The sequence below is a fragment of the Amborella trichopoda genome, chromosome 2 (genome assembly GCF_054954075.1).
Source record: "Amborella trichopoda isolate Santa Cruz 75 chromosome 2, AtrichopodaSantaCruz75HAP2 v2.0, whole genome shotgun sequence".
Classification (NCBI taxonomy): Eukaryota; Viridiplantae; Streptophyta; class Magnoliopsida; order Amborellales; family Amborellaceae; genus Amborella; species Amborella trichopoda.
Window position 1 is genome coordinate 63,793,910 of NC_142337.1, and position 72,089 is coordinate 63,865,998.

At 34.4% G+C, this 72,089-nt stretch overlaps 4 protein-coding genes and 1 long non-coding RNA gene across 14 annotated transcripts in view; 1 reads left to right on the plus strand and 4 right to left on the minus strand.

Moving 5' to 3' along the window:
- Positions 1-4,291: 4,291 nt before the first annotated feature.
- Positions 4,292-9,113, minus strand: LOC148783425 (uncharacterized). Its single transcript, XR_016050107.1, has 2 exons — positions 8,138-9,113; positions 4,292-4,841 (listed from the first exon to the last, which is right to left on the minus strand). It is a non-coding gene; the product is annotated as an uncharacterized LOC148783425 (long non-coding RNA).
- Positions 9,114-25,203: 16,090 nt separating this feature from the next.
- On the minus strand, positions 25,204-26,585 carry LOC105421525 (Pentatricopeptide repeat (PPR) superfamily protein). The gene is given in 2 exon segments (XM_011629179.3): positions 25,204-26,143; positions 26,146-26,585. Coding segments are annotated over 2 exon segments (1,200 nt in total). The 5' UTR covers positions 26,489-26,585; the 3' UTR covers positions 25,204-25,286.
- Positions 26,586-31,328: 4,743 nt separating this feature from the next.
- On the plus strand, positions 31,329-40,397 carry LOC18445356 (Small nuclear ribonucleoprotein family protein). Its single transcript, XM_006855494.4, has 5 exons — positions 31,329-31,364; positions 33,222-33,246; positions 38,160-38,237; positions 38,631-38,735; positions 39,991-40,397. The coding sequence occupies exons 2-5, from the start codon at positions 33,229-33,231 to the stop codon at positions 40,105-40,107; spliced, it is 318 nt and encodes a 105-aa protein (XP_006855556.1). The 5' UTR covers positions 31,329-31,364; positions 33,222-33,228; the 3' UTR covers positions 40,108-40,397.
- A 5,958-nt stretch (positions 40,398-46,355) lies between these two features.
- Positions 46,356-50,276, minus strand: LOC18445357 (alpha/beta-Hydrolases superfamily protein). Of its 2 annotated transcripts, none has more exons than XR_016050108.1 (8): positions 50,103-50,276; positions 49,879-49,969; positions 49,695-49,727; positions 48,641-48,787; positions 48,167-48,348; positions 47,914-48,051; positions 47,082-47,180; positions 46,356-46,894 (listed from the first exon to the last, which is right to left on the minus strand). XR_016050108.1 is itself a non-coding variant. In XM_006855495.4 (8 exons), the coding sequence occupies exons 1-8, from the start codon at positions 50,121-50,123 to the stop codon at positions 46,565-46,567; spliced, it is 990 nt and encodes a 329-aa protein (XP_006855557.1). In that variant the 5' UTR covers positions 50,124-50,276; the 3' UTR covers positions 46,356-46,564. The 2 variants fall into 2 exon arrangements, 1 of the variants encoding a protein (XP_006855557.1); XM_006855495.4 differs by having other exon boundaries at positions 48,218-48,348.
- A 9,325-nt stretch (positions 50,277-59,601) lies between these two features.
- Positions 59,602-72,089, minus strand: part of LOC18445358 (beta-glucosidase 22) — a 14,792-nt gene continuing 2,304 nt past the window's right edge. For 2 of the 9 annotated variants that reach the window (XM_006855496.4, XM_020674123.2), the window contains 9 exons: positions 71,987-72,058; positions 67,183-67,270; positions 66,294-66,552; positions 64,336-64,451; positions 61,664-61,884; positions 61,246-61,286; positions 61,051-61,150; positions 60,146-60,254; positions 59,602-60,000 (listed from right to left, as the gene is read on the minus strand). In XM_006855496.4, coding sequence (XP_006855558.1) covers positions 59,775-60,000; positions 60,146-60,254; positions 61,051-61,150; positions 61,246-61,286; positions 61,664-61,884; positions 64,336-64,451; positions 66,294-66,552; positions 67,183-67,270; positions 71,987-72,058 — 1,232 coding nt within the window. In that variant the 3' untranslated portion in view covers positions 59,602-59,774. Of the gene's footprint in view, positions 60,001-60,145; positions 60,255-60,840; positions 61,167-61,245; positions 61,287-61,663; positions 61,885-64,335; positions 64,452-66,293; positions 66,553-67,182; positions 67,271-71,986; positions 72,059-72,089 lie in introns of those variants that run through there. The other 7 variants (XR_016050112.1, XM_088859428.1, XR_016050113.1 and 4 more) reach the window with 7 other exon arrangements.

Sequence of the window (72,089 nt, forward strand, 5' to 3'; positions counted from 1 at the left end):
ACGCTCATTAAAGCTACCCTCACCAATTTGCTCATTTACTATCTTTTGCTTTTCAAGGCACCAGCTTGGGTGATTAAGAAGCTTGAATCTCTGATGAGAAATTTCCTCTGGAGTGGGAGTTAGCACTGTAAAAAGATACACCTGCTTGATGGTCATCGGTTTGCCTCCCCAAAAAAGATGATGGCCTAGGTATCAAAAGACGGTCAGCTGTCAACGACGCATTGCTCGCCAAAGGGTGGTGGAAATTGTATAGACAATAGGGTCATCTGCGGGAAACTATGATCTTGGACAAGTATGGCCATGATTCAGTAAAGTTGGTATCACCAAATAAAGTTAGTCTCACAATAGGGACCGCCAAACATTTCACCGCATAAAATAAGTTGGCCTCACAGTTGTCATATAGAACTTGCCTTTCATCATCATTGGTATGCGGCAACCACATAAATTCCGGTTGCATATCTCCACTTCTCTCACCGAACTCTAATTCTATGCGTGGTATTTTCTTCAATCTCTCCATTTCGTTTTGTATTCTAGGAAACTTTATTAAATTTCATATGGCAATAACCTATGATATTGGAGAAAATATCGATTTGTGGACTCATGGAAACGTCAAAAATAAGCACCCTCCATTATGGTGTGTTCCTAACCATTATAGTAATGATGGAAGCCTCAAACTAAACTTGCCTAACTTCTTTTTTTGCCACTTTGAAATGTTCACTCACACACTCACTCTATGTCAAGCTGGCATCTTAACACAACTACCCCACTTTTGTCACTTCATCATTGTGCCCAGCTTGTCTACTTAAACAAGCCCATAAAGAGTACTTGAAAGCGAATACTTTTGCATGTCTTTTTTGGGTCTTTTCCTTGTTCCTTTCATTGAACTGGCACTTTCTTCATTTGGTCACTTCATTGATGATTTTGTAAGAGAAGTGTAGGGTTTATATGCTAAAAAGAAAAAAAGATAGTTTTTAGTTGTTTCCAAAAGTTGAATGATAGAAAACAAAAAACAGACAAGAGCATCAAGTATTTAAGAGCTAATAATGTGGAGATTTTATTATGGAGAGTTTAATATTTTTTGTAGTAAGCATGATATTGTTAGGGAATTGATAATTTCTAGAATACTTCAGCAAAATGGTGTTATTGAGAGGATGAATCGTACCATTACGGAACATGCTATTTTACATTAACTGTTGTTGGGTCAGAGCAATGTTTAAGGGTTGAAGCAGTATGAACAACTTGTTTCCTTATTAACAGGTCTCGCAATGTTGTTGTTGGCTGCAAGACGTCAGAAGAGGTTTGGACAGGTAAACTAGTTAATTATTCTTTCTTTCATATTTTTAGATGTGATGCATATTTTTTTATTCCAAGAGAGGTAACCAAGTTTGATGCAAAATCCAAAAAGTGTGTTTTTCTTGGCTATGTAGATGGTACAAAGGGGTACAGATTGTGAGGTTGTTTTTCTCGGCTATGTAGATGGTACAAAGGGGTACAGATTGTGAGGTCCTACTGACCTCAATATTATTGTTACCCAAGATGTTATTTTGAATGAAAATTCTATGAGAAAAAAGAAAGATGAACATGATCAAATAACTGTTGAGATAGAATGCACCGATGAGAACAAACAAGATAGTAGTCAGGACTATGAGTATGAAATTGTCCAAGAGCTTGAAGAATATTTAGGTGGTGTTGAATTACAGATATTTGGAAGACCTGAAAAAGCTCATGTGGGACTTAACGACTATGTCTTGAAACTTCTCCTAGCCTAATAGAAGATGGTGAGTCAGTTTCTTATAGTGAAGCTAGTCAATCGATAGCACACATAGAAGAGGAGATGGAAGCCCTGCGAAAAAATAAAATACGGGACCTCATTGACGTAAAGGATGGGCTAAAAGCAATTGGTTACAGGTGGGTCTTCAAGAAGAAAAAAAGCCTTGATGAGGTTATTGAAAGGTACAAAGCTCAATTAACTGTGAAAAAGTTACACTTAGAAGTTAAGTATTGATTTTGATGAGATTGTCTCTCATAATATGTGCTTGACAAGTATTAGAGTTGTTTTTGTTATGGTAGCTATTCTTGATTTTGAGTTAGAGTAATTAGTTTGTGAAAGCTACATTGTTAAAAAAAATTGTCTAACCAACTTGAGGGTTTTATTTGAGGAAGGAAAAGAGAATTTAGTATGTAGGCTCAAAAAATCGTTGTCTGAGTTGAAACAGTCACTGAGGTGATGATACAAATGATTTGATTTTTATCATGTTGAGCTTGAATGTTAGTAAATGTAGAGCTGACATTGGGCCTATTTTTTGTAGTTATGGTGATGGAAGCTTTAATATCTTGTTATTGTATGTCAATGACATGATTGTTGCAGGACCAAACAAAGAGAGTATTGCGACACTTAAACCTCAATTGGCTATAGTATTTGAGATAAAAGATTTGGGAGTCGTTAATCGAGTTCTTGGGATAAGTGTATTTAGAGACAGGAAAAACGAAATCTAGTCAACTTAGAATAATTATGTGGAAAGGTATTTAAGTCGCTTCAATACGCAAAATGTCAAACCATTTAGAACCCTATTTGATGCGCATATGATGTTGATTTCAAAACAATGTCCTAGCACAAAAACAAAGAAGACATATGTCTTGAGTGTTGTGTTCATGAACGATGGAGAGCCTCATGTTTGCTATGGTTAGCACGAGACATGACATAGCACAAGCCGTAGGAGTTGTGAGTAGATATATATGGAAAATTTTGACCATGATCACTAGACCTCTGTAAAGTGGATACATCAGTTTTTGAAAGGAAATTATAATGCTGATATTTATTACAGGGTGATGGATTTGAAAGTCATTGAATATGTTGATGCATATTTTGTAGGTGATTTGGATAAAAGAAAGTCTACTACCGGGTATATTTTTCTTTGAGAGGTAGTGCAATTAGTTGGTTATCGAGGTTGGAGTTTGTGGTGACGTTGTCTTCTATAAATGTTGAGTATATATCTCTTGCTCATGCATGTAAAGAAGCAATTTGGTTAAACAAGTTACTTGGTGAGTTTTGTGTTGTACAAGAAGGTATACCTTTTCATTGTGATATTCAGAGTGCATTATTTTTAGGAAGGAATCCAATCTTCTATGACATGATTACGTATATTGATGTTCAATATCACTTTTTCGTGATGTAGTAGAGAATGAAAGAGGTTTATTACGGAAAATCTATGTTGATGATAATCCCGTAGATATGTTGAATGGGCCCATTAGGAAGGAGAAGTTCATTTGATGCTAAGCTTCTTTGGAGCTTGTGGTTACTTAATGATTAGTAACCGGTAAGCATCAATTTCTTAGTGCAGACTGGTCACAATCGATATGATTTCAAGTGGGAGAATGTTGAGAGTGAAGCCCTAAGTTTCCATTAATCTAGGAACTTTCCTATTTTTGTGGTTTCTTTATTGTATAGGAAAATATTACATTAAATCTTATGAGATATTCATGTTATCTTATTTCTAAAAGCAATAGAAAATCAAAGGAGTTGGAGAGATGAGGCTCACGGGTACATCTAGGTGCAGGTTTTTGTAGAGGGAAAAATATGGAAAAAAGAAGGTGTAAAAGGAAAAATAGAGCGAGTGAGTTTTCTTTGGTCATCAGGTGGGTATTTTTGAGAGAGGTATTATTTTCAGGCTTGTGAGCCTTGCATTCTCCATGTTTGCATGGCATTTTTTAGATTAGTTGGAAAGGAGTTTACTGACCCGTGTATATAGGAGAATTGCAGAGCGGTGGAAATCTTGGTGTTTCGTTCTTTTTAATTTTCTACACTATCTTTTTTTACCTTTTAATTTTTTTTAAACCTTAGTTTTTTATCCTCTACAATTTGACGGATTCATAGTTATGTTCATAGACTTCTTATCTTGAATTATTCCTAGATAGGTATAGAAACTTTCCCATATCTCACACAACCACTAGTACATAGAATAGCACATAGAATCCCTGAAATCAGCTAGACGACATCCCATGGTAAAATTTGGTTATTTAATATCAGACTTGTGATATTTTATAGTTAATTGAGTAAGCCTTCCAATGGTCCAATTCTTACCATTCAAATATATGTTGAAAGTCAACCATTTTATTGCATACTGCGAATTTTATAAAATGCAAGGCTCTACATGACATAGCTTGTGGCATACACTGTTGTGTTCTGATACCACTTATTGTGAGCGCGGAAGCAATAAACTCAATGAGTTAATATTTGACAAATAAAGTATGAGAAATAAAGCATGAAACACATACAACAAGAACACAAAGATTTTCGTAGTTCACCCAAGAGGGGCTATATCTACGGGCATGACAAACTAAAATCTCCATTATACCAATAAAACTTACATAAAAGATTTTGGAACAAACCTCGACAAAAACCCAAGTCGAGCAAATTCTTTTAATCCTGCTCTCCCAAACGATACTATTGCCGATCTCTCATTTATATTCCATAACTAGACCATTGTCAAGGAAAAGAACTTTGAGAGCAAACGAAACTTTTATCTCACTCGAATGGGTGAAATTTTTTTACGGGGATTACCTTGAGGAGAGTCGTTCAGGTGCTTCAAGAAGGAAGGGGAAGGTAGTTGTAAAGGTAACACGTCCAATCACCAATCTGAGACCAGTGATAACTGCGTCTTCTTGGTCGCTTACCCGGCCTTATTCTTATGCAAGTTTGCTATCCCTTGAGGAGTAGATGACATTCGTCCTAACACATTCTATGTGGCCTGTGACATGGCAAGGGGACATCAGTACGCTCTTACTCAACCTGTTCTATGCAACATTTCCCACGGACTGGGAGCCATCTCCAGGGGGAAAGTCTACAAAGGCAAAGAAGGGGGTAAGGGCCTTGTCGGAGGTGAAGCCTTTGGTTTGGACTTACAAAGAAAATATTGCTTACAATTGCATATAGTCAGTGGGAGCAAGGTGTTGGTCATGATCTGTAAGCACATGAAATTTTCTTTTATACACAATGATGCTAGATATTCTGAAAGAGATAAATGTCATAAGAAATTGAATGAGATATCTTGATGAAGCACATTAAGTTTTAGTGTTAAAGAACCAAAATTCATGGTTCTAATGCCTATCTAAAGAGGAACACTTGGGGTAGGTACTTCAAAGATTAAAACAGAAAATTACAAGAGCTAGAAATCTCTTTTTGTCAAAAGGGACAAATTCTTTTTGTCGTGCAATGTCCTCAAAATGATTTAAAACAGTATGAAATGAATAGCATGCTGTTGGAAGTCTTATGTATAGGATGATATGTTGCGGGCCTGACATTCTTCATGTGATTGTGTTTTGTTTTGTGCTCGCAGTTGGTTTGTTCTCCATTGAGAAATTTGTTTAAATCAAAGGATGCAGCCCTCTTGAATTAATTTTGATTGGAATTTTGTTGAAATGATTTGGTATTTAGAGTAAATGGGAAATACTCTTTAAAAGTATTTAATATAATTAAAACAAAGGCAACATTGTTGGAATATAGGAGACCAAAATAAGAGTTGTCATAAAAATGATCCTAACGTGACATTTTATGCTGAGGTCTCACTTTTTCAACTTTTTTTATTTTCATTTTATCTTTAAAGTCTAAATTTTGAAGCACCCAAAATAAGATAAAACTAACTATTTGAACGGTTCCAAACTTTCAAACTATCAAAAGCAGCAAAAAAAACTAATGAGAAGAAGAAGCATTTTTTCTTTTTTTCTTGAGGGGGAGATTAAAGGAACACTAAATACTTAGACACATGGATCTAAGTATTTAAGAACTAATAATCCAAATTATTTTTCAAGAATACCCATGTCAACAAAATCCTCCTCAGCTTTCTTGCCCAAGGGAGTAAGTGTCTAGTGTGCTCCAGCAGGAATACGCTCTACCTCCCCAGTCCAACATGAAATGCATTACATCTACTCCTTTTGGCGATGAAAATCAAATTGGAAAAGTCAAAAGAAAATTCCTAAGGCCAGCTCATGGCCACAGCGGTTTGTAAATAAAGGCCGCTTCGCAAGTCAGTGCAAATTCCAATCTGAATTCGTTGAACGTTCGATCGCTTTTTTCTCCGAGCATGTACACTCTGTTCTTGCGGCAGCTTATATTGTACACTTACTCCCTTAGGCCGAAAACTCACTTGGGAATATTTTCTCGATCCAACCTTTAGGACCTGCCTAAAAATCTCTAGACGATTATATCTAAAAAAAAAAAAAAAAATCAATTTTGAGTTTTCTAATACTTATATAGCACCCTTAAAAAATTGGACGGTTACTATTCAAACTTGAGGCATTGTCTTTTTTTTCAAGCCTACCAATGATGCAATTTAGAAATTTGTTTTTGCTGAGTATAGCATATGAGAAGAAGAGATTACAACCCCAAAATCTGGGCCCCCTAATAGTTCTTGTAGATTGGGTTTTGCCCGAGGTAGTAAATAGACAATATGATCTTCTGCATTTTTCCTCAAGGGCTCACTGAACCTCTCCCTCTATTTGGCATGCACAGTCTGATGTTAGGCTGCAGTGCGCACTGATTGCAACAAATTCGATTATTCAAATGCACAACATATCAGTCTCAAAGAATCCGTACAGGGAAGAATACTATTTGGTGTGATAAATTTGGAAGAAGAAAATAAAATTAAAAGAAACAAAATAAGAAAAATTGAAAATCACAACAATACACTTTAAACCACCACCCATTGTTTGTGGTATAAGACCAAGTGGCTAGGTACACAATCTTTAAAATTGTTTCATTATATTAAAACTCAAGAGTTTAAATGCATGAATATCTCAATACAAAACCATAATACAACCTCACACTTGGTTTGTACATATTTAAATAATAAAAATTCAACCCTAGGTCCCTTACAAATTCATTATTAAAAAATACACAATTAAACTTAATACAATGTCCAAATACTCATATTATACATCTAGATGACATATTACATGACTTGCACTTAAAATTCCTCATCATATCACAATTACATGATAAATCCATCTTCATCCTTCATCCTCATCATATATCACAATGTCTCATACACATCATTATAATAATCCAATGAAATTTCAATTCACATAAACAATAGAACATAGCCTTAAAGCTCATACTACAAGGTTAAAAGCACAATTATATTTTTCATTTAACATACAAAATTTCTTCAACCATGAATCATTTAATAACTGTAAATACAGTAAATAAATATGCATACAAACATGTTGGAAGTTATGGTTCGAACCCCTTGTGCCCGGGCTACAAATTTGAGCTTTTTAAGGACTTAATTTTGTCTCAATGAATAGTGCAAGAGTGGTTTATAATCCAATTAAGAAGCTCTTACAATTTTAAAACCACTTCTTAGAATCCACAAAATCGATTTAAAAAGGTTTACGAAAAGAATGGAGCAATTGGATCAATATAGAGCAAGATAGAGCAAAACTACTTGTGGTGGTCCACCAGTCCACCACAACAACTTTTCATGCAAAAGTTCCCACTCTAATGACCAAATACACCTATAAGAGGATATAAATATCTTGAATTTGAATAACAAGACTTAGAAATGCTCAAAAGAATTCGTACAAGGTAGATCAAAGGAAACTATGCATGATCAAATATTTATCAATGCGTAAAATATACAAGCAAGTGAGGGATCACACTATGTAAGAATAACATAAAGATAATATCAAAATCGAGGTCTAAGAAAGCTAAAACATGACTGTAAATGAAATTTCTAAGAACCTTTGTTCAAGGATAAAACGATCTTTGACATAAAACAACATAGAGAGATAATACCTTAATCATAGTATAAGATAAGCTTGGTCTTATGGAGTGAATGACCGCTATCAAGCGTCAAAGATCATTAAGGGCCAGTTTGGATGTCAAATATAACAACCTTTCCATTGAAAAAAGTTGTAAATTTTTTCAACCTTATAAATAAATATTATCATCTTTTTTTATTAGTTTGTTAGACTGTTTGGATGGTGTGCACTTACTACAATGAGTTTCGTGGAGGGACAGGGCACTGAAGCATGGGTGGGCGGAAGGCATATTTGCATTCCTCTTACAATAACATACGCTCTCTCCTCATACAAGTCCTACCAGCTCCATTTGAGAAAGAGAGAAAGAGAAAATGCTTGCCTCACTCGAAGTTGGGGTTGTAGTTATGCAGGCAGCCAAGCATATGGTGGTGGAGTAGAAAAGAGTTGCAACTGACATCTAGAGAGAGAAACTGGCACCATGGCCAAAGCCGAAACCCTAGTTTCTGCAACTCTTCTTTGTCATCCATTTTCTTCTATTTCGAACCATACAACTCTTCTTCCTAAGCCATTTTATTCCTGCAACTCTTCTTCCTCAGCCATTTTATTCCTACAACTCTTCTTCCTCATCCATTTTCTTCTATTTCTACAACTGAGGTCAGGCTTAGAATCAAAAGAAAAGGTACGCCGGTTTAGAGATGGGATTTGGGTTTTTTTTTACAGAGATTGATGGTTTTTTACACAGATGGGACTTGGGGTTTTTTACAACCAAGATGGATGGTTTTTTTACGGAGATGGAACTTTGAAGCTTGGAGCAAACGATGGATGTTTTTTACAGAGATAAGATTAGGGATTTTTGGCTCTTTCGGTGAAAATGGATGGTTTTTTCAGAGATGGGGTTTGGGGTGATTGGTTTTTGGTAACTCAAGTTTAGAGAGAGAAAGTAAAGAGATGGGTTTTGGGCATTTCTGTTGTTCATGAGTTCGTGAGAGACGGCCCATCTGAAAAAATTCAAGTTTTAGTGAGAGGAGTGCAAATATGCCTCCCGTTCTTGCTGCTTCCTTTGTGCTTGGTCTTCTTGACTTGATTTCTTCAGTGAGGGGACGGATGGGGTTAAGGCTTTTGCTTGCTCCAAATGTATAACAGTGGGGAGAGGGAAAGTGCCGAGAGGGCATGAGGGAAAGCAGGGAGAGGGAGAAGAGAAGTATGGGAGAGAGTGAAGAGTAAGGTTAGGGCTTCAATGTGCAGAGAGGTGAGGAGACAGAAGAAGGGGCGCGAGATGGAGATCAGGGTTTTAATGTCCCTGCAACAACTCTCTCTCTCTCTCTCTCTCTCTCAAGTTTCGTCTCTCGCTCAATACAAAAACTAGAGAGAGAGAGGGCTTTGTCACTGAGAGAGATAGAAGGCTTTGTCACTGAGAGCTGAGAGGTGACAGATGAGAGAGAGCGAAGAGGCGAGGAGGTAGAGCATAGAGGGTTGAGAAAGAGTGAGGCGCGAGAGAGCATAAGAGGCGCGGAAGACGAAGGAAAATGGCATTAGAAAAAATACAAGCCTAACTCGAATTTTTTTGGATGGTGATTTTTGCCTTGACACAAATTTTTTTTTCTTTCCATCTAAAATTCTTGCCTCCCAAAGAGAAATGGGTGGTATGTGGAGGTCTCAAGGTTTGATCTCTCTCTTTCTCTCTCTACTCAATTCAAGCAAGATCCAATCTTCCAAGTGGGTATGTTTTGGGACTTGAAGAAGTATATACATAATGTGTAAGATTGGATATCATCAACATCCTTGATACACCTATCCAAAGGCATATAAGAAGCCAATATATCTTAGCCACCCATCATCATTCAACCACTAGAATGAAGAGATGGGATTTAGCACCACTGTTACTCACGTTAAACCCTAAATGAGGTCACTTTACTCTTCTGTCCTTAAGTCCATATTTTTATTTCAAATGAATCCAACTTGCCCTTACACAAAAAGCATTTAGTTTCAAATAATCAAATAGTGTAGAGATCCATCAAGGGCAATGCGCAATAAAGTAAATGATAAAACTCAAACATGTGGAAAAGTACATTTTTATGAAAGCCAATTACCTTATAAATCTAATATTTCAAACCAATCACAATGAACTTAATGTGCTCTTCACACATGTGTGAAGATATTTTTTAATATCAAATTAAAATTCAAATTTCAATTTTACTTTGGATTCAATATTTAAATTAAATTAAAATAGACCTCACACATGCCAACAAAGGCACTTGTGCGAATCAAATATATGTGACAAAAATATACTTTACATTATAACATAATATAACAAGTCAAATCACAATATATAATAACATAACACAATAATATATGCCATCCACATCCTTCACCTTGGGATTAGCGCCCAGCTGGGCATTATCTTATAGTAGGGCCAGGGGTGCTACGTGGCCACCATATAGCCACTCAAGTGTGCTACAGGACAATCTTCAAATGAAATTAGGGCTAAACAAATATTAAAAGTATAATTTTATCAAAATAAATTTTAAAAAATTATCTAAAATTCACAATAAATATTTAAAATATTTATGAATACTTATTTATCATTTCCCATCATAATTAATTGGACAAAGGGTAAGTGAGATCTCATGGCCTCGACTCTAGGTATAGGTATAGAAGTACTCCATTGGACTAGTCCCGAATGATGTTCCGTCGGTGTCTCAAGCTGATCCAATTGACCTATGATCCACAGTTTATGGTAGAGACATATTATTGGTCACATCAAAGTCACTGAAGCAAAGCTTCCCATCATCTGGCTCTTATTGGATTATAGGTGCACCCATATGGGACATATTCCAACATAAGTACAGGGGTCCTTACATGTGCACTAGCTCTTCCTAACTCAAATAATGGATTTGGAATAGTGGTTTCTCATGCGAATGTTAGTGCACATGCCATGAAATAATATCGTGTCAGGATACAGACTAATATCCCATAAGTCATGACCATACCATAAAGAATCGTTACTCAAAAATACTTGTGTTCTATTGTACTCGATTTGATATTTCAAGCCCTGGCTAATCACAACAATCATAAGGCTAATATAAACAAGATCCTGACTGGGAGGTGACCCTCACAGCTCCTTGAGAAATTGTTTTCTTGAACGTAAAACTTTCGTAGCCTCAAGTACTCGGAGTATAAGAATCTGGGCTCTATTTCGCAAAGCATCCAGATTCCATCTCTCAATCACTCCCACTGAATGAGAGACTGTTGGTATTCAGGCCTTAAAAGGCCATGTACCCAATATACATCTCCAATGCATAAATATGCATGGCTAAAGAAAAGAGCATGTACTTAATTGATTAGTTTGATTTTGAATCACTGATCCAACATGTTCTATATCATAAAACATTGCTCTTTCTCAATTAGTAACTCGTGTTGGAATTTTGCACTTCACAAAATATCAAAAGCAAAGGTAACTTTGTACTTTATGGACGACGAAAAGGCCCATAAACTTATTTAATGCTAAATGTTTTATAATTCAATCTTAGCAAGTAATAATTTTGTGAATGAATAATCGAATTGTTTATAACTTGATATAGTATTAACATTGTTGGATGTACTGGTCAAGTGGTTTTTTACAACATTTGAACTTGTAGAAGGTGAAGTTTACAATAATGCTGAAATAATTTAAGGTCACAATCATCTTTAGCTTTGTTGCAAAATGTAATCAAACGATTGGGTTACAGTATCGCGCTCATACTATTAATTTGCCCTATGCTCATACTATCGAGAGGCCAAAACTATAAACTTGCCTCATGCTCAAACTGTCATAAAAATATATTTATGGTTTGTCTTATTGTACTAATTATTATTGATAATACTTGTTTTATGATATTAATCTTTATAATGAATTATCTATTATGTCATTTTGTGGCAGTGTCCATCATGAAATCTAAAATAAACCTGGGCAGTTTTATATATAAGATTGTCTTTTTGAAAAGTTATTTTTAAATGAAAACTGTTTCATGCAGGGTGGACCGCATTTCTACAATATGCGGTCCCAAGTATAAAGCATCCATCTTAAAGATGGATGCAAATAGGTGGTCCATCAAAAAACAATTAAAACTAACGGTCCAAATGTTTTCATGATATAATCATTATTTTTAATTTTCAAAATATATTTATTCTTTCATATTCATGATCTCCATGTTAGAGATTGCATGTCCTTAAAAATTAAGTCCAAAAATCCATCTCAAATATAGATTTTTAAGAGGTGACTCATTTTTACATGAACTCATAGAAACCGTGTCCATTTGTAAAGCATATGTTTTTAGCCCCAAAGAGCTAGAACTTGCTGAAAAAGGGTTAAATAGTTCAATAATATTATATTAATAGTACGTCGAGCACATTAATTTTAGAGAAAAAATATATTACAACTAAAACTACTTATCATCCTGTCAAGCTCTAGAAACTTGGCAAAAGAAAAAATACATAAAAGTCATTTGTTTTTAGTACAAAGAGATCACAATCACCGATCCATTAAATTTTAAAAATAAGTACCGTAAATGTGTCTTGGATTAGATTCAAAATTCAAAAAAAAAAAAATATCTCAAAGTTTATGAGGAACCCCAATCCATCGGATTTGAACAAGAAACAATTATGATCTCCTCGTGACTATGATAAATGGTCTTTGAAATATACAAACCCTTAAGACAAAAGGCAATCACTTTTTATCCTTCGAAAAAAGAAAGCATTAGTGATTGCTTTCAAAGATGGCCGCAGATCCTAACACGTGGCGTATTAGAATTATTTCTATGGAGAAAAGGCAATTCTACTCATTGCTTTCAAAGATGGCCACACATGTGGACCAACCATACGTTTGTCCAATATTTATGTCTATATAATGCAGATGACATTTCGGGTTAGTATAAGCGTGTACATAGTGTTCCTGTAGGAGCAAACTGTATACTTGCTCCTCAAGGCAGAAGGGAAATTCCTCGATACTGAAATTTTGTGATACTTTAAAGTCATTGAATAATTATTTTAAGAAATAAAAATAAAATTTTGAGTTTCTAAATACTTAGATCTAACTGTCAAATTAGATCGCTTATGTTGAGTCTTAAAATATTATAGGCAAATATTTATTTTATATAAAACTCTTTCTTTTTTAGAAGTTTGTTTTTTTTTTATAGAAGTTTGTCATTAGGTCGAGGATGTTACATTGCAAAAAAAATTTGAAGTCACCGAAGTACTCCCACATAGATTTCATGGAGTGAATCAATGATAACGTTCAAAGTTCAAAACGAAGTGTACTTTTTTTTTGGTCTAATGTATGGGATTGCCTATAAATAAATAATTTATTTTTTATACGTAGAGATCATTATCATTCTCACTCATTAGGTGTCAAATTTGATAGCTTGAGGTGAACTATTTTTTTGAACTTTACGTCTATTCAATGACACTCTCATAACTACTCATTTTGAAATTTAATAGACAATAATGATTGTGACCTCTATATACAAAAGATAAATAGTCTCTTTATAAACATGTACCGTACAGGTGAGATATAATGTTCAAACTGATTGCTGAATTGTTTTCTAATGGATTGTTTAGATATACTCATTATCACTAACAATCCATAATTATAATATAATTAATTTTAATAATAAATTATGTATTAATTGTATGTGTCCCTCATATAAGTTTTTCTTTTGAAAAGTTGTTGGTATATTCAAAGTAATTTGCTGCAAGTCCCAACTTTATAAGCAGGAATAATTAAAAATAGTTGAAAATCACCAGAAATTTTAAAAAATAAAATAAAATAATTTATAATAAAAATATGTACTAAACAACTAACAAAATAATATTACGTATATTTGATATTAATACATACAAATATTTTCAGTAATCTTCTCCTAATAAAATTGTCATATGCAAATCCTAAATATTTATCTTTTCCATGCGGCATCATGACAACTCTAAAAATCATAAAATTATCATATACAAGTTGTAAATATTTATACCTGTATAGGCTACACCATGATAACTCTGGATAATAAAATATCATGGTGTGTGGCAGCCTGCCGCCCTGACCACCCAACCAATCACATTATACTATACATTGCTTGACCCGTTCTCTGTCTGGCCAGAGATTGAACGTTAGAGATAATCCTTTGCTCAATCAAACTAGCCTTTCGTTTTTTTCTTATTCTTTTTTCTTCTTCTTTGTTTTCTATTTTATTTTTATTTTTATTTATTTTTTTTGAGTGAGTTAATGGGGGAGAGGTCCCACTCTTTTACAAGAATTGAGCTTAGCAAGCGCTAACTATTTAAGTCCGGGCTCTTTTCCTACAAACTAACCTACTTAAGAGAAGAGAGAAGCACTCTAACCCAAGTAATGTCCGAAAATTCGACTCAGGCTGACTACTTGGCCCAAATAAACGCCGAGTCCAAGTACCTCAGCCTGAGTTGGGCCAAGTACTATTAGCATTGAAAATTATTAAAATTTAAAAAATAAAAAATACAAAAATCCTAAAAAAATATATATATTTAAAATAAATTTTAACAAAATACAACTAATTAGTACTTAGCGAAAAAAAAATAAATTTTAAAAAATAAGTTTGTCACTTAAGGTATTTTTAAAAGTTTCCAAAAAAACGGGGAAATGTAAAATAAGTATTTATGGCTAAAATACTTTCCAATCTCGGCCAAAATGATAGAGAAAAACAAAAATAAGTCGGTGGGGATTTGGGTCCCTACCTTTAGGTAAAAAGGGAGTAAAAAACTTCATCATAGAACTCAATGGCACTAAGGTCAAGGCCCCAACCCATTTTCAAAAAAGAAATATAAGGGTGCAGTTTGTATAAAGCCGCATACCTGAATAATCAAAGTAAAGCACACCTTCAAAACCCTCAAATTAAAGTGCACCTTCAAATTTTTCAAGTGTTTATAGATTTGTTTGATCCTCACCATTTCTGAAACTTTAAAATTTATAATTGAGGGCATCAATAGATTTTTATATCATGCTTTGCGGCACTAAAACAATATTTTCAGCATAGTTTTGAAGTGCATCTTACTTCAATAGTATAAGATTGACACCACAAACCTTACCCGCATAAAATGTAAAGCTTCAAAAATAGTGATGAGCCGATCTATGAAAATTTAAGAATCTTGAAAATTGACGATCTTAAAATGTATTACAAGATGCACTATTTTGAAAACTGAAAATCTATTTTTTTCTCATTTCCATACGTCTTGAGATCGAGATGATCAATTTGAAGATATTTGAACATCAAAACAACCTCTAATTTTAAGGTGCGCTCATTGTTTAGAGCCTCACACTTACATAAACGTTTTCTCAAATATAAACATGTTACAAATATATATATATATATATATATATATATATATATATATATATATATATTGAAACTTTTCATAATTTTTTATTTTTTATTCTAAAATCCTTGAATTGGACCTCCAACTCAAGACAACTCGGGCTCCCCAAGCCCGAGTAACTCCTAGGAACAGAATATACCGGACATAGAATATCCATCCAGGATCCGGATGCCTTTCTACCATGTTGTCGAATTGGCTGTTTCAATTCGAATTTCGACGAAATTTACCCAAAATTCGTTTGTCTTTTCGGATTCCCATGGCGATCGCAAAATTGGCGTGAAATTTCAGTGATATTAAACCATGATGGTTAAACTTTCGTGGAATAGTTGCAAGAGGCACACTAGGATCACAAAACAATCTCAAGATGTTAAAAAGGATCCGCTTTCTATGCGCCAAGCCTGCATAGCCTGCATATGTAGGAATGCGGGCCTCTTAATAAATCTATTTTTGAGATGGATTTTAAAACTCACTTTTTTAAAGACATGTAATCTCTAAAATAGAAACGATGAATATGAAAAAATAAATAAATTTTAAAAACTAAAAATAGTAAGAAAACATTTATACCGTAAGCTTTTCTCCTTTTTTTTTTTTTTAATTTATTTATTTTTAATGGAAAACCTACTTGCATCCATAATCGCTTTTTTTGGATCGCATACGTAGAAATACGGTCCGGCAGCCCGCATGAAATAATTTTCCTTAGTAAAAAAATGCATAATTCAGAAATAGAATCTCAATTAATTTTAGGATATAGGGATTAGTTTTACAATGAAATATATTCATAGTTGAGAACTCATTTATACGCATCCAAGATAACTGTTCCCAAGTCCTAACTCTGAATGCAGATAAAAGAATTTAAACAACAAAAGAAAATACCCATTAAAGGAAATCATAGAGATCCAGATTAAATTGTATTAAGAGGTGTATTACCATCCACTGGGCCTCCCTCGTGGATTAAAAATTGGGAGTAATACCATATAATGGAATATGCCAAATTTTGTACCAAACAATTCGACGAAATTTTACAAAAGTTCCGGAAATTTACCTTAAAGAGGCCGAATTTTCGCATCGAACCGAAATTAAATCCTCGGTTTCAAGGAGAACATCATTTATCCGGAAAAGAAAGATTCCAAATCCCAAATATTAGACAGGCAACGAAACATGAGACAAGCTCTATAGATTCACCAAGACTATATATAAACAAGATTAAAAAGACCAGTATTGGGTTAACTTAAAAGAGAAGCCACATGACCTGACCTAATGTTACAATACATATAGAACAAAGAAGAGAGAGATAGAGAGAGAAAGAAAGCACCAAGGGTAATCTATAAAAAAGGAGAGAGAAGATAGAGTAATAACTATTTGCAGGAGGCCTTTTTCTCTTGAGTTGCAGCATCATTAGAAGCAGCAGAGGTCTTTTGGAGAGGCAACATAGAGGCAGAACTGAAATGAACATGAGAGTAGATAGAGAAATCATCCATGCCCATTTTCTCTCTCCCCTTTGTGTTTCCTTGCACGAACCCTGAACCCGAGGGACACCAGTAAAAGGGGTCGTAGAAGGCTCCACCACGCGCGTTGCCCCGAGCCAGCGACCCCAAGGAAGGCTCGGACATCTCTCCAACACCGCACACCACAAGCTTTCCCTCTCTCTCTCTCCTTTCTATCTCTTCCTCTTGGGACTGATTACACTGCACTAGGACTGAGAGAGTACATACATATAGAGGGTGAAAAGAAAGGATGCTCCCGCGGGAGCATTCCATAAGAGTTCTACAACAATTTCATTCTAACCTGACCTACGGGTCCACGTGACCTCACGCTTACCAATCAATATTTTTTATTCACTGTGTGCACATCGCCTTAAAATGATTGATGAGAGTCGTTTTGATTACAATGTGGACCTAAAAATAAATAAATGAAATTAATGAATAAGCACGTACGTTTTGCTCCCTAAGGAGTTTTGTTTACTTCTACTCCCCAGGCCAGAAGATTCACGGGGGAGGATTTTTTAATCTGAAATTTAGAGAAATATCTGAAAATTACTACACAATTATTCTTAAAAGAAAATAAAATAAAATTTGTGGTTTTCAATAAGGGTGCCCTTTGTATAGAGCCTAGGCTCTAAACAATCGTATTAAAGCCTACCTTCAAATAGTATTGGAAAATGTGGTTTCAATATTGAAAATCTTTGTGATAACCTTAAAATATACTTTCATCTTTATTTGTAAAGTTTAAACCTTCAAAAATAGTGTTGATAGACATATCTATGAAAACTTGAAAATCTTGAAAATTGACGGTCCAAAAATACCTTACAAAATACACTATTTCCAAAACTTCAAATCTATTTTTTTCTCATCTCCATGCATCTTGATGTCAAGATGATCAATTTGATGATATTTGAGCATCAAAAAAATATTACCGACTTAAATTTTTTAGGTAGGCTCGTATTTGATTGTTTAGAACCGGGGCTATATATAAACTTTTTCCTTTTAATAATTAGATCTTACTATTTAAAAATTGGATGGTCGTAGCTCAATCTTTAGACATCATTGTTTTATTAGTTGCGTAGACGGTAAAATCAGGAACTAATCCATGGGTTGAAGATGTTATATCCTCAAAATTTAGAGTCCTAAAATTATTTATATGTGGGTTCTTACTTGAGGAAGCAAATAACCAATATACTCCCGTGGGAGTATCATATATTTTGGCTGAGCACCTAAAAAATAGAAAAATTAAATAATGTTCGGCATGAATCTTGATGTATAGATGTTAAAAAAAATAACTACCACTTTTTCACATTTAATTTTCATAATTAGAAGTAGAAATACATTTTCAGGTCCTTTTATAATTAGAAAATTGTTTCACGAGTCAAGGGTCCAAGAGCCTGCTGACGCCTCACATACAAACGGCCATCCTTACGTAAAGTATATTGTCATTAAAAAAGATATGGACGGTGCATAAAAATTACTAAAAATATATATTTTAAATTTTAAAATTTTATTTTATTTTTTACTTATGCGATCATCTTGACCTAGATGATGAATCTACCCAAAAAAAAGACAAAAAAAAATCATCTAAAATAAATTTTAGTAAGGAGCAGCATATATACATGTGTGTTGGCCGACTCGTAGAAACCCATCCTTTATAGTTTCCGACACCAAAACTGCATCTCTTAGAAGGGTTTGAGGGCGTGTCTTGCTTTGGTTGCTTAACCTTAACACCCGACACCAAAACTGCATCTCTTAGAAGGGTTTGAGGGCGTGTCTTGCTTTGGTTGCTTAAGCTTAACACTTTATGTAAACCACACCAATAAGAAATTTGTCCAATGTTTATGCAATGATAATTTTGGTGCATAAGCGGACTCACCCTAATCAATGAGATGTTCTTTCAAAAAAAATGTTGGAGATAGAAAATATAGATGGATTCCCACTTGATGATTTGGGTATTTATAAAATATAAATTTAAAAATATTTTATGGGAAATAGTGAGATTTAGGGAGAAAAGATCATCATTAAATTTGGTACAGATTTATAAAAAAGTCAAGTCCCACGCCTACCTAATAACTTTTTTAAAGATCCGTATCAACTTTAGTGATGATCATTTGGGATCCTATACATGTAGGTGGAGAAAGTCCTATAAGATCATTACTCATATTTTAAATCATCGTTGCATTTTTTACATATTCACAATGGCAGTGATCGAGGTTATGACCTGTGAAAACTTTAGCTTATAATCCATAAGCAACATAAGTAATTTTTTTGTTACAGTTTGAGCAGATGTTTGTCGTGGGTTGTTAATGTTGAAAATGATATAGTGTGTCCACGGACAGTAAAAGGCTCGGGTAACCAGTGCAAGAGTGTCGGTTCGAGTTATGAGAGTGACAACTTTATGCATAAATCACTTTATACATATGCCAAAAATTAGGACGTTTTCAGCCCACCCCTCTCGGGACCCTACTTAGGCGGGACCAGTACTGGGTTAGGCCCTATGATCGTGTGTGCCTTATCAAACTATTATGGTGATCGGTACTAGTTGCTTTGTCATAAGTAGACGGTTTTTGTTAGTCTGGAAGGACCACCAATTGATCATAAGGTGGACTGGCTGGTGTGCTTGTTAGTAACTTTTTATAAATGATTAAAATGCACCTAATCGATATCAGCCTACGCCTATTGAGCTTAGTGACAAATTATTGAGAATATGTGTCTTATCAAGGAATATTAGAAGGTCCAGATAATCATATCTCCATGAAAATCAAGTGGAAAAATATTTTAAAAAGGAGTCCACTTTTAACAAGGAGTCTACTTTAAACAATCAAAGTAAGATGCTAAAAGATGCAATTACAATTTCAGAAACCTTACTATTATTTGAGACCCATAATTATAAAATTATAATTTAAAAAAAAAATTCAAATCAAATAGATCTATAAATACGTAATAATCTGAAAGGTAGACAGCTGAAATAATTTATTGCAAAATTCGTTATTTTTAATAATTGCATCTCTTTATATCCAAAAATCTCGTGATTGAGATAATCATTTGGAGGGTTTTTCAGTATTAGAATAATTTATGAGGTGCACTTTACTTGTCGAATATAATGTTGACACCTTAGACGGTTTTCCTTAACAATGCGTTAGAAAGACCAGTCACCAAGGCCTCGTTTGAATATTGAGAGCACAATTTTTTTCTTTTCCCCAAATCTTTGGGAATTAAACCTAAAAGTTGACGAAAGCAGGGACCTTAAACTATAAACTCTAGTTTAGTAAATCTTGAAAATGACCAAAATCATGTAGATCTATGAACAAATAGAAATCTTGAAAACGGATGGTCTAGATAATGTGTTGAAAAATATACTATTTTTTAAACTTAATTTTTTTTATTTATTTATACTCATCCATCTTGATGTTGAGATAATCAGTTAGACGGTTTTCAACATTAAAAACCCGATAAATTTTTAAAGTGCATATGTAATTCTACTTTACAACTTTATATAAATTTTTTTCATATATATATATATATTGATTGCGGTTTGTATAGAGCCTAGGCTCTAAACAATCAAATTAGAGCGTACCTTCAAATAGTACCGAAAAATGTGGTTTTAATATTTGAAATTTTTTGTGATAGCCTTAAAATATCTTTTTATATTTATTTATAAAGTATAAAGCTTAAAAAATAGTGTAGGTCGACAGATCTATGAAACATTGAAAATCTTAAAAATCGATCGTAAAAAAATACGTCATAACCTACACTATTTCCAAAACTTAAAATCCATTTTTTTCTCATGGTCATGTTTCTTAATGTCGAGATGATCAATTTAAAGATATTTGAACATCAAAACAACCTCTCTTAACGAAATTTTTTGGATAGGTTTAAATTTAATTGTTTAGAGCCTCGGCTCTATATAAACTTTGCCCTTTTGTTTTTATGACGGATATTTACAGAAAAATGGGTTGTTATTTGGAGCACAAGCAAACGTGAAGTTGGTTTTCCATGGCATGCTTTGGGCAGTGGGATAGTGGATAAGGATTGGGAATCTTTACCTTTGGTGCTCCATGTTTTGCCACGTGTCAGAAGATGCTTATAGTTCCAGAGTCCAGCGCCTGTCAGTTGATGGTTGGGATCCTTCGGGTCCCCACACTTTCATCATCTCACACGAAACAAAACTTATCAAGGTTTAAAAAGCCATCACGTTTGGCCTGACTCGTGTAACGCCAGGTGTACTCTTATTAGCATTAACGTGACCGAGGATGATGGTGGACATGCCGGTGTTCCGTCGGGTTGAGCAATTGATCATTCGTTTGAGTCGATCTGATTTAGAGTAAAATTAAATTGAGAAAAAAATTAGTCACGATCAGTGTTATAAACTGATTTTAGCCGATATAAGAAGTCAGTTTTTACTGATTGACTGTCCAAACAACGTTAGCAATTTTTGTTTAACGTATTATAATATTTTAAATTATTATTTTTAAAAAAATTACCATCTATCTTTTCTGAATGAGGTTACTTACATACGTTTAAGTGTATTTCCAAACAATCAAGGAAGTAGGTTTTTTTTTTTTTTGGAAATTTTTTTTATAAGGATGCTACCTTATAATGCAGAACTACGGATGTCCTTAAAAAATCCATCGGAAAAAGTAGTTTTAATGTTGAAAAACGCTTTGATTGATAATTTTGACATCAAGATGTATGACTATGAAAAAAAAAAAGATTTTAGATCTAAAAAATAGTGCAGTTTACAACATATTATCTACACCGTCTATTTTCAAGATTTTCATATGTTTATAGATATATTTGATTTTAACCATTTTTGAAGTTTAAAATTTCGTAATTCGATATAAAAATAGATTTTGAGATAATCCTAAAAAAATTTTACATCAAAATTATATACCAAGATAAATTTTGAAGGTGCACTTTACCTCTACACTCACGGATGCATCTCTATGTAAAGTGCACTTTTTTTTTTTTTTGGTGGACATGAAGTGGATTTGATTGAAAAATGTACGAAAGAAAAGAAAAGAGCTCCCTTAAAAAAAGAGGAAACAAGAAGACAATATAGGTGAGATGAAAGGAGACCAAAAGGCGCAAGGTTACAAAGTTCTATATCACTGTTGCCTTTTTCCCTAAATGTTCAACTTCTCCAATACGCACCCTGTGTATGTGCTTGTATACCGCTTCTCTCTCGGTAATCTCATCCATGAATATCACGGCATATGTTTAGGGTCAATGCATCATGCAATAACATCCGGAGAGTCACTTTCAATAATCAAGCGATAGTGGTTAGGGTGCAGCTTGGAAACCCCAAGTTTTGAAGTCCATAGCTATGCTTTATTAATCCCATATCTATGCTTCATTAATCCCGCAAAAGTACATACAGCCATGGTAGTACCATAAGATCACACCGTTTGAATCTCGCAATAGACCCTCTGCCACTTGCTCCTAAAATTTAACATTGCCATCAAAGTTTAGTTTAATCCAACGTATTGGTGACGGTTTCCAAAAACTTGATCGAATAAGCCACCTACGTTTTGAAAAAATGAGCTCCTTAAAATGGGTAAAGAGATTTTTTTTGGGGTAAACCAGTAATTAGGTAATGCGAGTGCCCAAACTTTGTCAGAAATTTTAATGGTTTGAGTGATCTGAGCAATGTCTTTCCTTTTTGCCCTTAAAGGTTCTAGGCGGTAGATCTAGCACATAAAATATGCCAAATTCTATTATTCTCATGATTTATTTGAGAGGGGATTAACGAATCTCCAATTCTCAAACATTTCCTAATATTGTGAGTTTAAAGAGCTATTCCCTGTCATCCACTCACTTTATGTACTTTTCCTTCGTCACATTCCATTCACTATAATGATTTATCTTGACGAATAAAATTTTGGAATATCGTTACTGAGATATCACTTTATGCGTCAATCTCTCTCTCTCTTAAAGTGGAAAACACAGAGAGAGAAAACCAAGTTATGATCTATCACTTTATGTGGGAATGTTAGAGATCATAACGAAATTCTATAATTTTAGAGATCATAACAAAATTTCATCTTTTATATTTTCCATGCCTTTTTATTTAAAGAGGGAATCTTAAAAATTAAAGTAAACAAGTACAAAGCGCTCTTTCTTTGGTGTCCCTCCAGGTCTTGATGAGCCATTTAAGCAAAATTTGACTGTGGATCAAACCAGTTAGCATAATTTTTATTGTCCCTGGTGGTCTGGATGAGCCATTTAAGCAAAAATTGACTGTTCATCGAATTGGTTAGGATAATTTTTAAAAATAAAAATAATATTTAAAAAACATAAATATATGATATAAAAATGTTTAATTTTATTGTCCTTGTTTCATCCGACCATTATAATTGACAAATCAAATATTAATTTTGATTAATTTTCAAATAAATTCAATTTTTTTTTTTTTGGATTAGATTAAGCGATTCGTAACCCATTAGTCAAACTGGACCATCCCATCAAGTCTTAATAACTATGATTTATAAACAGGTTGGCGAGAAATTTAGTCCACTTCACGTGGAAATGTTGGGTTTATGCCCGTTTTATAGCTTCGCTCCCACAACAATTTTTCTTTGTCCCTTTCTCTCGAACATGTCATTGTGTAGGGGTGAATAAATTCATCCAATAAACAGGTGAATTATACTACTTCATTGGGATATTTAAAATGAAAAAAATAAAATTAGCTCATGAGATATTTAAAAAGTAAAAAATAATATTAAGTTATTTAATATTTAAAAAAATACTTTTAAAAAAAAGAGTAAAACATTAGGTCGTTAGGCACTTTTAGTCAATACACCCACTTTATAAATTATTTTTAGGGCTCTTTATTAATTATTCTGCCTCACAAGTATAAATTTATTTATTTATTTTTCTAATGTTATCAAAACATGATGGCAAATCCACGTTTCTAAATTCTATATTTTTTTTCACATTAGATTTATTATTTGTGATGATCATGTCTTTGTTTTCTCTATATTAAATTAAAATTATACACTTTTGTTTTTCACTATAACATTGAGTAAAAAAGATCCATTTTATTGTAATGAGTTGCCCTTTTAAATTATATTTGACTGTAAAATGAATGTAATGGATTATAAACACTCAGATATAGTACTTATGCATTTCTAATAAAATAATAAAAATTATAATGCAATATCACTATTTTTTTTAAAACCTAAAAAAAACTAGATTTTAAAAAAATTTTAATAACTTTTTGAAATTCTTTTAATGCATGATCTTATACATTCGGCCAATTCTCCGACCCTCATCGATTTGCCGATCCAACTTGATTTTTAGAATGAACAATCTGGGTGATTGATTCGTTTTTCAATCCTTGGTTAAAGGTATGATTCATGTTTTTTTTTTTTTTCATATTCGTTCTCTTTTGGAGTTGATGGTAGGTCTTTCACAGGCCCCATTTAACCAAACATGATTCCATTTTGGGCGCACGAGCATACGCTAATGAGTCATTTATAAAGGCGACAAATTTTTATCGTAATTTCTCTGACTTTAATATGTTTTAGTTTTACTTTAATATTTTGGGTACGTTTTACTACTTTTTAAAAAAAGTGGTGGAGAGAAAGGGTCTTAGATGTAGGAGAAATATTACGATTTGTAGTTAAATAGTCGGTCCAAACTATTTATCTTTTGTATATGGAGGTCACAATCATTCCGACTTATTAGGTATCAAATTGGATGGCTGAGATCTTAAATTTTTTTTTTTGAAAACTTTGTATCTATTTAATGACACTTTTACAACCACCTATTTTGAAATTTAAGCGACAACTAATGATAGTAACCTATATATACAAGATAAATGCTTTCTTTGTAGATAATCCTCAATTTTATTGAGTGACGGCACTGAATCCTACACTTTGGTTCATCCAACAAATTCTAAGACGCAACCTTAAGTATGACAAGAGTGAGAAGCCCAAACTAGGTTTTGTAAGGTGGACCGGATTAGCCGGTTTTCCCATATTGAACCGTGATATGTGGGCAATTGGTCCAAGTCCCTACCAAACTGGAACTTGAGGTAATTCACTCCAAAATCACACTTTATAAGTTTAATATAAAGAGAAAAAAAAAAAAAAAAACTGTTTTGACTATTTGAGAATCCAAAACCATGCTAAAAATGTATTTTTATTTTTGTTCGAGAAATGTGGTTTCAGTATTGAAAATCTTTATGATAGCATTAAAATATATTTTCATCTTTAATTATAAAATTTATAGCTTAAAAAATAGTGTATATTGAACAGATCTATGAAAACTTGAAAATCTTAAAAATTAATTGTCCAAAAATGCTTTAGCAGTATCTTTAAAAATTGAAATCCATTTTTTTCTCATGTCCATGCATCTTGATGTCGAGAAGATCAATTTGAAGATATTTGGGCATCAAAACAATCACTTCCAGTGAAATTTTTGAGGTAGACTCAAATTTGATCATTTAGAACCTCGGCACTATATAAACTTTTCCCAAACTTAAATGGCGGACTTTTATATGGACTAATTCATAAATGGCCAATCCAAACGTGGAACTCTTCCCAACCTAATTAATACAGCGAGGGGCACAGTGCAATTACAGAAATCATCACCCCTTCCGAAGGAAACGCAAGAACATGATCAACCTCAATGAACGATAGTTTTTTTAGAATTTATAAATCACCGATAATCATTACAAGAGCAAACACCATGTTTAAAATGGTGAAATCGGCTCCTATCTCGAACAATGATCTCTCTATCATACACTTGAGACATGAGCTTTACTGCAACATGACAATCTGCGCAAATCCGAAGGTTCTTAACGACTCGAATCGGCAATCCATGGCTTGTGCTTAGCAAACAAAAGGCAATGGCCAACCTTTCACTATGAACATAGAGGGCATGCTCCTTTCCTTCTTCATCTAAGTCCAGGGCAACTTCCCTAGTGCTCCCTACATATCCCACCCACTTAATTTCACTCATAATCTCTTCTAGTTTTGAATGAATCTCATTAGTCTTTGGATGTGATTCATCTCCCATGAAAAACTCATGTACTATGCCATCCACTTCCATCAAACTACAACCCTGAGTCTTTTTTGTCCCCTTTGATTTCATAACTCCCCTCACATTCTTAGCATCATCCCATCTACCTCTTTTAGCATACAGGCTTGATCAAAGCACATACCCCCCACAATTTAGAGGGTTCAATTCTACGAGTTTCTTGATGCCAAATTCAGCAGTTTCAGTGTTTTCATGAACCCTAGACCCACTAATCTAGGACCCCCATATTAGGCCACCAGGGGCTATTGGCATTGATTTTATAAGATCCGTAGCATTTCCTATGAACTCAGCTCTTGCATAAGGGTCCACCATGCACCCATAATGTTGTATCAATGGTTTGATCCCAAAATCCTTACTCATGCTATCAGAGTAATGTTCACCTTCATTCACTAAGCTTGCATAGCCACAAACACACAGGATCCCCACAAAGGTTATGGCATTAGGCCTTGTGCTCCAAATTTGCATATCCGAGAAGGCGCAAAGCATCCATCGGTGTGGCCATGCATCGTAAGTCCCGTGATCATGGCTGTCCATGCTGTCACATCCCTCCTATCTACACTGTCAAATACCTGCATCGCCCTCTCTATACTCCCACACTTCGCATACATGTCTATCAATGCCGTCCCCAATACAACATCTACCTCTATGCCATTCTTCTCAATGTACACATGAGCCCATTTCCCTTGCTCTAGAGCTCCTAAATGTGCACAAGCCAAAAGCAAATTAGACATTGTGATTTCATTCGGCCCTTGCGCTTGCATCTCACTAAACAAACTCAGTGCCTTCTTATAATTCCCAAACTTAACATACCCATTAATCATACTACTCCATGTGTCACATTTCTCTCTAACATTTCATCAAAAAGCCAGCGAGCCTCTGCAATTTCAGCGGCACCCACTTTAACATACTCAGAGATCATGGCATTCCACAGTGCTGGGTCGCTTATAGAGCTTTCTTCAAATGCTTGACGTGGTAATTCTATGTGACCACAGTAACTATATAGGCTAATCAAGTTGTTTAGAACAAATAAAATCATAATTAAACCATTTCTGCAAAATGTGTGCATGAATTCCACTGCCCATTTCTAGGTTTAAGTCATGAGCAAAAGCCTTTAGGAGAAATGGGTATGCATAATTATCAGGTGGGAAGCTTTGGTGGAGCATTTGAGTGTAGAGAGAGGGAGCTAAGGGAGTGGCCTCTAATCATAGTGTTCCAAGTAAAAGAGTTGTGGTTTTTGGTGTGAGAGAAAACAAGGTCTGCATATTCAAGGAAGCCAGGCAAGTGAGAAAGGGCACAAAAATATATGATTTTGCTTGTTGGGAGGGTATTATGCTGGGCTAGGCCATGGAGGACCACCTGGGCGTGGATTTGTTTCAAGTGGTCCATTGTGGAGCAGTTTTTTAAGAGAGAGAAAGAGTTTTGGAAGAGAGAGAGAGGGATATGGGATTTGTGGGTGGCACTTTTCATGTGTGCAAGTCATAGGTTTTTTCTCCAATGGAGAGTAGAAGGGGCTTTGCAAATAAGTGGTTATCTAACTCATATGGAAGTCCCATGAAAGTGCACACAAGAAATGGAGGATAGCACACAGGGTGCAGGCTGCTACAAGGTAAAATTGCAACTATTGAGAATATTAGAAAGAAAGGGAAAATTTTTGGTCAATGCATGCCTCTTTTGTTAAGAAGATCGGGAAAATGTTATGCATTTATATTTTCATTGTCCCTTAACTTATCATAGTTAGTGTTGGGTGATGCAAAAAATTGGTGTTTTGAGGATGATTCTAGATTCTTAGAAGAATATTTTAAATCATCTCAAGGTAAGTGGATTTTCCTAAGTTTGGTTATGATTTGGGACATTTTCAGAGCGGCTATAATTTGAGAATTATGGTTGGAAAGAAATAGAGGGATGGAGTGTTGTTTGAAAGATTAAATATAGAATTTTGCATACAATATGGAACTGGTTTAGTGTCATTAAAGGACATAGGACATCAAAACTTGACATTATGATCAATATAACAAATCTCATATCCGTTCGTTTCATAAAGGTTAGACCAGGAAGTATTTGGCAGCCGCTTGTAGCAGGGTGTTTCAAATTGAATTTTGACGGGTCTTCTTTGGGTAACCCAAGGGTGGCAGTAGTAGGTGGAGTCTTTAAAGATAGTGAGGATTTGGTTATCTTTTGTTATGTTGGTCCAAGTGTGGTATTATATATGCAAATCATGTAGAAATTGCTGGTGTTATGCAATGAGTTTTAATTTGGAAGGAAAGATGCCTTGGTGATACGTTGGTTATTGAAGATGATTGATAAGATGTCGAGACCACCCTAGCATCTTAGATTCTTGTTATTACAAGTTGTGGTACTAATATCGTCTTTGTCAATAAGCTTTCATCATGTGTATAGAGAAGTGAATGAGATTATAGATGGTCTGGCAAAGAATGGTGCATTGTTGGATAATTTGATTGTGCAATGTTTTGAGAAGTTTTTGTACTTCCCATTTTAGTTAATGAAAAGTAAGTACTCTTGTCAAAAAAAAAAAAAAAACAGAAAAAAAAAAAAAAAAATCCTATAAAAGTCTAAATAAATTCACATTTTAAAGCATATAATGAGACCCAATTGGCTGCTCAACACACAGATTTACTGCTAAAGCTTTCCTTTGAAATGTGCACAAAGGGTTGAAACTTGGATTTATTGCTAGACTGTTGTATGGAAAATGGAAAATGTGCATTAATGCTTTAGAAGACTGCATAATGTCCGTTTAATACATCATCATTTTGATTACTTTTTAATCTTAACTCATATTATTATTTGATCACTGAACGTGATTTGTACATGAGATTGAAGTATTAGATTTGTATTAAAAGGAAGAAATCAATTCAAGGGTCAAATTATTTTACAGAACTATTGGAAGGCATCAATTTAAGGGTCAAATTATTCTATACAAGACATCAAAATATCGTACAAAACTATTATCCTTGTATAATACATCAAAACCATGGGATGATCATCTTAGGGGGATCTTATTGTTGACTATGAAAAATATGAATAAGAGTTTGAAGGAGGGAAGAAGAAGGAACCCTTGACCCACAACAGATAAAGGAAGATTTATTCAATCACAATATTTTACAAACTACTATCCTATTTAACATTAGGAGTTTCATTTTTTTTAACTTCGATTTCACTCAGGTAACTCTTATAAAATATAGAACATGACTACATTTCCCAGGTGTAGGATTGAGAATCCTAACCAAAAGGTGCCCTTTGGTAACTTAGCCCTATTTGAGTGGCTTGACGAAATATTAATAATAATCTTAGTTGGTATTTTTGTCATTTGGCCCCGGCCCACTTAAGTAAGGCTAAATTATTAAAATGCCCTTATTGGTGTAGGGTTCTCAATCTTGAACATGGCCGCATTAATTACTTTTATTATATTTTTTAAAAAATATTCGAGTGAAATGAAACTTATAAAATATCAATCATAATGTCAAATAAGATAATTTACCGCATTTAATATTTTTTTTAATGTAACTTACCCTTTAATTTATATTTTTTCAAATAAAAACTTGATGGTGTTTTCTAAATGCAAGACCTTTTTCGTCTCTCTAGTTGACTGGGTCCATTAATCCCAGATTTTTTATTTAACAGGAGCAATTGAAACCAAATTAATTTACTGAATAATTATGAAGATTTATGCTGACATCCCTTATAATTGGTTGTATTTAAAAGATATGTCCCATGGTTTACATTGCGCTCATGTCTTTTTTTTTTTTTTTTGTAGTTTTAAACTTTTTCAAAAATACTATCGGTTTGGAGTTACAAGTTCCGCTGACATCCCTTATAATTGGTTGTATTTAAAAGATATCTCCCATGGTTTACATTGCGCTCGTGTCTTCTTTTATTTTTATTTTTTATTTTTTTTTAGCTTTTTCAAAAATACTATCGATTTGGAATTACTAGTTCCCAACCACTTATTGTAAGGCCAAATGAGAAGTTCAGGACTAATTTGTTCCGACAGCTTTGATCTATCTTTCAGAAATTAGACGATCCAGACTAAACTTTTTACAATAAGCGTCGGGAATTGCTCTTTGATTTATTATAATGAGCGGTTTGAAACTAATAACTATGACGTAATGTATTCTCAACAAAAGTAGAAAGAAAAAAAATGAAATATGAGAGAATTTCTTAATCGCATTAATTATAAATAGGATGAAATATGAGAGAATTTCTTAACGGCACTTATTATAAATAGTATTAGGGTATTTTTTCTTTATTTTATTAAGTCAATTTGGAATAGGGAATATAATTTACCCCGTTTGGATATGAAATTTGAATTTTGGATCCTACCAGCATTTGAGTACAGAGTCAGATCAGAATCCAAACTTTGTATTTGAAGGATTTGGGTTCAAGTGGATCAGCTCCAGATCCCCGTCAAAATTTTTAAATAATATGTTATATTTATCAAGGATGAGGTTTCTATAAACCCTAGGCTTTATGAAAACAAAATGACTCTCACCTCAAATTCTCGTTCTAGAAGCACTTTTGGCATAAAAAATCTTCATGATGTCTCTAAAATCAATTTCAAACACTAACAATAAATTTTGAAACTAAAAAAATAATATAGATCTTGCTGTTCTATAAATTTATTTTTAGGGTGAGATGGACGGTCTAGATTATTTATTATAACATACACTACTTTTAGAGCTTAAAATTCTAATTTTCTTTTACAATCATGATGTTCAAGCCGAGATGATCAATTTAAAGGTTTTCCAACACTTAAATTGCAATTTACAGTGAGTTATGAGATGAGGCTTTACTTAATTTGATAGGGCCGCAGCCCTAGCAAACTATTTTCCATTTATTAATTTATGTATATAATATACAAAAAGCTGTTTCATGCTGTTTGGACTGCATTTCTACAATATGCAATCTAGAGGTGATATGCAAATAGGTAGTTCATCTAAAAACAATAGTAACTAACGGTCCAAATGTTTTCTTGCTATAAATACTGTTTTTAGTTTTCAAAATTTATTTGGTTTTCATATCCGTGATCTCCATGTCAAATATTATATATTTTTAAAAAATTCAGATCAAATTATATTTACAAAATATATTTATTGCCAAGCCCACATTTCTACAATATGTGGGCTGGCTACATAAAAACCGTATCCACAATATATATGAAGAAAAAGTCTATATAAGGTTGCAACCTTAAAATGTAGAATTAAAGATGGACCTAAAAAATCAATTGGAGAAAGGTTGTTTTAATATTGAAAAACCCTCTAATTAATCATCTCGACATTGAGATTTATGAATATTGAAAAAAAAAAAGATTTTGAGTATTAGAAATAGTGCATCTTGCAATAGATCGTTTATTTCCAAGATTTTCATATGTTTATAGATCTACTTGATTTTCAATATTTTTGAAGTTTAAAATTTTATAATTAAGATATGAAAATAGATTTTAAGATAATAAGAATTTTTTACATCAAAATTGCATCTCATTATAAAGTTTGGAGGTACGCCGTAATTGGATTGTTTAAGGCTGCAACCTTATAGAAACCACACCCTATGTATAATTTTCTCTACTTTCTCTACTCTCTCTAAACTCCTGAAATAGGGTTTAAACGCATCCCGCTATTTGTCTGCGAGTTTCGCCTCTGCGTCTACGAGTGCTACTCTGTAAAACACAGTCGCTCCAAACAGGTATGCGTAATCCTTTCTCCATTACTCTTACGAGTGTTTCTAAGGTTCTTGCGCGCAGAAAAAAGTTTCCGCCAAAACGTAGATTTCTCTCATCTGTCAGTTTGTTTTTTGTTTTTTTTTTGTTTTTTTAAGCTCGTTTTGAAGTTCTTTGAATCCCCTACAAAAATCCTAAATTTATTTTTAGTTTTGTTGCTCAAATGCGAACATTTACTTTTGATTGCTGTTGAAGATCCTTGAATCCCCTACAAAAACCCTAAATCTATATTCTTAGTTATTGCTGTTGAAGATCTTTGATTGCTTATTTCTTTTTTATTTTGTGCTTGAAGTAGTGCCTTTTTGTCCATACCTATTCATCGTGAATTTTTTATAAATATTCATCACAAATTTTTTTTGTATTGTTTCTGGTGTTTAGTCTGTTGCTTGTCCTTGTTTTCGTCTTTACTTTAATTTATTTGAAGTTGAGGTTTTCATTTTCTTTTTGGATAAGTAAATTTGAGGCTTTCACTGTGGAACCGGAACCCATTGATTTTTTGAATTATGGTCGAAGATGCAGTTAGGTTCTCGTGAGAGAGATAAAGAAGATGGGACTATTTAGTTAGTTAGGAACCCATCTCTTGGGGGCTTTAGGATGCAGAGGCCAATCATGGTTCTCACCACCAATTCAAAGCACAGAAATTCTATTCGTTCATCGAACTCAGTTTAGCACCTGGCTTTATCAAGATAGTGCCAACTTTGTACCGAGAGGAACTTTTTTACTTTCTTTATTTTTTTTCACATTTTTGTTATTGCACTGATTTCAAGAAATTAAAGGCACCATTTTGCAAGCTTACAGTTGCAAGTCTTGCCTTCTTGTATCCCAGCTCTGCAAATTGTTGTAGAATAGCTCATTCTGGTGTATTTCCTTTTGAATTCCGTGTTAAATGGACTAAGCTTTTGTGGTTTTTGATCCAGCAAAATTCAAGACCCTGTGCCATAGTTTAGTATGTTTCAAAGTTTTCATTTTCTGACAAAACCTGTTTCAGATTTATGATAACTTGAAGCCTGTGTGTGGGTCAAGTAGAAACCATACTTGGTAACTGATTTTGATAATTCATAAATATGTATTTCCTATTGAAACCAACCTTATCGGGAGTCTTTTTTTTTTAAAAGAGAATGTTTCTGTTATCTAGGGTCAGTAATCCAGAAAAATGGAGAGATTAAGCAAGATGTCGCACATAAAATTAGAGCTGGGTGGGCGAAGTGGAGATCTACCGCAGTTTTTTGTGATCACCGCATACTTTTGAGCTGAAATGCCTTTGCATCAAAGTTTTTCAAATTTCAAGTATGCTATTATATTTCCTTCTTTAGTCTCAATGGTATACGACGATCACATAAAACTGCAGATGTGCATCTCCATTTCGCCCACTCAGCTCTAATTCTATGTGCAGCATCTTCTTTAATATCTCCATTCGCCCGGATTATTGACCCTAGATATTGGAAACAATCTATTTTAGGTATTTATGCATCTATGCCTCTTTTAATCCATGTTCGAACAATTTCACTAGCTTGTTAGAAAGTATATTGAACATTTCGCATTTGACAAAGCGTTTCCCCATCTCCACATTATACAGCTGGCTTCATAAAAAAAAAAAAAAATCCAAATAGTTGCAACTTCATTTCTTGGAGGATCCCTTGAAAGATGAGATATCCACCCTCAAAAGAAGGAAGAATTTGAATATAGAGGCTGTTGTGTTTTTTGTGTCAATTATTTCTGCCTATGGGTTGTTTTCTTGTATTTACAAAGTTAGACTGTATGTTGTCTATTTATCTATACTATGTTGTTGCAGTCACTGATATGTTTCTTGTTGCTTATTGCAGTTGGACTATGGAAGAGGATGCTAATGTAAGTTTCTTTGAGAACTTGACTTTGTTGACCTTCTCTCCTGTATATATTATTTTCTGTACACGTTTTTTTATTTTAACCCAAAGTTTCCTTTTATTGTGATCTTGGAATCTTGAAAAATGCTTCAGGTTGTCATCTGATTGCTTTATACGGTTTGATGTATTTATGAGCAATTAGTTATATGGGGATGCTAGAGATGTAGAACTGGTTTGAAAATATTTAAAGCTGTTGCTGATTGTACATAATTTACCGAGCAATTTCTAGTTTTAGAGGCCACCTGATTGTGGTAGCAATGCAGCATGGTTATTGTTTTTATCGTGCTTTGGTTCTTTGAATGAATATTGGGTATTTTGGTCCTTTATTGGGTGGGTCTAATTGATAATAGTTCCTTAAAATTTTTGGAAGTGGTTCCACATATGCTAATGTATTTTGTTTTTTCCATAGTTATTAGACTTACATATCTGTCAGCTTATTTTTTCATTCAGATTTTCCTGTATCTATGTATCTTATTCCCAAGCAGTATAACATGCAGTTGGCCTCTTCCTTATGATCAGGATATTCTAGCAAATATTCTGTTTTATAAGATGTATTAAAACGAGAAGGTTATTTCTATTACCCTTCTATGTATACATTTGATGCTGACCTATAATGCACATGGTAGCTATTATTCAGGGTTCATTAAAGTTTACTACCATCCATACTTAATTTACTCTTCATTTACTACTTTACTGAGCCTGGTGCTATCGTGTATATGTGCTTCCAATTCCCTTAGAGGCATCTGTAAAAGTTAGATTGGACTTTTGCCTCGTCATCTGTGAACTAAAATTTCCTTGGTCTCAATTTGTGAGACTTGTGCCAGATCTGGCAACTTTAGCTGGTGCATAATTGAAATCTTCAGTCTCTCTCCCAATTGGATATGGAATGACTCTCGCTTACAGTTGTCTATGATGACACAACTTTGTCGTATATGGTGGTACAGATTGTCTACTCCCTTGAACATCAGAAACCAACAGTCCTTTTTTACTCCTTTACTCTATGATAACTGGTGACTGTTTATGAAATGTGGCATTCCCATTCTGTTGGCTGTGTTCCCACCTGGAAGTTTTCCTGGGGACTTTGAATGGCCTCATGCACATTTGAAGTAGCTCTACCTTTTTGCTTGCCAATATAGGCTCATCTACAAATAGGAACTGTATACAATGGAGCAAATTATACTCCATAATGTAAGTTGTTGGTCGTTGTCATTCCCTAATCTAGGAAGCCTAAATGTATATGTCTCATTTTTCAGTAACTTGAGCTTTATGACTTTTTTGAAATTGAAATTAATTTCATGGGTTTGCTCTTGCTCGCTCTATCGATGCACACTTGCACAGTTTCCTGTGTTTTTTGTTTGTAACTTTTTCTATACAAGAATTTCAAGGTTCCGAGTAATGTTTTCGTTTTTATGCATGGGTACAAATTTTGTTATGATACAATTTTTCTCGTATTATTGTACGAGTGATTCTGTTCATGTTTTAGATGATTTAAGTAATGAAATATTTTATACATATGAAAATAAGATTAATAGATCTTCCATATCTAGGAGAAACTGAAGGGATCTTGCATCATTATGATGATTTCGTTGCAACATTCTGTCCCTATGATGGACATGGTTAGAAAGATCAAATTCTAATTGTCCGAAGTTGTGCAAACTTTTTGCTGTTCAAAAAATAAAAAAAAAAGAAGAAAGTTGCCCCAAACTTTATTTTTGGTAAGATCTAACTAAACTTCAATATATTCCACGACTCCCATGCAGTGTTAAAAAATTATTCCGTGATGATTTGGAGCTTCTCTCTAGACCTCTTTAGAGGATGTTAGTTTATAGTAGTGTTAGTGACAGGATCAGTAGTTTTTCTGGCTGTCTTTATCCTATCCAATTGAGAGGGCACTTTTTTGAAGTATCTGTAGCTGTCTTCTAGTTATTTAGAAAGAGAGTAAATCAAGGATCTTCATAATATATATATATATATATATATATGTAGGAAAAACCTAAAAAACACCTATAGGCAAAGTGCTACAGTATTTCGCCTCCGTCACGGACTTGCTATGTCTGTGGCGGTTTATTGAACGGATCCGCAACGGACGATACTGTTCGTTGCGGTTCGACGTGAATTTTTAGACCGCCACAGACCTAGTATGTCCGTGACGGTACCAACCACGAACATGCTTAGGTCCGTGGCGTCGAAAAACACACACCGTCCGATTTTTTCAGACGGCGATTAGCCGATGGGCAAAATCACTGTAGCATTTTGCCCGTAGGCGTTGTGTAGATGCTTCTATATATATATATATATATATATATATATATATATGTGTGTGTGTGCGTGTGTGTGGAAAAAGCTGGGATTAGCCGATTTGACGATCACGGATGTCCGGTAGTATTTGAATTTTAATTTTTTTTCTACAAATCCAAATCACTTGAAATTTTACAAGTGTGTTCATCAAAAATAGTTGAATCTTTGAAAAATATCAAAAAAATATTTTACATAAAATAAATTGACCAAAATACCCCGAAAAGTTTTGGGGGTATTTTGGTCATTTTATTTTTACGCCAATAAATTTTTGTATATTTTTATTAGATGTGTCTTGATGAGAAGAAAACACACCTAATTTTTCAAGTGATTTGGATTTGTAGAAAAAAACTTAAAATTCAAACTTAAAATGAGGTCGTGACAGTCAGATCACCCCAGATTTAATCTTGGCCGTTGGGCTCATATGTTCATATAAGCTAGTGGGCTAATCCCAGCCTTTTCCTATATATATATATATATATATATATATATATATATATTAATTCAGAACCCCAATAAAAGTGTTGGGGATGCTCATGGGCATTGAGGCATAAGATGGCTTGACATGTTAGCAGTGAGAGATTGTGTTCATTGAGGGGAATCTGATTGTTACCATTTTAGTTACTCGTGATAGTAATGTATCAATATTTGATCATTAATCCATACATTAGACGCAAAGTTGTAAACTACAAAAACACAAATATTTTTTACATTTTACTAATAGATCATTTGGCTCCCTGGGTAAACAAACACAAAATTTGAATCATAACCTGATTATGCCAAACTTTTATTACGCTAAAACCTAGTTTCTGGAACATGACTGTTTGGATAACTTTTGAATGGGACAAATGTTTGGGTCATTTGTTTGTATAACCTGGGTTTGGAGATTTATTATTTAATATCACTACTAATACTATTTCTCAAAAAAAAATATTACTACTACTACTACTACTACTACAATAATGGGAGAGAATAAGTTCTTTTGGGTTTTGTTATTTGGATAGAAATATTATTCAAATTTCACAATAAATGAACTCCGTAGAGAAATTAGTGGTTATAATGAAGAACAATCAATGTTTGGATGATGTGCATCGAATTATATTTTTGAGATGGAAATAGAAAATTTTTATTCATGGAAAAGTGAGTTCTTAATTGCTTGCTCCTTTGGAAAATGATATACACAAGATTTTGATTACTTTTTGGTGCTTTCATTTCTATTTGCCAAGTTGGCATCCATAAAATGCGTTTTCATGGTTTGTTGAAGTGGGCTTTACTTTTGCTTGATGTCAAAGATATAAGGCATACTTGAATAATTTGACATGCTTTGCTCTACTAGGTAAACAGTTAGGTTTGATTTGAGATATGGGTTCAACGGGTTGGTTTTCTTAGATCTGTTTGTTTTCTATATCTTCATCGGGACTGTATTTAAAGTAAGGGTGCAGTTTGTATAGAGCCGAGGCTCTAAGCAATCAATGTAAAGCGCACCTTCAAATAGTGTCGAAAAATGTGGTTTCAGTACTGGAAATCTTTGTGATAGCCTTAAAATATATTTTCAACTTCAATTATAAAATTTAAAGTTTAAAAAATAACGTGGATCAAGCAAATCTATGAAAACTTGAAAATATTGAAAATTGATGGTCCAAAAATGCGTTACAAGATGCACTATTTCCAAAACTTGAAATCCATTTTTCTCTCATGTCCATGCATCTTGATGTCGAGATGATCAATTTGAGGATATTTAGGTATCAAAACCACCTCTTCTAGTGAAATTTTTGAGGTGGGTTCTAATTTGATTGTTTAGAGCCTTGGCCATGTATAAACGTTTTCCTTTAAGTAATGCATGTAGACACTTTCTAGACAATCAGTGATTTGAAGGCTGTTGCAAAGTGGAAGAAGCACTTGATAGGCAAGTTTTACGTCACAGATTGGGTGAATTTTGGAATGCCTTTGATAAATTGAGCATATTATACTTTGATCCAATAAAGGCAATTGTCTCGATTCCTGGAACAAACCTCTAGCAACAAGTGGAATACTTTGAATAAGTTTACAGTTGTCATGTGTTGAGCAATATAGATTGCTAGATTCCCTGACCGTTGAAGAGCAGGCGTGTGACACATGTGCATGCAAGTGTGTGCATGTCTGGATGCATGTGGACGCGTGCTCATGGAGGTCGTTTAACCTGCACCCTGCTAATGGTAAAACTATGGGCTCCACATAATTTCGTGATAGACTTCCTTACCCATGTCTGACTTCTTTGGGGTGGGAAATTTTGTGTTTGACAATGTAAATGATGATATCACTATAGAAAAGCTAGGATCAATATTTATTATCAGAAAAGCAATGTCCAAAAGTTGGCATGTAAAGATCATGCCATGCATGAAAATATGCCTGAGTTAGTCTGAATTTCTAAAATTTAAATATTTACCAAGTCAAGCAAGTCTGAGGCGAATGTAACTTTTTTAAAACATGGAGCTCATCTTTACTTTGTTCTCCAGCAAACATAGGTAAATTGCTACCATTTCCTCTTACTTCTGCAGTTTCTTGGTTTTTCTTTTTTGCTTTTCTAATACTTGATTGTTTCAGGTGAGCAAGACTGAGGAAGAGGAATTCAACACTGGTCCGCTTTCCGTGTTGATGATGAGTGTTAAGAACAATACCCAGGTAATAATTTACATTATCTAATGGTACTCCAATAGATGGTAGAAATATCAAAGCAACTTGATGAAATTTTTTTTATAGCAACCATTTTGGGTGCTCAATCCAACATGCACATGGCATGCAGGCGTAATGAATGCATGCCAACTTGATAAAAAACATATAGCAACATTTTGGATGCTCAATCCAACATGCACATGGCATTCGAGAACGACTGGGGGGTGGGGGTGGGAGGGGATTTCTTTGCATGTGTCTGTGTGTTTGCATGCGCGTGTGCTTCCATGTGTGTGTTTGCATGCTTGCAATGGAGTGTGATGTCAATATTATCTTTCTTACATTTTTTGGGTTGGTCCTCTTGACTTTCTGTTTATTGACTTTCACATCATGTTACCATCTTAGGTTCTTATCAACTGTCGAAACAACAAGAAGCTCCTTGGACGAGTTCGGGCCTTTGATCGTCACTGCAACATGGTTCTTGAAAATGTCCGGGAGATGTGGACTGAGGTCAGTCCTTATGCACGAGCACAACATATGTTGTAGCTTTGTTTTTTTCAGTTACTTTTTTATCCATTAGACATAAATAGTACTAGGAAGTAGAGAAACTTCACTTGTGCCGCCAAGTTTTCTGCCACCCTTATTTCTCATTTTCCAAACATGTCAACTAGGTTTTCCATGCCTTTCTTTAAGCACATCTCCACGACTTACTTCCCAAAATACCTCTTGTTTTTGGTACATTTTCTTTCTACCTACAAAACCAAATGAGAGAATGCCCTCTTTCTCTATCCCTCTACCCAAACTGACCCTCCCTATATGTTTTCTTTTCAATCCAGATCACTCTCTTCTCTACACAAACTGACACTCTCTACATCTCTACCCGATTGGAATCAGAATATTCTCTCCATGCCACTACTTAAATCTACTCCCTCTACATCTTTTTACAGAATCCAAATTAGCTCTCTCTCTCTCTCTCTCTCTCTCCCCATCTCTCTACCCAAACCGAAAGAGAAAACACCCCTCTTCAAACTGACTCTCTTTATATCTTTCCACTAAACCCACTCTCTCATACTGAATGAGAACCGCCCCCCTCTCTCTACTCCAACCAAACCAACACCATAACTTCTCTTCATCTCTGTACCTCAACTTTATGCCGCTTTACCGAAATCAAATCGGAGAGCCTTATCTCTCTCCATAGACATTCATAAACCCTCATCTCTCTCTCTTAACCCAAATGTCCTGAGGTACTAATGCTCTATCTATCTTTCCTTTAATATTGTAGAAAATTCTTCCAATGCTTATTGTATCCAATTTCTTTCTTCCCCAAAGTCCGGTTGTTCCACTCTTGTCTGCTCCCATTCTCCTCCTCTTGTGATATTCCTTTTTTCTTCACCTTCTTTTTGCTCTTTTGCTAGCTCCATTGCCTCTCCTACACGAGAGAGAAAAATACCGATAGAGCTGGGGATGTATTGGACTTTATGGTCTCTAGGTTTTAAGATAAAGGGAGTCAGAGCTTTATTGCTTTTGTTTGGTGCGTAAAAATGTCAAAAAGAGGATTTTCGGGAAGCAAATGGTACCAATTCAAAAAGATCACATTTTTGAAAGACTTAGGAAACTTGGGTGTTAGATTATTGAAAAGAGGTCAAGGTGACAATTTTGAAGTACACCGAAAGTTTGGTGGCGACAGTAATGTTTTTCTTGTACTATTTTTAATTTTTGATTGGCATTTTACTTAGCTCAATTTATTACTATTTTGGTTGTTTAGGTGCCAAAGACCGGAAAAGGTAAGAAGAAAGCACATCCAGTGAACAAGGACAGGTTTATTAGTAAGATGTTTCTTCGTGGAGACTCAGTTATCATCGTCCTGAGAAACCCCAAGTGAGGCGGTTGTCTTTCCACCCCATTTTCCTGTCAGGATTTTACCATTTTGGTTTTCTTTCTCATTAGTCGAAGTTTTTTCTCTCCCCTTCTTGGGAACTTGTCACTCTTGTTGGTAGAGAGGTCCTGATATTTGAACTAGTGCTTACTACTAATACAAGCTAGCTTTAATGTTTTAAATCACAGAATGCAGCCTAATGTGTGTTTAGTGAAAGGCTTCACCTGAAGACTCTCCTACTATTTGGACTTGTATATGCATGCATTCATTCAATTCATGTTTGTCATTTTTCTTCATGGGTTAAGCTGACAAACAAGCTGTGTGTATTGATTAAGGATTTAGTATGGTTACCGCTGTATGCGGTTGTACTTCAAACCTCGTTAGGAAAACATATCCGGTGTTGGAAACCCTGCAATTTCATCACACCACGATTATTTATTTGGAAGGAAAAAAATAGATTTCAAGCATTGGAAATGGTCCATCTTGCAAATGTATATATATTTTACTATCTATTTCAAGTATATATATATATATTTTGATATCAAGATGAATGACTATTTTTTGGAGCTCAGAAATGGGTAGATTTGTTCCGTTCTTGGAGCTCCAAATTCCACAGTTGGGAGGCAGCGTATTTGCTGTCAAGGTTGTAAACAATGTCGAGTGGTGCCTAGGCAATTGAGGGTTTGGGCCCCTATGTGCTAGGCAAGCATTGAGGCAGACCTTTGGGTTTTGTGGTGGGCTTTTATTTGTATACTCATGGACTATGGATGTGTATGTATCACTAATAGCTATTTTTGCAATTATTCAAGGGATTTTATGTTTTGTATATGAAGGTCACAATCATTTTTGTTCATGAGTGAGTGGTTGTGAGAGTGTCATTGAATGGATACAGTTTATAAAAAAATATTTCATGGATTTTGTGACTCACCGCAAGCTATTTAATTTGACATCTAATTAGTAGAAATGATTGTAAGTTCCATGTACAAAATATAAAGGAAAAAGTTTATGTTTGTGTGAGGTTCTAAACAATCAAAACAAGGTGTACTTCAAAAATTCATTAAAAAAAAGTTGTTTTGATGCTTAAAAACTTTAAATTTGATCATCTCAATTTCAAGATGCATGGACATAAGAAAAAAAAAAGTTTTAAGTATTGAAAATAATGTATCTTGTAATGTATTATCTAGGCTGTCAATTTTCAAAATTTTGAAGTGTTTAAAGATTTGTTCGATTTGTATGAACTTTAAATTTTATTATTAGATAAAAATCAATTTTCTGGCCATCATAAATATTTTAATATTATTACAATATATTTAGGCACTATTTAAAGGTTTGCCTTATTTTGATTATCTAGAGCCTTGGCCTTATACAAACCACACCTAAAGATAGATGATCTCTTGGTAGACAAACCCTTTATTTAAAGGGTGTGATTTGTATAAGGATGTAACTTTGAACCATCAAAATAAGTTGCACTTCCAAACTTAACTTTGTCGTATGATGTAATTTTGGTGTTGAAAATTTTTAGGATAACTCAAGAATCTATTTTTATCTCTAATTATAATATTTAAAATTTTAAAAATTATACAAACTAAGTAGATTTATAAACATATGAAAGTCTTGAAACTAGATGGTCAGATAATGTGTTGTAAGATGTATTAATTTTGGAACTTGAAATCCTTTCATTTTTCTTCTATATCTATGCATCTTGATGTCCATCACGGTGATAACATCAAAAGAGTCTTTTTCAATGGATTTTTGACGTACATTTTAATTCTATAATTTAAGGCATCAACATTATAAAAATTTTTTCTTTTTCTTTATATGAATTCGTAATGCAAATAGGTGTGCTTGAATGCAGAAAATACATTAAATCATTGCTTAATAGTTCATACTTATCAATTGTTGTGAGAACAATATTCTTGCATAAATGTAAAATTAATTATTAAACTAAGTTAGCTAACCAACAAGTGAACCGCAAATAGCAAAGAACAAAAAAATTTGACAAGATTAAAGTTTTTTTAAGAGCAAGGTAGGTGGGAGTGTAGGTGTTAGGTGCTTGCCTAAGCAAAGGCCCACCTCAGCTTGAAGTGCTTGTTCCCTAGGTGCTAGGTGGGCTATTTTTGACAATAATGCAAGCAAAGGCCCACCTCAGCTTGAAGTGCTTGTTCCCTAGGTGCTAGGTGGGCTATTTTTGACAATAATGCATGCGGTGCATTGAGTTTCTTGCTACGCAATTCTGAATAGTCAGCCTTGCCACAACTTCATCCTTTTATATCCTATTATGGCTTTCACTAGCTAGTTTTCATTTTTCATGGAGTTGGCCCCAACCCGAATTTCGAATCTTATTTGGATCTGGGGATCGATCCAAGACTTGGATTCGATAGATTGGATTCGGATCTGAATATCTTGGATTCGATCGGATCTTAATTCAGATTTGGATCTGAATGTAGATCTCATGTATACTTTTTGAATCTGAATCTGGATCTTGGAGGATCCAAACCCGATCCGACCCATTGTCAGCCCTATGTAGGTGCAGGTCAAAATGTGTCATGTCTTTTGGGTTCCAATGAGCTCCGGTAAGAGAAAATGTCTTAAGGCCTAGAGCTTGCTTTGAGTTTGTCCTAATTTTTCTCCTTAGTTGAAGAAATGATAGTTATAATGGAAAGTCAGTCCGATAGCCTTCAAGATTCATTATTTGATTAAATCAAATGCATGGGAATATAGTTGCCTATCTGAGAAGATGGAACGCTCACTTCTTACATTTGCTCCCTTTACATACACAAAAAAATACATTTGCTCCCTTTAAAGCAAAGTGAGAAGGGTTTTTGGCTGAATGGATGGTAAGAGACCATTAAATTACCTCATTCCTCAGTCAAATAGCTTGTGACCCAAATGTGAGATCATCACAACCCTCCTTGATGAATGCATTTTTTTATCCACGTGATGCTCAAATAGTTTATATAAGGCACCAACCTTATAATATAAAAAATAAGGAGCATCTCAAAACTAACTTTTGGAGTTGTTTAGGTGCTTGAAAACTTTTTAGGCAATCATCTCAACCTCAAGATGCATGAATATAAAAAAAATTACGCATCCGTATTTAATTTTCAAATATTTCTTATTAGTCTGTTTTGTACCATTTTTAGGGTTGGAGTTTTAACTTTCATAATTTAGAGTAAATAAATTTTCATGCCATTGTAAAGGTTTCCAACTGCGTCTTTCAGTTGAACTTGAGGTAGACTAATACTTTGTTTGAAATTAATGCCTTATATACACCCTTATTTATTTTGTTTGTTGGGTGGCATGAATGTGGGACGCGTACTAGACTGCAATTGCTTCCCATTTGGCATTTATTTATCAAAAGGATAACAACCCCCAATGAATAGTTCATGAATGGCAGCAAAATCAATAGCTCCTCTATTATTGCTTCTCATTTGGCATTTATTTATGTATGGGTGAGTTTTGGATAATGTGTCAATTTGTACTATTGATGTAAGGTGCACCTCAAAATTATGCTGAAAACGTAGTTTTGATGTCGTAAAGTGTTGTGATGATATGAAAATCTATTGTTGCCCCCAATTATGAAATTTGAAATTTCAAAAATGGTGAAAATCACGTAGATCTATACACATTTGAAAATCTTGAAAATGAATAATCCACGTGTTAGAAGATGAACTATTTTTAAGACTAGAAATCTTTTTTTTTTTTTGTTTCATGTCCATGAATCTTGAGGTTGGGATAATCCTCTCTAGTGGGTTTTTTGAAGGCTAGAAATCCTCTCTAATGGGTTTAAAATGCACCTTACTTGTACAACATAAGGTTGAATCTTTATATAAAATTTTTCCTTTATTTATTGCATTGTGGAAGTGGAATGTAGGGAAAAGCTTGTTAACTGTTAGGGTTAGCACATGGACCGACCACATCGGTCTAGGTCCAAAGAAACATAGTTTTGATCTAAAATTCTTGAGTCCATCTTTAATGCACTAATAGACTATTTGCTTTCTTTTTATTAAACCACATCGGTGCTCTTAAAACTCTAGGTCTATACTCAAAACGAACTGTTTAAAAGAAAGGCCTCCGAGCTCTTTAACGAATACACAAACAAACGATCAGAGCATTTCGAACAAAGTGTCTAAACGAAACCCATGTTTGTAGGTGGATGGGTGGATCACCTAACGTGCACCTATAAATTTTCATTGTTACTTTACTTATAATGAATTGAGAAATAAAGATTCAAGCATACAAGAAAAGAAAAACTCTATATAAGGTTGAGGCCCTCAACAATTAAATTAATACGTCCCTAAATAATTCACTAGAAGAGGTTGTTTTGATTTAAATCGATTGACCTCGAGATGCATATAAATTTCAAGTGTGGGAAATAATGCATTTGTGATACATTATCTGGGCTATCAATTTATATCAATATTTTCCATGTGTATATAAATCTACTCAATCTACACTATTTTGAAGCTTTAAATTTTATAAATAAAGATAAAAATAAATTTACAGGCCATTACAAAGATTTTTGCTACTAAAAAGTAAATTTTCAACACAATTTTGCTACTAAAAAATAAATTTTCACCACAATTTTGCTACTAAAAAATAAATTTTCACCACAATTTAGAAGTTCGCCCTACTTTGATTGTTTAGGACCGACCTTGTACAGCCACACCCCGCAAGAAATAATTGAAGAACTTATAACAGCCTAATCATTAGTTAATAAAAAAAAAAACTATGGATTTAATAAAGGGCAAGGGAAAAGAATACCGCTAGAGTTTGTATTTTGTCTTTTTAACTTTATATCACTACAGTATGTATGGTCTGAACATTGGCAGAGGGCCACACAGTCTTCAATAGTGGATGGTGAAGATGAACAATCTCTATGCTTAATCTCCACAATTTTTTGTTTTGGTTATACGATGGAACAATACATTATGCATATATTTTTGATGAAATATAGATTACATATTCATATGAACTAAACAATCCAGATTGAATCTGGATCGATCTTACAATCACAGATGTCCAGTAATATTTGAATTTTAATTTTTTTTTCAATAAATCCAGATCACTTGAAAGTTTAAGAAAGTATTCATCAAAAATAGTTGAATCTTCGAAAAAAAAATATACATTTTACATAAAATAAATTAACTAAAATACACCCAAAAATTCCGAAAGTATTTTGCTCTTTTTTTTTCACGAATAAATTGTTTTTATTAAATACACATTGGTGAGAACAACCCATGTCTAAAATTTCAAGTGATTTAAATGTGTCAAAAAAAAATTAAAATTCAAACACGAAATGAAATCGTGACCGTCAAATAGACGGTTGGACTCATATATTCATACGAACTAGTGAGCTAATCCAAACTTTTTCCATATTAAAATATACTTTCAAACATTGACTATTACCTATGCCTCCCCTTTTTTTTTTTTAATAATAAAATAAAATCAAAATCTTATTGCCCCACAACGGTGTTAAAATCCTTAGTCATCCACCGTATAGCGGTAGCACCCCACATCATAGTCACCACAGTGATTTCTATTTCCACCACTAACAACACTTCACTAATATCTTCAAAAAGCTAACTTTTAATCTACTTGAAAAAAACGGGTAGGAGATGTCTTCCCCTACTAAATTCCCCAAAAAATAATAATCTAGGAAACCAAAACATTCAATACACGTATCACTTTTTATCTTTAGACACCATATGAGTGTGTTCATAAAAAATAGTTGAATCTTCCAAAAATATCAAAAAAAATATTTTATATAAAATAAATTGATCAAAATACCCTCAAAAATTTCAAAAGTATTTTGATCAGTTTTTTTTCATGAATATTTTTTTTTTTTGATTAAATACACTTGAAAACAATATACACCTAAAATTTCAAATGATTTGAATTTGTAAAAAAAAAAATTAAAATTCAAACACAATAAAATCGTGACCGTCAAATGATATGTTGAACTCATATATTCATAGAAGCTATTGAGCTAATCCAAACTTTTTCCATATTGAAATATACTTTCAAACATTTGACTATTACCCATGCCTCCCCTTTTCTTTTTTAATGATAAAATAAAATCAAAATCTTATTGTCCCATAAAGGTGATAAAATCCTTGGTCATCCACCATGGAACGGTAGCACCCCATATAATAGGGATAGCACCCCGACGTCATTATCACCGCATTGTGATTTCTATTCCCACCACTAACACCACCTCCCTAATATCTTCAAAAAGCTAACTGCTAATCTACTTGAAAAAAAAGTTAGAGGATGTCTTCCCCCACTGAATTACCAAAGCAATAATAATCCAGAAAACCAAGACAACATTCAATACACTTTATTACTTTTATCAATGTAGACACCATAATCCTTGAGTCGAGTCTAGTAGGGACAACACTTCCCTCTGAGCCTCAATGGTCTCTTAATCCCTCCAAGGATCAAACCCCAGATATAAGTCGTATCACATGGAAGAGCGGCGCATTGTTCCGACACCATGTGATACGCAGGGTTGGGATTGAATAATATACTTACTTTGATGACGATGGCTCTGATGAGGATTATGTGGGGCTTCATTTGACGATATGCTACGGTCGTCTAACCATAAAATGATATCTTTAAAGACGATCTCCGCATTAGAATCAGGTTCCCCAGTGGTTAGAGCATGCCACATGCCAGGATACAGCTTCATGGTTTTGTCCAAGCTCATCGCATTGTCAAATAGTGCTTGGCTCACACTGGGGTCGGTTACGGTGTCGGCTTCGCCATGTAACACTAAGAAGGGCATTGTCACCTGCCCAATTGTTGCCATTATTGCAAAGAAATGGAATTTGAAAATGATTAACATAATTAAGAGTTTTGAGTCAACATTGTCTGGAACAATGCTCTCAAAATGTTATGAAACAATGTTTTCAAAGTACTGCAGCTACTGCTTTAGTGTTAATTATTTGGAGAAGATATATAATGGATGGAGTATGGACCTCTTGCAATCTGTCCTCCAGATCCATGCTGGTTCTTAGCATTTCAAGAGCTGTTTTCAATCTGGGCTTGTCTTGGTATATGAGCTTGTTGTTTCTGACCTGAAAAATACATTTAGAAGTAATTATTGTAAACATATCCTATAAAATGTTATAGCACCCTGAGCCCTAAAGGAACATCAGATGTTATAGTGGAAATTTAAATATTATAGTGCGATATCAAATGTGTTTTTAAGTGTAAAACGAGTTCTATGTCTGGAGATGATTATCAAAGCCAGTTTCATATGGCTCCCTCCCCATAAACTTGGCTGGAAAATCCCTGAAACCACGTGAGTCCGACTTAGGCTCTGGACCAAGCTAGTAGAGACACAGTCTAGACGTTTTAAACACTGGTGGTAGCCATCCAATGTATTTACTAGAATCAAATGGACCAATGATTTGGAGATTCACGATCTCTTTAGCTAATAAGAAAACACATAAGCCTGGCTTGTGTAAAGATTCCTTCATTGTTAAAAGAGCGATCCCCAAGGGCATGTTTGGTACGTGAAAAAACTCCCTTATGGGCATGTTTGGTACGTGAAAAAACTCCCTTATGTGATTAGATGTGGGAATTTTTTGGACTACCTATATCCCAATGCATTTTTCACACTAATTGACAGCTAATTGATGTGAAAAAACACCCACATCTAAAGGGAATTTTTTATGTGAAGACTCATGTCAGTATTTTCACTAGTACCAAATGTGCCATAAGTTAAAAATGGGAAGAGTTTCCTATGTCACAATGGCAGTAAAAAAAAAAGAAAAGAAATGGAGATGAAAAGGGAGGAAGAAGCACCTCTTCTCTTTTGACAGGATCTTTGAAGGCAGAGTCTATAACATCTTTGGTTGGGACAATTTTCCACTTGGGTATGATGTCTTCCACTTTTGTGAGTATGTTAACCACAATTGGGTGAGGTTTTACCTTTTCAGATATCTGCCTCCACATAACAGCAAATTCATATGGCACTTTTTTTTTTTTTTTTTTCCAGAAAGAAGAAAGAAATTGCATATGACAATCATTAAATGAGAAAGAAACCCCAACATCTTACTTATCTCTTTTATTTTTTTGGGGGGAGAGAGAGGGAGAGAGAGTGCTAAACCTTGCACATGGGTGCAAGAAGCACTGCACCATTCCAGAAAGATGGGTCTTTTTTGTGGAGGAGCAGAGCAACAGCCCCTCCCATTGACTCCCCATATAAAAACCTTGCTTTGCCCCTGTATTTTTCATCACCTGCAACATCCCAATTGAAAACTACTAATTATAGCATTACAACACTAATAGCTATTCTGTCTATGTGAAATGGGCCCAGCTCATATTTCTCTCACCACTCAATTGGGCTTTAGAGAGAGAGACAGGTTGATAATGTCCATGTTTTACTTTTGTCACCTTCACTTGTGAAAGAAAGAGAAAATTATTGAGAGAGAGAGAGAGAGGAGTTAAAAAAAGATAACAGAAAGAGAGATTTATTGAGAGAGAGAGAGAGAGAGATGAGTGGACAAAAGTAATGGAAATATATTATCACCAGAAATGGACTTGAAGAAGTTGTCACAGTCATTGACTAAGTTCGAGAAGCTTTTGATGTAACAGCGTCTGCCCCGAGATTGCCCATGCCCCTCATAATCCATCCCATACACTCCATACCCAGCCTCAGCCAACCTTATCCCACTCCCTATAACCCATTTAACAAACAAATAAACCAACTTTATTCAATTCAAGAAAATAAAAAATAAAAAATCCTATTTCTATTTTATCAAATATCATTCAACAAAAAACACCCACAATTTCTTCCAAATGTACATACCATTTTTTTTTTTTTAAGTACAAGGAGGTCACATTTTCAAAAATTTGTACTTCCATCAATGAAAAAGGTTTATATAGAGCCGAGCTCTAAACAATCAAATTAGAGCCCACCTCAAAAATTTCACTAGAAGACGTTATTTTGATGCCCAATTATCCTCAAATTGATCATCTCGACATCAAGATGCATGGACATGAGAAAAAAAAAAAAAAAGAGAATTTAAGTTTTAAAAATAGTGCATCTTGTAATGCATTTTTCGACGGTCAATTTTTAAGATTTTCAAGTTGTCATAGATTTGTTCAATCTACACTATTTTTGAAGCAAGCTTTGAATTTTATAATTAGAGATGGAAATATATTTTAAGGCTATCGTAAACATTTCTCTACATTATTTGAAGGTGTGCTTTCCTATAATTGTTTAAAGCCTGGCTCTGTACCAACCGCACCACTTCATCTATTAGATTTCGCTAAAAATAATTGTGGCTTCCTTATACAAAAAATAAATGTCACATAATATATAATTCACAATTTTCCCTTCTCTCTCAACACTTTCTCTCTCTAGGAAAGGCCGAAGCTTTGCTATAGCAACCAGAGAGAAGAAATTTGATAGTTTTGAAATTTTCAAAGTTCCCCAAGATTTGATCACCAACCATAACAAACCCAATGAAAAAGAAATAATGAAAACCAACCACCCCAAAAAAAAAAGAAAACAAATATTCCTATCTCTATTAAAAATAGTTGAAACTTTGATAAACTTAATGATTGGGAAGCTAACATACCTCTCATGAAAACACTGCACTCCATGCCGTACCCTGAAACCACAAAAGAGAGAACAAAAAAGAAAATTCAAGAGACTTTAAGTGATTTTCCCTTTTCTTTGCTTTGGTTTTTCTAATTTGACAGGTAAAAAAGTGATTAAATGTAATTTTTCGTTTAATGGGGAGAGAGAAAAATAGAAAATACCATGGCAAAAGAAGACCAGAGCTCTTGGTGAAGAGAGAGGAAGCCATCTGCAAGTAAAGAGCTTAACGCCTCTCGAGTTCTCTACGTATTCCTGTGAACCCACAGAAAAAGACGAAGAGCAAGAAAAAAAAAAATGAAAAATAGAACTAATTCCTGTTGAATAAAAAAAGAAGAAAAAAGGATGCAGATCATAAAAAAGATACAATGAAGGGGGTCACGCGTACCTCTTGATATTGGATTTCCATTATTACACGCAGTGACTATTGCGCATACCGAGGCGTAAACCCAGTAAAAAAAAAACTGTGAAGAGAGATAAAGCTCGAGAGAGAGCTTTGGAGTTTGAGGAAAATAAGGACGTTTTCCGAAAGATTTACAGGTTTTTCAACAGGGGGCTCTGCACTCTCAGAAATCAAGAGAGAGAGAGAGAGAGAGAGAGAGAGAGAGAGTATAACAGAGGGGTGGGAAAAATCACTGGGGCCGTGCAGGGGGAGTACAAATTACAGATCGAAGAAAGGATCCTTCCTTGCAAGCATGTGACCACAATCGATGACTGAGAATTCAGGAAAAGGGAGCTTATGCAGAGAATGGGGTTGGAGAAAAAGAGAGAGAGAGAGAGCTTTTATCGTGGCGTGGGCAGGCGTTCGACTGGAGAGAGAGAGATCTTAGAGAGAGAAAGTAGAGAAATGGAAAGATAGAGAGTTAAGAAGTTGAGAGAGAGAGAGAGGAAGAGATGAGGGGTTGGCGTGTAAGTGGCGACTATATACGCGTCGCAGCCTTATCGCTAGTACAGAGTCTGATGCGTCTCCACTCCATGCATGTGACACACATAATAAACGAATAAAATTTATTTTCCATTCTACTGTACTCCATTCTAAACTAAAAGTTGCGAAATGCACGGAATTCTATCAGTCAGCGGACTCATATATACACGTGCAGCCCCCTAAAAAACTCCCTTTAAAGATGGATTTTTTATCAAAAAAATTTAGGAATTTATCCTCAACGGGTTAGGTCTGGACTCCAGCTGGACTCGGCCCAAATAGTATTCAAATCCAAATTTGGACCTGTATCCTGACTTGTTGGATCTACTTGTCGGATTTGGTCGGATCCATTACTACCATTCATGTGACTATGAGCTTAATATTTATTTTTATTTTTAACCATCATATACCATATGACTATAAGCTTAATTTTTTTTTTTATACAACAATACGGTAAATGTTGACAATATTTTAATAAGAAAAAAGTTTATATAGGCCGAGGCTCTAAACAATCAAATTAAAGCCTACATAAAAAAATTCACTAAAAAAGGTTGTCTTGATGCTCAAATGTCCTCAAATTGATCATATCCACATCAATATGCACGGACATGAGAAAAAAAATGGATTTCAAGTTTTGAAAATGATGCATCTTGTAAAGCATTTTTTGACCGTCAATTTTCAAGATTATCAAGTTTTCGTAGATACACTCGACCTACACTATTTTTTAAGATTTAAATTTTACAATTAAAGATAAAAATATATTTTAAGACTATCACAAAATTTTTTAGTATTAACACTACATTTCTCTACAATATTTGAAAGTACCCTGTACTTTGGTTGTTTAGAGCTTTGGCTCTATACAAACAGCGCACTTTTTGTATTGTGCTCTATTTTTAACTAAAATGTTGGAAAGGATGGGTTTCTATGAGTCAGTGGACTCATATGTACACGTGCAGGCCCCTCTAAAATTCACTTTAAAACTTAATTTTTGATCTAAAACTTTAGGAATTTATTGTCTAAGCCAAACTTATCATAAATATATTTTTTTTGAAATTTAAAATGTGTTCTTGTTTAGGATGTTTTTGGTGCCCCTCATGTATGATGTGAACATGTGTGTTTTACACAATGTCCATCTTAAGGATGGATGCTGAAGAGTTAGCTGGCTCCTGCACCTGCTTACTCATAAAACACTTTTTCTCGGGAAAATTATTCATAGCCTTCGCATTATACTTTGTAGGCATGTCCATCCAATGTTCTCTAAAGCATGGTTAGTAAGTTGGGGATTATCAATAAATCTATGAAATAAAAAATTAATCGTTTTTATTTTAAAAAGTCGGATAAAAAATCTGGTAAAAAAAATATGGATCGGCAAAAATACTTCATGTAAAGAGATTGCGAATATATCGGTCTAGGCTCAAAAAATCGAAGTCAAAAAATCGGATATATTTAAAATATTAGATATTTTAAAACTCTAAATATATATATCACTCAGTATAAAAAAATTAATAGTAGTGAGGAGTAATGCTTTCACTCTATATATATATATCACTCAGTAAAAAAATGACCTCCCTATAAATATAAATTTCAAATATTCAATGTGAAATATCTCTAAGTCATAAGATGATTATCTATTCTATTCGTCAAGCTAAGTACTGGGTAGGTGAATTCAATTTTCATCTTTCTAAAAAGAAATTGTCTATCCCATACTTGCTAACTATAGTCTACCAATAACCACCTGAAAAAATACGCACCATATCCATAGCAGAGAACCAGAAAAAGTTTCGGGAGAATAGAAATAAAAATAGAAGTAGAAATTTCATAAAACAAGAAATAGATATTGAACTTTCCAAAGAAAAAACAATAAGAGTATATTAATAGGAAATAATTTTTGAAATGATTTTTTCAAATTTTGAAAAAGTCGCATTTTAAACTTCTTCCTGATGATCATGTATTTTTACAGACCTATTGAAAACATCGCAGATTAAATCATTTTTCAAAAAGTGCAGATTTTTTTTAAAAATCACGATTAAATCACTGAATTGCTAACTATGCTCTAAAGACACCCCTAATTCCAGTGATTATATTGCCATTGACTTTTACATCAAATCCCCAAGTAAGAAAGTAATTGTCTTAGAATGAGTATCTCTAAACAATCAAGTTAGAGCCTACCTTAAAAATTTCACTAGAAGAGGTTGTTTTGATGTTCAAATTGATCATCTCGACATCAAGATGCATTGACATAAGAAAAAAATGAATTTGAAGTTTAAAAATGAATTTATATTCTCTCTAACAGAATATAAATTTGATATAATTTGTAATTTGAGATAGTTTTTCTTTTAAAAATTTGAATTTTGTGATAGTTTCTCTCTCTATTTTTTTTGAAATAGTTTCTCCTTCTGAAATTTCAAAATTTTAGGGAGAGAAACTATTTTAAATATATGAGGGTATTTCTGTCTTAAGAAATTACTTTGTTATTTTAGAGATAGATACAAAAATAAATAATATTAGAGTTAGTGGAAAGGAAACAATATACATAATATTAACGTAGACGATGAATCCCTAAAATTTTGAATAAAAAAAAAAGAATAATAACACTCTTTCTTTCACTCTTATCTATCCACTTTTTTGAAATATGTGAAAGCAATATACAGACAATATTCATCAAAAGATTTGTTCTTTTTTTTGTATGAGAAAGGTCACCTTTTAGCTCTTTATTTTTATTAATGTCAAATATTGATACGAACTCATCGTTTTATTTATAATTATATGAACATCCGAATAAAGCTTTATGTGATGCATTTATAATGCAACAGAATGCACAACTTTAATATTTCTTTTTGTTTTTTCAAATTTGAATTTACATTCTTGCATCAAACTTTCCTCTTCAAATATGGAAAGCCTAGCTGTATTGTACTTCGATGCACAGTGTCAAACTGTCAATACACGGATTTCAAGTATTTTCATTTATGAACTAAAAATGCATTGCTCCCACTTCAAAACTCCCCCTTCTCTCTCTCTCTTGTGTCTCACACACACACATACATACAATGTACTTCATTTCTATGTCGACATGCAAGGAATGGGTCTTGGGAGTGTGAAATGATTGGTCGGGGTGGCAATAGAATCGATCACGACGATAGACTTGAGGTCGGGTCTAGGTATGAGTCTAAATTTTAGACTTGGATCTAGGTTCAGGTCCAGCCTGACTAATACCTGTAATCATAGGGTTGACAATCATGTGTTTTTAGACACGTACTAAGTATTCATATTATTATAATATTAATAACATTTACATTATTATTGATAAAAAAAATCATCGGGTATATAATGGTAGACAAAAAAAATGTAAAAAAAATAATAAAATATTCATAATTATTGGACAAAAATGGATTTGACTAGGCTCAAGACTTGACAAATCTGATATAGATCAAAATTTTGGATCTAAATACTATTTGGGTTGAAATTAGGATCCAACAGGACGTGACCGGTGGCCACGTCTGATCCATAGCCTGATGATCCGTACCCTTGAACTTCTCTCACTAAAAATAGTCATATCATTTTCCTTTTTATTTTAAGGAAGCTCAAAAAGAAAATGAAAACTAGGGAGTAGCGGTGCGCCTATTTTGTAACTAAACCTCATGGAAAAACTGCTGTCATATGCACATTATTGACGGTTGTAAATCACGTCATATATACACATGTCATTGCTAATAGGGTGGGGATTGTATAGAGCCCAGGCACTAAACAATCAAATTAGAACCTACTTTCAATAGTATTGAGAAATGTAGTTTTAATGCTCGAAATCTTTGTGATAGCTTTAAAATATATTTTTATATTTATTTATAAATTTTAAAGTTTAAAAAATAGTGTAGATTAACAGATCTATGACAACTTGAAATTTTTGAAAATCGACAGTCCAAAAATCTGTTACAAAATATACTATTTTCAATCCTTGAAATCCATTTTTTTCTTATGTTTTAGGCATCTTGATGTCGAGATGATCAATTTGAACATCAAAACAACTTCTTTTAATAAACTTTTTTAGGTAGGCTCTAATTTAATTGTTTAGAGCATTGATTTTATATAAACTTTTCCCTTATAAAAAATTTTCCTGTGCTAATTCTATAAGGATATAGAAGACTGCAACTACCTTAATATAATTTTTAAGGTCTTTGCATCACACTATAATAGAACCGGAAATCAATGCCCTTGCTTTTATGTTAAGGGCTTGAGCTCCTGTCCTACTTTTTATACGATTTTGACACCCCCACGTATTGAGAGAGAGAGAGACCATCGTTGTCGGATATACTTAATTTTATTTTCCTTGGTCCATAATCTGCTACATAAATGCATCTCGGCCTTTCTTCATCTTGAAGACTGGGAAGTACAGTTACAAATGGGCCACGCCAACCCAACGCGGCCTCCATGACCCAGCCCAACATGGGCCAGGTTTGGACTCGTCATAGTGTCCATCAGGCCAGGTCAGGCTTTAATTTAGGGCCAGCTCTAAGATCAAGGTCAGTGAGCCCTTATTGTACGTTTTTTAGTTTTACAAGGATGTAAAAGGCAAGCCAGTCTGATGGGCCTTGAAGGCCCTGCTCGACATGGGCTGGGTTTGGGATTCTTCATATGGTGGATCGGGCTGTGCATGAATTTAAGATCCCTTAGCTTAAAAAGGTCGAGCCGGATGCGGCTTAGGCCTGGCTTGCTTGAATCCCTAGTTAAGAACATCGTATTGATGCTTTCACTCCTGCACATTCCTCCTATATTATGGCTTTCTTTCTTGTGCGTTCTCTCTTCTTTTCAGATAGATCAGAGTTGGATTCGAACACTGAATGAAATGTTGTAATCGTCATCACCTTAACCAAGAAGACCCAATCTCGGATCCCCCTGAAATCACTTTAAGCTCACCTTAGAACATGCCTATCTATTTTCAAATTGAACGATATGCAAGAGAAAACTCACCAAAGATAATGGCCTTGCTGAAAGTTTTAACCCCCAAAAGACCGACCCAAGTGTATCTATCTTAGAGCCAGGTGCTACAATGTGACATAATGGTTCTCATCAGGTCCAAGCAGGGTTACATGGATACTGATGCGCGTATTGGTATTTAATACGTATTGAAGAGTCTAGTACTTTTGTGATATGCTTGTTCAACCATTTAAAACGATATAATTATGTAACTTCCTTTCAGACATGTCTGTACAACCCTTAGCCTTTTATGCATTAGTTTTGTATTTTATAGGGAAATTTATGTATGGATCGGTTTTTTGTAGCGTTATAACGAAATGGCCCAAAAATATATTGCTATTACTCGGAAGTGTGGGAATTTCGAAATTTTTAATTTTTTACTGAGTTTGTCCTAGTCTAATTTTTTAAACCTCGGACTGTTTTTTTTCGAAATATTTCCTTTGTGGCAAGTTTGCCCCAGTTGATTTTTCAAACAAAACTTTTGTTACCTCCCACTATTGAGGGGAAATGGCAGCCATGGCTAAAGATCATACCTTCTAAACGTAAGGCATATTTATGGGGACCGTTTAATTCTCAGGAAGTTGTATACTGCAATTTTTGTGTTTCCCCTCTTCTCTCCTATTCCCATGATATTTTCTGCTCTTCCTTGTTCAGCAACTGATTATGGTTTTTGATTTTTTGTCCGCTCTCTCATATGATGTCTCTCTCTTTCTCGCATATGATGTTTTTATTCAATGGGTGGAAGAGGATGAGAGTGAGTTTGATTATTTGGAAGGCAGTGAGACAAGAAGCTTCATCCTGAATGCGCGGCTTGCAGCAATGGGGACATGCAGTCTCCAATCGACCTGCTTCACGAAAGAGCGGAGGTTCTGCCAAATTTGGGGTGTTTAAAGAGGGAATACGGTCCCATAACTATTTTTTTTTAAAAAATATAGGATCTTAGGTTTTAAAAATTGGACTGAAGCAAACTTGCCAAAAGAAAAAATTTAGAAAAAAAAAGTGGTAAGAAGTTTAAAAAATCAGACCGAAGGCAAACTCGACAAAAATTTAAAAATTCTGAGTTCCTGTCCATAACGCCATATTTTTATACCATTTCGTTATGACGCTATTAAAACTGGTCTGTACGTAAATTTCCCAATTTATAATGATTTGGGTAAAATGTATTAGGGTATTATTAACATGAAAGCAACTTTGTGGTTCATGTTCAACATGCCATTCCTCTACCTCAAACCAGCTTTGTGGTTTATGTTCAACATGCCATTCCTCTACCTCCAAAACCATTGGAAATATATGTCTTGGATGTGCGGATACTGGTATATCCATCAAGACTCGAAATTTGTTCATTAAACATGTACGGTCAAGTGTCGCTGACATATTTGCAGGCGTTAATACGTGTCTTAGTGTTGATATGGTCAACATGTGGCACCAATCAAATTTCTAAATGTTCAATTTCATCAAAAAAAAAAAAAAAGCGAAGGATGATTTTTTCTTTATTTCTTTCAACATCTCTTTTTTATTTCCAATTTTGCTCGTATTTTATAAAGTTGTTTCGTGTGTGGGTTCTAAAGGTGTATAGAGAGCTTTGGAATATCAAAAGAGACATCTGTGTTTTCCTATATCCTGATTAGTATTTGTAAAACCGGTCGGTTAGATCGAAACCGCTAGGGTTTCGACTCTGGTTATGACCGGTTTTGGGGTACCAGTACCTAGACCTATCTCTCATAAAAAAATCAAGTATAAAATAGGTTGATTTAGGGTCAAATCGGCAGTATTTATGTCTAATCGGCCGGTTTTGATCTAACCGGACCAATTTTATGTTAAATGGCATTTGTTTTTTTAAAAAAGGGCAAATTGAAATAATGGCCATTTTTTGAAACAGAGCCCGTTATTTGCAGCAACTCAAAATTTCTTGCTTTTTTTATTCGATTTCCTTGCCCTTTTTTGGTGTTTTTGGTGATTTAGTGTTGTAAACCATTATTGATTGTATAGAAAACAACAAAATTCGATTCAAAGATTAAAAAAACAATGGTTCTTGTGTATTGAAGTGTGGAATTTCTAACCTTTGGAAATTTCTGCCATTCAGTCAATTTCGTCTTCAATAAGTAACGATTATTGATTAAATTTGATGCTTTTGAATCATAATCGAATTGGTTACCATGTCCTCGTTTCAATTTGTTCAACAAACAAGATATAGGCGGTGGATTTTGGCCCGAAAATTTAATCGTAGAACCTGTGTTCAAGCTGCTCGAAGAACCATAATTGGATCCGCCATTTCGTTAATTTCTTCTTTAATAGGAAAATATTATTGATGAAAGTGGAGGGTTTTGAATCATAATCGAATTGGTTACCATATCCATGTTTTAATTTGTTAAAAAATATATATATTTGGGGTGGATTTTGGCCTCAAAAGTTGTTGTTCGAAGAACTTGTCTTCGATTTAAAATACAGATTTTTGATCAATTTACTTGTCTTTTTTATGAATTTGATTTATAGAGTTGATATCAGGCTTCATCTATCTTATAAAATAGGCAGGTTGATTTATAATTGAGAAAAGCTTTTTATACGAATTTATTTCTTGCTTGATGTCATGAAAATTTCATAGCTCTAAATTTTCTGTGATTTTTTTAAAATTAAATGAAAAATACCAAATATTATTTTATTGGATTTGGTGCCTTAAAAAGATGATGGAAGCCTTTACAAAGATGTTGTATTGATTTATTTGATTTTCCAAACATTGAGGGTTTGCGCAAAATGTTGCTAGATTTTAGGAGTTTTAAAAAACGGATTGTTTTAACAAAATTAATTTTAGTTTTTATTATTAAGTCAATAAAATTATTTTTTATGATGAATATGGAAAATGTTTTTGTATTTTGCTTAATAAAATTATATTTTTGATAAAAAAAATTTTTTATGATAAAAATATATTTTTTGATGAATATGATAAAAAATCGCTTCTTCTTCTGTAAATGTTATATTTCTTTTTCTAACAAACAAAAAAATAAGTGCATGATAACGTTGGTCTTACTTTTGCTTCATTTTTTTTTCGTTTGATTTTTTTTTTAAGTGCGTGATATAATTATATTTGTAATAATGGAAATATAATTGTAATTGTAATTGTTGTAATAATGAAACTGGGATTGTAATTGTGTAATGGAAATGGGATTATAATTGTGTTGGCAGAGGCATTCACAATTTCAAACTTTTTGGTATAAAAATTTTTTGTTCTTGCTTTTAAATTATTGTCTTGGATTTTGGAATTACTTAGGATCAATAATGCTCAGTTCCTTCTTACTATTTTCTTATTAGTTGGTGTTTTTATTTGGTTTAATAGCATCAAGCTACTTTTGTTGTTATTTACAAAAAAGTGCATAAACGTTCATTCCTAATGTGAGCGATTTTTATATAAAAAAAAAAAACTAGAAATTCATGTAAGGTTTGGGATGAATATGTTAATTCTTAAAAGAAGATGTTTCATGACAAAAATATCTTCAAATAATATTATAATCTAGGAAGACCTGCTTGGGATCATAAAGATTACCATATTATTCAAATATTAATTTATAAAAATTTGTTTCAATATTTTTATAAGATAAAAGTATGTAACAAAATATTATACACTTAAACTAAGTTTTTCTACTATTTTTTTTATTTAAAAAAAAGCTACTTGACTGGTTAGTCCGGTTCTGGTTCAAACCGCTCCCAGCCCCATCTCCGGTTAACTGTTCCGATTCGATTTTACGAACACTGATCCTGATGACAAATTGTCATTCTTATACACATACTTTACAGTATCGAAGGAGGGCAAATAGCGTCTTGAGATAGCGCTTATGCGTGCTCGAAAACAAAAAGACGTCAAGCATCGATTTTCTGAATTTATACTACCTTTTGCCCCTATTTCATCCAACCAATTCCCAACAATACTTTGCAATAAAATTGGGGGAATAGTTGTCTCAAAATGTTGAGAATTGTTAAAAAATGGTTCACCATGAGCAAAGCGCTAAAATAAGTCTCCTATACTCAATGAGCTTCTTAGTTCTTAATACAAACATCTTATAAGATCATCCGAGATGGTCTGTTTATGATCACCCCCAAAATTTGTAGTTGATAAAATACCCTTTTTTTATCTAAGAAAACTCCATTTATAAGAACACCATATTCTTTTAGGAATCACACTGCAGAGTGATATGCTGCAAATGGAGGAGAATCAAAATCTCTTCTCTTGGCCCCCTTGAGCATATCTGAGTACCAGTATGCAGAGAGTTTCGGGTATCTCGGTAAATCCGGGTCCTTGAAGTCCACATGAACGAGGCCGTATCGAGTATTGTAACCATATAGAAGTTCAAAACAATCCACAAAGGACCACATGAAATACCCTTTTGCATTGGAGCCATTCCTGCATAGTTTATAACATGAAATTGAGATAAACAAGTGAGAATTTAGACTAAAATCACTATCCATTTCATGTAGTCTCTCTTCCCAACAGTACTGTGGCTTAGTTCATATCGCAGTGAATATGCGATGAACAAGTGATGTAGTACCTTACAGCATTTAGAAGGCTCCCAATGTAGCCATTCAAGTAGCTTACTCTTGCAGTGTCATTTAATGCCTCTAGAAGAGGAAGAGATTCTTGATTCGAGATTCCGAAACCTAACAGGCAAAGCATAACACATCAAATGATAGGCAGGTTATTGAGATCCACATCAATGGCAGTGATGAGAATATTTTAGGATTTTATACAATGAGAACGTCACAAATAACTCAAGCTAGTCGGATTTAAAATCGAATGGCTAGGTCATTTCTTGGTACACTTAAGAAGAAAAATTTCTAGGACTTCAAGCTTTGTTAGTGTGACAATCCGAGTAACCTGATTTTACATATAATGGCTAGGAGTGGTTGTCACTTGTTCCTTTTGAAGAGCTGCCATGTAATTTCCAAAGGGCCCTCAACTCCTCATTTTGAACTGAAACATAATGACCTCGACTATAGCTGTAACAAAAGTCGGTTTTTCTTATTTTCAACTCTATATCTTTTTTGTAATACCTTTTCTATATGTTTGCCTCGATCTCCAAAGGTCGATGTTGCCATCGCATATACATTCTTTAAAACGATAGAATATCATGAATATCTTGTTAAAAAATTCAACTAAATTCTTTAAAACGATAGGATATCATGAATATCTTGTTAAGAAATTCAACTAAATTTGATTCATTGTAACTTTATAAATGAAGCTATCCTAGCTGCCCATTCTTATAAAAAGACATTGTAAAGGAACATAGCGAATTTACATACGAGGGGATGTATAGCAGGATATCCCAACTAGGTAGTGTGCTCGAAATGGAAATCGGATAACTTGTGTCTTATGGTGAGTTTACCAGTTTGTATAGGGGGGGTCGAGGTTGGTTCTCCGAAATTTCTCAAACAAGAAGTAAAGAGAGAGAGTTACCATTCTCATGTACAAATACCGGAGCATTGTTGTAAGTTCGCTTGACATATTCCAATAGCCCTTGTAGCCCCCACGGAACAACGGGCAATACACCAGGGATCTAGCATAACATTCTACTGTTTGATGAGAGATAGAGAGAGAGAGAGACGTTAAGTTAGACAGTGAGAATTCTCTCGTTAGAGAGAGGGAGGTTACCTCGTTAATTCCCTCGCCTATGGGAATTCCGTCCCTCTCCACTGTAGCAACAAGGAGAATTTTACCAATACATCATTTATTTATTGGGGATTGATTACAAAGGGATCATTTACTTTTCGTACAAAGAGGTCACAATCATTTTTGTCTTTTAAATTTTAAAATGAGTGATAATAAAAATGTCATTAAATAAACACAAAATTTTAAAAAAAAATTCTTGAACTTTGTAGCTCACCCAAAGCCATCAAATTTAACACCTAATGAGTGAAAATAGTTGCGACTTCTTTGTAATAAAAATAAAAGATCTCTTTGTATGATAAAGGTAAAAGATATATTTATAGACAATCCCATACAATAATACTCTCAAATCAACAATAGAGCCATTAAAAGTCTCCAAATAGTGTTTCTAAATGAACCAAACCTGAAAATTTGACGAACATATCGGCTTCATAGTCTCGAAGTCCTGTTTTCGTATGGCTTTTGTCATCGGAGGCGTACATTGTGGTGTAGTGAATCAATCCGATGTAGTCGTAGGAGCCTTTGATTTTTTGAGATTCTTCTTTTGTAAAAGTTGGTAGCCTTGACCCAACGATTTCTTTCATGATCTTAGGGTAGTCCCCAAAGACCAAGGGCTTTAGAAACCTGGATTCATAAATTTCAGCGTGAAATTTTCTTTCCTTGAAATTCAAACTACTTAATGCTGCATTTGGGATGAGCTTGTAATGCATTGATGTAACCACTTACTTGTTATTACTTTAGTGGTCCATGGTCGGCTGTCTGCAAATAGGGCTGGCAACGGGTAGGGCGGCCCAGCCCGTGTCCCTACTGCAAAAAGCTAGGACGAAGGCCACCAATATGGGCCGAGGGCTGTGGTGGCCAGGCCCTCGGGCCGGCCGAGTGTTTTCTTTTTAGTTTTTTATTTTTTATTTAAAAGAATTTATTAGGCCCATCACGACTTGGTCTAGAATGGGCCAAAGCCAGGCTTGAGCTTAGTTAGGCTAGGCTCTAGGCTTGGGCTAGAGCCCCTTTAGCCCAGCCACGGCCAGCACTAAAGGGAGAGCTGGCCAAATCTAGGCCTGTTGTAGCGCCATTTGCAAGCTCCACTTACAATGAAGTGGTTACCTCTCCCAACCCATAAATGGAGCAGTAAGTCAACGCATTAATTGAAATGATGTCTCTTTCAAAAAATGAACTTCGAGATAGATTTTAAATCTAAAAATTTCACATTTTAACCATCTCAATCACCACGATAGTGGATCTAAAATAAATCTTGAATCTTAAAATAAACAAGATTGTAGGTTATGAGACGATTTACTTTTGTTACAATGAGGTCAAGATTACACATAACTATCAAATGTGAAATTATATGGCTCGGGGTGTATCAAAAAATTTGATAATTTTTATTCGAAGTTTGAGATTAGTCAATTAAAAACTTACAGCCACTCGATTTAAAATCTATTGGACAAGAATGATTGTGACCTCCTTCTACTAAAAGTAAATGGCTTCTTTGTATACTTTCTAATTTGAGCTCATAATTACCTGAATCAAAATGAATAAGGTGATTTCCATTAAAATAATCTTATCCTAAATTGTGAAGACTCATTCGGGGTACATTTTAGCTCCAAATCCATCTTTAAAGAAAAAAATACTCATTATAGACCCTATTTGGGAGTTAAGTGGTACAATGTCCTCCCGAGGAGCAAACCGTACATGCGCCCTCAGGTAAAAGAGCAAAAATTTTGGGAGAGCATTTTTTCAAAAAAAAAGAAAAAGAAAAAAAAAATGATTCTTGAATTTCTAAACACTTAACTACTCTTAATGTCGAAAAATTGAGCAATTGAGCCATCCTTGCTCAATCTTAAATCTTAAATTCTAATATTTAGGCACATATGAGTGCGCTTAATTTTCTCTTTCTCTATTTGAGATTGGTCATAAGATTGAGATGCTTACACTTTAAAAAAATGGGCAGGGGTTCGTCTTCCCCACTAAATTATAAAAAAAAAAAATCCAACAAATATTCATAAATAGGATTATACCTGGACAGTAAATGGAGGATATGGTGGGGTCATTGGATCTTTTAAGTTGATAGTTTGGGTCCGTCTTTTCTTTGGGTAAATAGAGTTTGGATCTATCAAATCTATGTATTCGACCTGTGGGAGTACATAAACAATATGGTCTGGCAGGAAAAGGTAATTTTTTTCCGATGAAGTTTCTATAATATCTAGATTTTATGGAAACAAAATAAAGCCTCATCTCAAATCCTTATCCATAAAGAACTTTCAACAAAGGAAATCTATGATGACACTAAAATCAATATCTAACACTGATACTAAATTAAAAATAAAAAAAGATACAGATCTGTAGATCTATGAACACTTATTTTTAAAGACAACTAGATGGTCTAGATAACTTGTTATGATATTCACTATTTTTAGAGCTTAAAATCCTATTTTTTTTCACAACCATAATGTTCAAGCCAAGATGATTGATGTAAAGATTCTCCAATTTTTGAATTGCAATTTTGGAGGACTAATGAGGTGAGGCCTTACTTATATTGATAGGCTGCAGCCATATCAAACTATATTCAATTTTTTTTTTTAGTGATTTGTTTATTATTGGTTATTTAGATAAATAGGATTGTATATTATGAGGCCATTTACCTTTAAAAAAAAGTACACAATGAGATTATTTATCTTTGGTACAAAGTGGTCACATTTGATCTTGATCATTAGATATGAAATTAGATGGCTGCATTTATTCTATTGACCAAGCTCAAACTTCAAAAGAAATTTCTCGAACTTTGTAACATTATCAAATTCAGATTGTATACAATCCTCTATCTTTATTACAAGGAAGTCACAATTATTCCAGGCCATCAGATCTCAAATTGGATGCCTTGGGGTCAGTCACAATGAAAAATTTCATTATGAACTTTGTATCTAATCAATGACATGCTAACAACTCGCAACTATTTGATTAAAGATCTGATGGATAAGAGTAATTGTGATATCTTTGTATTAGACATAAACAATTTTTTTATATACTTTTTCAAAAGGATATTATCCTATTTGGATGGGTTTGACAAGTAGGTACCAGCCAGAGTTGAAATCAAGAGCTCTTTGTGCTGCGGCAATGTCCCATGACAAATTTGTCAGTGGAACGTACCAGAAGGCGTATACTGACAGTCCAATGAATCCTTTTTGCATACCCTGCATCACCAATTTCTCAAAATTTAATTCAAAATTATGAGATATATTTGAGTAATCAGTCTTTTATGAAAAAAAAAAAAATTGGATTTTCAAGTTTTAAGCACCTAGATTACAAAATAGAACTCCAATTAAATGCCCCCCAAAAATTGGATAGTTCTTGTTCAAATCTTTGACATAGTGCATTCCGTAATGCATTTTTGGACCGTCAATTTTCAAGTTGTTCAAGTGTTTATAAATCTGTTCAATCTATACAATGTTTTAAGTTTTAACTTTTATAATTAGAGATGAAAATAAAATTTCAAGTCATCACGAAAATTTTCAGTATTGAAACGACATCTTTCACCACCATTTGAAGGTGCGCCTTACTTTGACTAAACATAATAAGTATGAACTATTTATTAAAGGAAATGCATACAATAAGACTACTTTTGATACAAAGAGATCACAATCATCATTGACTGTTAGATTTGAAATCGGGTGGTTGAGGATATGTCATCGTTTAGGTACAAAGTCCAAAACAAAATTTCTTGTATGTTGTGTCGCAACTTCATTTATTAGTTTTTCATATCCAATGACTAAAAGTTATTGTTACCACTTTGTACAAAAAATAAATAATCTCATAACATGCAATCCCTTCATTAAATAACATTAAAACTACATATACACAAGAGTCTCTTTTATGTGTCGCAAATTTGGGCCACCACATCTAACATTTTGACACACAACGGACTTGAACACCCGTATATGTCTTTAGGTGATGCAGATTGGTATGTTTATGAGAATGGAGGGTTGTTGTTTTGTTAAGATGGTTATTACATGGGTGACCAGGTGTTCAAGAGAAAATGCGAAAAATAGGTTAAAAACAGGAAAAAAGAGGATAATAACGAAAAATGGAAAAAAAAATAAAAATAAAAAGATAACTGGAAACTATCTTAAAAATACATTATTTAATTTTTTAAACGCCAAATATTTTCTTTTTAGATAAAAACATAGTTACTTCTGGTATTTTGAAAATAATGACAGCAATTTGCCTTTTCCATTTTCCATTTTCCATTTTTAAGGAGTATTTTAACAATATAAATGGACTAAATGTCACCTACGGCTATAATGCCACCTTGTAGCAATTGTTTTATCCAATAGAGCGACTGTTTTTGCGTATAAGATTTTTTTTTTTTTTTTTGCAATTCTTTTAACCTTTTGAGAAATTTACGCTGATGTCCCCCAATTGTATGCTTGTATCCTCCTGATGTATTTTTATTCATAACTAGGGTGGCAATGGACCCGGACCTGGTCTGGGTATACCTGAACGAGTCCGGATATGGGTCCAATATTTGGACCCAGTGGGTTGGATCCGGGTCCAAAACCTGGACCCGAATGCTATTTGGGTTCAGTCGGACCCTACACATACACGTACACGTAAACTGTTGGAGATAAAATACTTCAAGCTTTATTCGGTTGGGTGTATTAATGATTGTATACGATAAGAATTCATAATCATCTTTAGCTATTAAATGACAAATAAGACGGCCTGAAATCTAAAGGCGGGTTGTGACCTTGTTACCAATAATTTGAATATATGATGGTAAAGTAAGGGCAAAAAAAAAAAGAAAAAGAAAAAGAAAAAGAAGCTCATAATGAGGGCGGCAATGGACCCGACCAAACCCGCGACCCTACAGGTATGAGTATGAGTCCAACTTGATGGTCGGGGCCGGGTCCAAAACTTGGATCCGAATACATTCGAGGCCTGGATCCGGGTCCAACCGGACCCGACCAGTTGCTACCCCTAATCATAACTGGCACCCTTGCAATATAACGGCCATCAGTCAGAGTCCATGCGCTCACCTGATACTTGTCCTTGTAGAGTTTCGCAGTGGCCGCATGTGTCAACAATGAATTATGAGCAACAATGTAGGGCTCAGTCGATGAGTTTCCTACCCTACAATCTGAGACGCCCCATGGCTTAGAGCATCGTTGAGGAGGCCATATACCCGTGTCATAGGCGCCCACTGCCAACATGTTGGGCTCATTGAGTGTGCACCAATGCTTAACTCTATCTCCAAATTCTCTAAAACATACCTCTGCATATGCTTTGAAATCCTCTCTGCATCAAGAAAAGTGTAAATAAGTAATCCAGTGGAAGTGGCTTTATTTTTTTATGGGTTTCCTTTTTGTTTGAAAAGTTTGGGTGAGAAGTTTAGAATTCAAGGCCCAAGTACTATGAAATCTTCCTTTTTTTCTGAATGTAAGAACTAAGAAGTATGAAATCTTATGCAGAAAAGAAAGGGAGTAAGTTTGCAAGTAATCCGATTCACTAGAAATTATCATTTAAATTTTAGATCCATCATCGCCATCAACCTGACCAGTGTTTCAAAATTTAGTCCAACACGGTGGGGGTCAGATTTCGATTTGCCTGGTCTAACTCGAGTGGTTCTCAAGTGAGGCTGGGCCTATTTTTTTTAGTTTTTTTTTGTAATTTTTGTTTAAAAAAATTAGTGTCTATTGGCCTGGGTGGACCCCTTTAACAACTAGGTTGGGCCACGCAGTCTAGTGTAGGACGGGGCCTTGAGGGTCCGGATTCAGGCTAGGGCCAATGTTGGCCTGGTCCAAGCCTGACCCTTCGCCACCCTTAATTGGAATCCCATTGCCAAGTGCCCAAAAGAGAGAGCATCAACTGGTAGGGATTACAAGCGACTGTAAGTTGTAAAAGAGAGTTCAAGTTGAGAGACATTACATTATCCTCGGGCTTAACCATCCTTTGTATTCATCCTCTAGTATCTGAGGAAGATCCAAATGGTATAGAGTTACATGTGGTTGGATTCCTGTTGGTGAACCAGTTAGTCCTCCTCGAAGGCCATAACTCTTAAGTTAGATTTTAGAACAGCTTTAGCTAAAATATAGGGATTGTATACAATGAGACCATTTATTTTTTATATAAGATGGTCGCAATTACTCATAACCAATGGTTTAAAAAACGGATCGGTAACCTGGATCGGGCTTCCAAAAAACCGATCCGGATCGGCGAATCGGCGATCCGGATCGAGAATCGGGTGAATCGGTCAGAATAAAGCTTAAAAAAAATTTGAAAAAATTATTAAAATTCATTATAAATATTGTTTTTTAGGAATTCAATAAAAAATGAGGGTACTCCATTAAGAATTTTCATGTTTTTGAATGAATATGCGAATATTAATATGTTCTTTCCCTGCATGAACCGCCATTCAGCATTTAATTTACAGTATTTCGTGCTCATCCCTACACTGTTGCTGTTGGGATTCGATATGTGAATAATATGGCTGGGATAGGGTGGCCTCAGAATCATCATCTCTCTCATTTTCTCTTGGAATAATATGGATTAAAAAAAAAAATAACAAATTTTCAAAAAAATCGGTCATGGATTAAAAAAAAAATCACAAATTTTCAAAAAATTCTATCATGGATTACAAAAAGAAATTCTATCATGGATTAAAAAAAAAAAATCACAAATTTTCAAAAAATTCAATCATGGATTACATAAAATTCGATCATGGATTACATAAAATTCGATCATGGATTACATAAAATTCGATCATGGATTACATAAAATTCGATCATGGATTACAAAAAACAATAAACAAAAAAAAACAAAAAATTCAATCGTGGATTACAAAAAAAGAAAAAAACAGTTCGATCATGGATTACAAAAAATTCAATCATGGATTACAAAAAACTCTATCATGGGTCACAAAAAAAGCAAAAAACAAAAAATTCAATCATGGATTATAAAAAAAAAAACAAACATTTCGATCATGGATTACAAAAAAAAAACAAACATTTCGATCATGGATTACAAAACATTCGATCATGGATTACAAAAAATTCTATCATGGGTTACAAAAAAAAAAAAAAAAACAAAAAAAGCGATCATGGATTACAAGAAAAGAAAACAAACATTTCGATCATGGATTACAAAAAATTCTATTATGGGTTACAAAAAACCAAAAAATTCGATCATGGATTACAAAAAAACAAAAACAATTCGATCATGGATTACAAAAAAATCGATCAAGTATTACAAAAAAATCTATCATGGATTACAAAAAAAAAAAAAAAATCCGTACGGACTCGCCGATTCACTGTTTGGACTCGCCGATTCCGTACAGTGAATCGGCAAGTCACTGTGCGGAATCGTCCGGTTCTCTCTAGAACCGGACGATTTCCGATTTTTCAATCGATCCGGTCCATTTTCGCGAATTCCGAGTCGAACCGGGCGAGTCCGGTTCGACTCGGCGTTTTTTAAAACGCTGCTCATAACCATTCAATGCGAAATTTGATAGCTTGGATGTATCACAAAGTTCGAGAAAATTTCTTTTGAAGTTTTAGCTTGGTCAATGGAATAATTGAAGCCTCCCAATTTCACATCCAATGATCAAGATTAATATGACCATATTGTACCAAAGGTAAATGATCCCACTCTATACTTTCCTTAAAAATATGCCATCGTATTATAAAAATATAAATTTCTACATTGCATTCTATCATATATTACAAGGTTCAGAAAATCGACTTGGCCAAGGTACTCCTGCTTTAGCCAAGGGGATTTACTCAGGTGAGTCCTAGAGAAAGTGTTTGAACACAATTTTCAGCACCTTGGTCCTCGATGTGGAAGAAAGAGGAAGCGGGTTAATAAAGTAGGACAAACAGTGCAATTCACGACAGACTCAGAATAACCCTATAACTGGTCAAAATCTTCATAAGCACTCCAAACGGCCACTTGTTAAGTTTCGTCGCATTCTGGCGTGTTTAAGGAAGGAAATACAAAGAAATAATTTTCAAAAAATTGGCCTCTAGCATCTTAAAAAGGATCCGATAACTGGAACTATATTTTCGGTGCATCAAATAGCTGTGGGACCAACGCCATTGGATCCGGCAAGGTTGAAAACTGCTATGGATCAAGTTTCGGCATAATCGAGTACTCCAGGATAAAGTAATGGGTAAAAGACTAAAAGAGAGTAGGCCGCCTACTATTCCTGTGTGGCCTCGCTACTGTGATTATTTACCGTCACGGGCAGTCACTTTCGGAGCCCATATCTCACTTGTTGCCAGTCGGATCGCTCTCAAATTTTGTGAGCATGTTCGTCTCGTCAAGACGAGCGTTTCGATATGTGGTACGCCCCAAAAAAATATCCGAACAGGGAGAAAAGCTGGAGAGAAGTTGCCGATCCGTGAATAAGTCGTAGAAAATTCAGCAGCGATACGGCTCGCTCGATGAACCAAATCACGACGCTCAAGTAACGGATGAATGCAAAACCAATTCCATTGTGTGCATAAGGTTTAGGGCTATCATTGAAACGAATCCCGTACGTGATGGACGGTCAAATTTCATGCAAGAAGCCGACGAAATAACTAAAATTTTGGCCGTCGGATTCCAGATTCTGGCCAAAACTCAAAATATGTGAAATCTCCGTTCGGGCTCCAAATCGCATTCCGTTTGTTGTAACGTGATCGTGACGGCATGCTTAGTGCACTACGATGAAAAAATCACAGAAAAACATTAAAGAACGAGCGTACTATCGATCCGAAGTTTCTAAGATTCGAGTAAATTTCATGTCTTGTTATTGTAGCTCAAAAACACGATCCACGGTTCGAAGTTCGTATCAAAATGATCGTCATGCTGAGTCTCATAAGAAAACGATAATCTTTCGATCAAACGGGCATCAGAGCGACCTCGAATCAGTCATGAACGATCATGCAAGTTCTAGAACAACAGTGGGGGGACTGTTTTAAAATTCCATGAATTGTTAGGCAGGGGCAAAACAATCATTTTTACCCTATTTTTTAAATTTTCTTTAATTTAGAATAAATATAATTATGCTCAATTGATGTTGTTTTTTTTAGCCAAATTCGATATAAAGATACAAAGATAAATCGTATAGACCTTCGATTCATTTTTCCATGATTCAATAAAAGTTTTCATTATTGCGTAAGTTGGTGGGTGTAGTTTGGAAAGAGAGATGAGAGAGAAGAAAAGCATCGTACCCCTCGATAAGATAATTTTTTCTCTCTTCCTCTTTTCTCTCTCATGTCTATCTCTTTTTCTCTCATCTATATCTCTTCACTTTTTTTCTCTCTTCTCTTTCTCTCTCTTCTTTCTCATGACCAAGATGATGGTCCAAGCCCCTCCCAAGCGATGGGCTCAGTACTCCGCACGAGTGGTAGGAGTAGTCATCACCTCTGTTTTCTTTCTCTTCTCTCTATTTCTCTCTCCTTTTTCATAGACGGCGGAGCCCCATCATGATCTGTGTTTTTTTCATTCTCTTCTTTCATATTTCCTTTCCGTGTGGTCTCGTATGACCATGACTCTCCTCTTCTTTTGTCCTAGTGGTCTCTCACGACCACAACTCTCTCATCTTCCTCCTTGTGGTCCGGTATGACCACAATTTCTCTTTTTTTTTACTTTACTTCTTTAACCCTAACACGTTCGTCTACTTCATATGCACCCTCGGATCTACCTCCTCTATCTTTTTTTGGTGGTCCCTCGTGACCATCACCTTTCCTATTCTTTTTGTTTGAACCTTTACCTTTGCCCTTTTAGGTGCACGCGTTCTTTCTTTTCCTCTCACGATCCGTGGTCGGACTCGACCACCATTCCCCAAATCTTAGTAGACTAGCGCCGGTTGTGCTATTTTTGCACGTAGTGCCGGTTGTGCTATTTTCCACGTAGCCCGGGATGTGCCATATTTCCATGTAGCGCCGGTTGTGCCATTTTTCATGTAGCCCCGCTCACTATTGTGCATCCACCTCGTGGCTTCACCTCCCATCTCTCTATCTCTCTCTCTCTAGCAGCCCCAACATTGCTGCTTCCATCTCCACACGAGTAATCTCTCACCCCTCTACAAACCCACTCACTGCTGCGACACCTTCACCTCCGACCAGCACCTACCCCCAACTCCAACCCATCTTTCTTCCCTTTCACGCTCAACTCTTCTAAAAAAAAAATAAAGATTTTAAGCTCTAAAAATAGCGAATATCATAACAACTTCCATATCCCCACTCTTTCACGCTCAACTCTTATGCGATCTTCCATTTTCTCACTCTAAAACTTCCCATTTCATTTTCCTTTCCTTTCCTTGCGTCTTGTTTCTTTTCGTCTCCTCAATTTTTTGATGTCCTTCATTCTCTCTCTCTTCACCCAACACAAGTTTCTGGTGACCTTACCTTCTTACACGTAATCACCACCCAATAAGCCATCTCTCTCTTCTCAAACTTTACAATCCAATGTACAGCTTTCTCTCTCTCTAAAAAATCAAAAAGCACTTTTCTTTTTTTTATTATTATATTCTTCTCTTCCTTTTCTCACCCAATAACCCAACAGAGTCGAAAACTCTCTCTCCCCTCACCGATACGGTTTTTTTTTTAAAACTCATGTCCCTCCCTTTTAAACCCAATACCCAATTCTCTTTTCTTCTTTCATCCAAATAACCCAAACACTAAACTACCCTTCCTTAACCAAGTGAGTCTTAGAGAGAGAGAGAGAGAGAGAGGGGGGTTAAATATACCATGGCTGATGAGTTCATTGATGAGATTGTTGTAATAAATTATGCCCTTTGGATTAACCGCTCCTCTTCCATCTGTATGGAATGCATATTGGGAATTTTTTAA

Coding starts and splice junctions, on each gene's coding strand:
- LOC18445356 (XM_006855494.4), top strand. Junction 38,238..38,630: donor GTGTTAAGAACAATACCCAG/GTAATAATTTAC, acceptor TTACCATCTTAG/GTTCTTATCAACTGTCGAAA. Junction 38,736..39,990: donor TCCGGGAGATGTGGACTGAG/GTCAGTCCTTAT, acceptor TTGGTTGTTTAG/GTGCCAAAGACCGGAAAAGG.
- LOC18445357 (XM_006855495.4), bottom strand. CDS start 50,123: ATGGAAATCCAATATCAAGAG. Junction 49,970..50,102: donor TGGAAATCCAATATCAAGAG/GTACGCGTGACC, acceptor GTGGGTTCACAG/GAATACGTAGAGAACTCGAG. Junction 48,052..48,217: donor TTCTTGCACCCATGTGCAAG/GTTTAGCACTCT, acceptor ATGTGGAGGCAG/ATATCTGAAAAGGTAAAACC.